At 39.1% G+C, this 72,089-nt stretch overlaps 1 protein-coding gene across 2 annotated transcripts; it reads right to left on the reverse strand.

Moving 5' to 3' along the window:
- Positions 1 to 8,046: 8,046 nt before the first annotated feature.
- On the reverse strand, positions 8,047 to 43,156 carry LOC119556731 (protein lozenge). Of its 2 annotated transcripts, none has more exons than XM_037869133.1 (6): positions 42,480 to 43,156; positions 21,070 to 21,895; positions 15,109 to 15,222; positions 13,524 to 13,640; positions 9,805 to 10,002; positions 8,047 to 9,068 (listed from the first exon to the last, which is right to left on the reverse strand). In XM_037869133.1, the coding sequence occupies exons 2-6, from the start codon at positions 21,614 to 21,616 to the stop codon at positions 8,080 to 8,082; spliced, it is 1,965 nt and encodes a 654-aa protein (XP_037725061.1). In that variant the 5' UTR covers positions 21,617 to 21,895; positions 42,480 to 43,156; the 3' UTR covers positions 8,047 to 8,079. The 2 variants fall into 2 exon arrangements, with proteins under 2 accessions (XP_037725061.1, XP_037725062.1); XM_037869134.1 differs by having other exon boundaries at positions 13,524 to 13,625; positions 42,480 to 43,153.
- Between the last annotated feature and the right edge of the window lie 28,933 nt (positions 43,157 to 72,089).

A 72,089-nucleotide genomic window follows, 5' to 3' on the forward strand; every position in this document is an offset into this window, starting at 1 on the left:
AAGATTAATTGTAAAAAAATAATATACATTAAAACAAAATTTTAAAAAGGTTCGAGAGTGCCGCAGAAATCGATGTAAAGGTCTCCAAAAGTATTGAGTCCGAAAGAAGACTCTCTTTTTTTCAGAGCATACTTTTAGACAGCATTATAGGTGTTTTTCAAAAGCTATTGCCTAGGAAATGTTTTTATAACAGCAAGATTATATGTAAATAAATTATATTAAAGCAACATTTTAAAATGGTTCGAGAGTTCCACAGAAATCGCTATAATAGTATTGCAACATTATATTTTCAGTTCGAAATAAGACTTTGTTTTTCATAGCATACTTTAGGCCCCTTTTTAAAGTGTTTTCCAAGCTCAAATGTTTATTTAGCTTTAATTTATTAAACGAAATGGTAAAGGCTACCAAGTTAAGGAAACGCTTAGTAAGTCTCAACTGGTACCCTATTAGCTCGGCATTTTAAGTACCTGGCGAAAGCACTTAACTGCAGATTCTGAACGACCACCTGTCCCATCCCGACCTTTTGACCCCCTGCCGCCGAAACTCGCCGAACTGCATTCCTCGCTTTTTAACCTTTTTAACTGACCAGAAACCCAATGCACCAACCGATGGGGCGGGGGAAATGGGAAAGTGGGAAAATGAAAGGAATTGGATTCAGTCAGTCGGGGCCAAACAACAAATATAATGCCGAAAAAGGGGGGATCGCGCCGCGTTTTTCGCCTGTCAAAGCGCGAATGCCAAAAATGTGCAACGCCAGCGGAAAAGCGGAAAATGCGGAAAACAAACAAAACAAAAGCAAGGGCAGAGCAAGCAAAACAAAACAAAAAAAAAACAAAAAATGGAAATGGAAAACAACAATGGGAAAACCGCACCGAAGAATGTTTTCATACGCCCCGTGTGTCCGTGTGCCAAAAGGTGCAAAAATGTAGCAGCCGTTAAATATTTGCACGAGTAACAGCAACAGATTTGCAAAGGCGTTTTAGGTCCGAATGGGTTTTCCGATGGGTTTTTGTGGCCCCATCCATTTCTGCATAATTCTCTGCCGACCTCAGAAATCACTGCATTATTTGAATGGTCAGAAAATGGAAAAGTGTAGGGCTGGAGAGCAGGTCGGCGCGTTTTCCAACTTTTGTCGGTTGCAAAATATTACGCATTTCATAATTAGAAAGTTTCTTTTGCCATGCCAATTAAGGCGGCTTCCTTCCGGTTTCAAGGTACAAGAATAAAGTAATAAAAAGGTTCCCATACCCGCTTATTACTCTCATATTCTCTAATTGGCATCGTAATCAAATATACACCCATGTGCAGGGGCACACACACTCATACATAATTGAGGCGGGGGGAGTGGAGAAAGGGCGGGAGAAAGGGTCGGAGAAAGTTGCGTGAAAGTCTCGACATGCGGAGCAAATGAAGCGAGCGCAAAAGATGATTTCCATTATGAGTCGCCCAATAAAAGAAGACGAACAAGTGAACATTTTTAATTCGTCGAGGGCTGACTCTAGAGTTATTGAGTTGAGTTACGGAAATTTGGAATTATCTTTAGGTTTTTGAGGAGGTGACCAAAAACTGTCTATAAAGTACAGTGGTCGGCATAAGTATTTTGACAAAATAAAAGTTAAGTATACTCATAACTTGAATTTACTTCTTGTAAACTATAGGCATCAATGGAAAGGTAATTTCAATGCCGTTTGAATGATACAATACATTTCTTTACCCATTCAGTACTTATTGAAAAGGACGAATTTGTGTAAATCAACTTTGAAATTTAAAAAAAAAACTTTTTTCCTCGTCTTTAAAACTTAAATTTTTTGATGCAAAAAGTTTCTTCAAACAAAAACAATAGTAACTGCAAAAAGAATTTTTCAAAAATCATTTTTCTTATATTTTTTATGAATTTTTGAAAATGCTTAAAAACAGGCATTTGAGCCATATTTTTGTCTTTTTCATACAAATTTTTTCCGACATTGTCACCTTCAAAAAATCATAAAAAATATAAGCAAAATGATATTTGAAAAATTCTTTTTGCAGTTACTATTATTTTTGTTTGAAGAAACTTTTTGCATCAAAAAATTAAAGTTTTCAAGACGAGGAAAAAAGTTTTTTTTTTAAATTTCAAAGTTGATTTACACAAATTTGTCCTTTTCAATAAGTACTGAATGGGTAAAGAAATGTATTGTATCATTCAAACGGCATTGAAATTACCTTTCCATTGATGCCTATAGTTTACAAGAAGTAAATTCAAGTTATGAGTATACTTAACTTTTATTTTGTCAAAATACTTATGCCGACCACTGTAAACTATAGGATCCCCATCCTTCAAAAACTGTGTGGTACACATATCTCTTATTATCTCCATTTTCATTTAAATTATAGATAATTGCTTTACCTTTTTTCTATACCATACCTTTTAAGTACCTAATATCTTGCAAAAAGGTGAACAAAAACTTTAATCCGTGGCCCATAACTTGAACAATCGTATTCCGATTTCAAGGAATTTCTAATATGAATTACATGTTTGAACGATGGTCTATATTTTGAAAATGAAGTGACTTTTCAATAAAAAAGTTTTTTTGAGAAAGTTGAGACAGATACACAGAAAAAAAAACGAGCCAGGATCAATTTGATATGCGCATGGTAAATTTGTGTTTTTTAGACACATATCATTTTTACCATTAAATAATGTCGAATTGATACCAAAAATTGTCAAGTTGTCGATTTCTCTCATTTCGGAAATTCTTTGACATCGAAAAAGAGAGTGGAAGCGAAAAGGATATATTCGAAACTCGAATTGGCCTACTTCGATCATGTTGTCTCGCTTGCACGTACATACGTTTTAGTGGATTTTTTGACACTTGAGTTTTATTGTGAAGCCGGTCAGACGTAAATTGTCAGTGTTTTTTTCTTAGCGCAGAACAAGGAAAAGGTGAGTAAACTTAGTGGAAAAAACTAAAACCGTGTGCGGTTTTCTGACTGCCCTACGACAACAAAAGCACGTGCAACTATTTATGTACATACATACGTATGTATGTAAGCGTGTGTATGTGTGTCAGCGTGAATAAAATTTATAAGTATGTATGTCTATCTAACATTAAACATTATTGCATTTAAACATAAACATATTTTAAAATGCGCTTAGATGTACATGCCTATTCATTTTTGTTCTACGCCGCCCTGCAAAGTCGCTTCTCATGTACATATGTACATATGCATGTATAGACAGATGCACGTGATTTTCATTGTTTTTCTTAAAATTTTGCATATTCTTCAATGTCTTTTAAATTTGTTCTTATTACTCAATTAATTAAGGTTTCAAATTTTAGCGAGCACTTTCAAGCTTATGTGGTGGATGCCAAACTGGAATCTTTTAAGATTATATAAAAACTATAATTATAAGTTAATCACAATTAAGAAATTTGAGTTAATAAGTATACATAAGTACGAAAAAAAGACCCAATGTAAATATCCTAAAATAATGTGTTAATTAGATATACTGTAAATATTTTGTACAAACTGTAAATAGGTAATAAAACGTATAATACAAAAATTGGTATATTATTTTTTATTTAAATTTGTCTTTGACATTATAATATCAAATTAACAATAATATCAATTTGGTATTTTTAATATCCAATGTACTACAATGTACATTTAAAATTATAATATCAAATCTACAATAATATCAAATTTACAATAAAAATATTTTAAAAAATTGATACCGCTTAATGTAAAAATGATATTACCGAAATATCGTTTTTACCATTTCGAACATATCAAATTGATATGAGCCGTATCAAGGCCGAATTGATACTGAATTTCATCAAATTGACCATCATATCATATCAATTTTTTTTTCTGTGTAATTTCGGCGGAAAGTACAAATAATACTTAACGATCAAACTGTATTTATCAATCTCTCTGTGTCCTGAAGTTAAAGTGAAAGTTTATTAATCTTAACTTGATTTTCAAGAAGGATTTGCTCTCAACTCCTTGATCCGCTCCTCTGGCTTTTCTCTCGACACTTTTAAACTTTTATGATGACTACCTTAACGCAACTCATCCCAACCCATTTCAACTCATCCGACGTCTCATTGTGAGCCGTCTAATTCGGTTTGCTTGTTTATCACCTTAATTAAGACCCGGCTGAAAGCGCTAACAAATGGCTAATAAGAAAAATTAATTTTATTTGCAAGACCTGGGGAACATGCAACAAATGGGGGCAAATGCGAGCACTCCACTCAACTTCCACTCCAGTTTGCCACTTGCCAGTTGCCACTTTCCACTTTCCACTCAACTCGGAATCTTGGCTCATCTCGAGTCGCACCCACACCCACGCCCTTAACCCCTTAACGCCTTAACCCGTTTGGTGATGGTCGCCAAGGGATTTGCTCATATGAAACGTGTTAATATGCAAGGCGGCACACGCTCCAATTGGAATGGGTGGCATCTGATGGGAGGTTGGGTGTTTGGGTGGCTGGGCGGTGCGGGTTTTGGGTGGGGCAAAAGAATGCCCGTTGAGAGGCTAAATCAGCGTCTCAAGTGGTTTCCTCTAGCTCTTTATGGAGCTTAGTTGCACTGAAAAAAAGTGAGGTTCAAAAGTAAAAAATGATAGCTGATACAATTTAAAAACGCTAAGAAGTGTTATTTAGTTATTATTTAAATTTTAGATTTTTAGTGCTAGCTAAAAATTAAAACACTTTATAGGCGGTTAAGAAAAAGAACTAAGCAACTTGATTTAGTTAAGCTTTCATCTATATTTTGAATAAATTAAGAATTCGTACTATAAAAGTTGTTGATACAATCGTTGACCAAAAATACTTTACCTTAACTACATTAACATATTTTAGCCGCAAGAATTTATTATACCCAACTCTTACTTACTATTGATATTATATAATTTGGTTTGGCATAATGTTATGATCTAAAATTATAGCAAAATATTTAAGTGCTTCTATTTCAATGTTTCTATTATTTCGATGTATTTTTCCCAGTGCCCTTCGAAGGACCTCATGTGAGTGTGAGCGTCTGTGTGTCTTGGCGTCTGTTTGAAATTTTACCAAGCCTCGCAAGTAATGGGTAGAATTTTTAATTATTTACACTCACATACCCGCCTGAATACTTGACGGCAAGCTAATTTGTTATGCGAAACATCTTCGGCATGGAAATAATTAAAAAGTTTTTTCCCAGCACTTTCCTGTATTCCTGTTTAAACCCCCATCCCTTTATCGCTAGTCCTTATATCGATCTCTTATTTATCCGGTGCTTAATCCCAGCCCCGGTTTAACCCCCTGTTGGCTACCTTTTTGCGGTTATTCCGCCTCCTCGCCGTTTTTGTTACGCTTCGCGTCACGAAGTCTTGCAGCCCGACTGTATTTTTATGGCCACATAAGTGCGGGCAGGTGAGATCCGGATGGACTCCTCCGATTTCGCCCGGTTCCGGATGGTGGACTGCTCGGTTTGCAGCTTAATTGGATGCCACAATGTGAAATAAATTGAGCAGAAAATTACGTTGCCCGCCAAATTCAAACCACACGGAGATGGCATTAGAAAGAGACGGCGAGGAGCGAAAGGGACGGGGCTGGGAGGTTGGGGCAGTGGTAATATCATGGCCAGGTCATAAGTTTGCGATCCGGCCAATTGGCCCCGGCGGTGTCGTAAAACGGCTGCCGAGGAGAAATAGGAGAAAATCTGAAAAAGAGACTGTCTGATGGGATTTTTTTTAACATAAAAAAGGGGGGACGAAATTACTTAATATGTGACATGTCTTAAAATTTCTGTGGTATTTTAAAACTTTGAAAAATCATAGCATTTCCATACCCAACTAAATTAGAACAAAATATTTGTAAAATACATTTAGATCCCTGAAAATACCTCCTTAAATAAATAGACCATTTCCAAAATTTGTTATTAATTTTCATAATTTTATTTAATATAATTGTTGAATTTAAGTTTTATTTAGATCTTTTTGGTTTTGCTTTTTTCGTTTTAGTTTTTCTGTTCCTCAAATAAAATGTTTTAATTACATATATTTATTTTATTACAAAGAACTCTCATTTGTTGGTTTTTTATTGCACAAAATGTGGGTTTAATTTCTATATATTTAATTATGCGGGGATCTTGGCTAAATTATACACATAGTTTCGGTAATTCTTTATGGATTTTCCATTTCCTGTGGTATACATCAATTACATTTTTTACTTCGATTCTGTAAGTTAGCGTGTATATTTATATATATATATGTTTAAAGAATGTGCTATTTTGGACATTTCTAAACGATTCCTTAACTCTATTTACCGTTCGCGTAGTATGGTGTTTTTTGGGAAGTTAATTTGATGCTGATTTTTTGTTTACCACTTATGAGCTAACAAAAAAAAGAATTACAATATAAGTTTTCAAGTGTCATAGATTGCGGTTGCGGGTGTGCGGTCTACCTTTAGTATACAGATATCTCGTTATATGCATATTTATAGTTATATATTTGGTTTTCGGTTAGCTTAGATTGCACATGTTTATACACATTTAAAGGACACGCAGATCGAAGCACATGAAATGAACAGTAAACAAATTCACGAACATGGATTACGGCTTAGGAACTCAGACATACATCGGCTCTACGACCCGCCCAATTGAATAGGTCCCCAAACTCCCAAGAACCCCTTTCCCCCCGGGAATAGTACCCTCTTTCCGTTCCCAACACTCATATCTTACACAAAAACAGGAAAAATCACTAAAAATCAACTTGACTTTGGCTTCACAATGTTTACGACTAGTTTAAAGTTTCTATATATTTTCTTTGGTTTTTTGGTTTTTGGTTTTCGGTATAGTATTTCGGTAATTACTTATCGCTAATATGACTAGCTTTATGGCTCGGGCTTACCGCGGGCCTGAAAAAATACAAAAAAAAAAGTAACTCGACACAGACCCAATACTGTTTAAAATTCATTTTTTCTTCTTGTGTTTTTTATGTCTTTAAAATCCACGAAAAATGTTCAAAAGGGCCTTCCTTTGTCCCCTCAAAATTTGCTAAGTATTTCTGTCTTAAGCTCTAGTTTATATTTTCTTGGCTCTTCAATTAACTAGATGCTATATGGAGGGCTTTGAAGCACTCCAACAAATTCTACTAATAGTTGATCATTTTCGGTTTCGTTTATATGTTCATAAAGTTATGAAAAAAAACACTCATTCACAAACTTCTAGAGATTTAAAAACAATGCTTTAGGTGCCTATTAGGGGATATGAGATATTTTACGTCCGCCAACGCTATATACAGGATAAATATTTTCATCAGATTGTAAAAATAAAACATTTCAATCTTGGACAAGGTTAAGCCAATGCGTTTTAATCTCCAAAGATATCTGTTATCCCCCAGGTATATACAATCATTTTTAAAACGCGGCTCTTACTATGACGATTCTCAGTTATCGATTACCGATTGACTTTGTGTTTAATAAAATAATATTTATATGATCGAAATGGAATCTTTTACATTCCATACAAGTGCTTAAAAGCCTTAAAGATATAGCTTCGCATTTGTGTAAGCCGCATCCTGAAATCTTTAATCGATTGTTTTGATAATCTCTTTTTATGAAATAGATTATTTTTAGTCCATAATTTCAGAAGTGAATTTCTTGTTTAGAGAAAAAATAATTTAAATAAGTCTAAAATCAATAATTAATAATTTTTTCGATAGTCTGAAAATCATTAATCGACATTCTCTCTTTATCAAGTCGATCACTTTTGAATTGTGAACTATCAATAACAGAAGTGAAAATATTTAAATGGTTTTAGGATCAGCAGATACAGTTAGTTCTTAAGGGTAAATCAGAAATCGATAATTTTAACATTTTTGAACTATCGGCAGAATGGAAATCGGTAATCTCTGACTGGAACTCGCCCCTTGACCCCTTCCCCCCCCTTTCTATGTACAGATTAGAATCCCCCGAAGCAGTTCATGCCCCCGCCCATGCCCAGCCCCATGCCCGCCCCCATTCCCGATCCCATTCCTACCCCCATCCCCGCCTCGTGCTGCGGCCCACCCCCCTCGCACTATAGAACCGCCGAGCCGCACCACAGAACCTGACCTCAATAGGGCCTCCAAACGCTGCCCCCATTGTCGGTGGGGTTGTGGTGACCGCGATGGGCAGCTAAGGCGGCCACCTGCCGATTGCTATTCCCGTCCTCGATATTCCGCACCGAGGCGCCGCAGTTGCCGATCAGCGTGAGATCGCCCGGATGGGTAACGCCCCCGCCGGCCATGATGTTGTGCTGCTGCCGTACGCCCACATTACTGATGTGATCCATCACGCTCTGCAGCTCCCCATGGACCGAGGAGTTGGGGGAGGCGTGGGCGGGCAGGGTGTGCGAATGGAAGCCATGGGCGGACTGATTGGCAGCGGTATAGAGTTGGGAATAAAGCAGGCTGGCCGGGAGCACGGGATACAGAGAGCCATTGCATCCGGCGGCAGCAGCGGCGGCACTGCCATGCCCACCGCCCACCACCCCAGTACCGCCGCCATAGGCGGAGGCAGCCGAATGCTGGGCCTGATTGACGATACCGGGGAAATTCTGATTGGCACCCAGCATCGCGGGATTGCCCACCGCCGAGGCGGCACCGCCGGCGCCACTGCTGCCCGCCGCACCACTGCCCGCATTCGAGGCCGCCCCACCGTTGGCCGCCCCCCCACCGCCCGCCGTGCTGCCCAAATTCGGTGTGTTGGTGGTCAGCAGATCCTCCTGCACGGGCGATTCCGCCTGGGAGCTGTCGGACAGGCTGCGCGGTCCATTCTGGCTGGAATGGACGTTGTACTCGTTGCTGGCGTTCGTGTGGTAGCGCGGCACCAGGATGGAGTTGCCGCCCGCACCGCCGCCGCCGGCGCCACCGCCGCTGCCCGCTCCACCGCCGGCGGCCCCTGCCCCGCCGCTGCCGCCGCCGCTCGCCCCGTTCACCGTCGAGGAGATCGAGGTCTGGCCGCCGGCGCCCAGCAGGCTGTGGTGCGTCATCTGGCCGCTGGTCGAGCCCACCAGGCTGCTCAGGTGCTGGTCGAGATCGCTGGCCGTCGAGTCGGGGAGCACTGGAAAAAAAGAAGGGTAGATTGGGTCGATAAATACCACTGCATACTCAGTAGGATACTTTCTTTATATACTGTTCCTTGATTTCTACTTTTTTCATAAGGTGGTACATAATGTTTTGGTTAAATATTAAAGTTTCCAGGTTTTAATGCCAAACGATTAGAAATTTAATTACGAGCTCAACGAGTCATGACATTCCCTAATATGGCACCATTTTGCAATTTGTCGACCAAAATACTGATTTTTTTGGCCAAAAATAAAGACCATAATTTTTTGGGCGAAAAATACGTTATTTTTAAGCCGTTGTTATGTCGTAATTTAGTGAAATCGAGGCGCTCAACAAAAATACCGACTGTTTTGAGCAGCTTACAATCTAGACTAACAATCCTCATTACTTTTCGGGAAATTTATTTTTGAAATAATTTTCGCATTTTTTGTAAGGGGTTACATCATCCATTTTTGCGAAAAGTGGCCAAAAAATAAAGTTTTTAGATTTAAATGCAAATCGATTGGGAATTTAATTACGAGCTCAACGAGGTATCACATTTCGTATTCTGATTCTCATTTCGCAATTTGTCGACCAAAATTCTGATTTTTTTTGGTCACAAATAGGCCATATAATTTTTTTAAATAATATTTTTCGGGAAATTTATTTTTTGACCAATTTTTGCATTTTGACAAGGGACTGCAGCAAAATTTTTGTATACACTCGGTCAACTTAAAAAGATCAAGACTTACTCGGAACGCAGTCGCGATTTGTAGCTCCTCCGAAGTCCTGGTTGTTGCTCTGATCGTTGGAGGAACAGGTGAAGCCCAAGGCCGGATTGTTGAACTGGGCGGAAGTGGGCGTGGTGCAGGACGATAATCCGCTGCTGGCCAAATACGGCGAATACGCAGAGGCTGCCGATCCATATCCCCAGTGCGTGTTGCTGGCGCCTGAAAATTGGAAGACATTTATAAAATATATTATAATACGTATCAAGACAGTAAGCACCTTGAATAAAATAAATAAAATTGTATAAAATAAAATGTGGGACATGAAAAAGTATTTCAAAAGGCTTGCATACCCTACAGAATGTATACAGGTCTTGCAAAAATAAAATATTAAAATCAAGTTACTGGAAAATCATTAAAAATAAATACAAGATAATTAGAGATTAGCTATATCTCCAGCCGAATTGATGACCCATGTGGGCCGCTAATTGGGGGTCACCCACTCCTCCCCCCGCCCCACACCCCCAGGATTTTCCCACAATATGCGGGACCTTTGCCGCCATTTTGCGGAGACAGGAAGTAAAAAAAAAAAGGAAAATAAACGACAAACAAATCAATGGAATGGACCTAGGCCTGCCGAAAATTCAGTTCAGTTTGGCCATTTCGCGGGGTGGCGGGGCCAAAAACAGAAGCCGGGGATGGAAAGAAGAGTCAACATTTTGCGGGTCGCCGGGACCCATGCACAGATAATTAGGCTTAATTAATAGCCCATTCGGAAATTATTAATTAGTTTTTATAGGCGACGGGCGCGTTTTCGTAGCCGGATATTGATTTTGTGGTGGCTTTATTAATGCTATTGGCTTAAATGTTTCTACCTCCATTAATTACGTGGCTTTTTGTGTACAATTTTCTCTGTGGGATGTGGGCTACTCTGCACGGTGTCCTGTCTGTCATTATTCGCGCCAGTGTGCGTGCCTTCGCCAGTGTGTCTGTGTATCTGTGTGCCCGTGTATCTGTGTGCCTGTATCTGTGTCTGTAAGAGTGGTTAGTCCTGCCTGTTTGTTGTCACACTGATTGACTTTATTTGCGCATATTTTCGGGCCCTGAATTATTAACAAGGCACCGGACACCGGACCATTTTGGGGTTTCCAATGGGCTGGGGCAAAATAATTGCAAATATGTTATTAAGTCGCTCTTTTCGAGGAGAAAAAAGGATGGAAATCGGAGAAGATAATTAAACAAATTTAGCACAACAAAAATTTGTACAAACTAAGGGTTTCTTTAAGTGCAAATTCAACATTTTCATATTTTTTGAGTCCTTTAGTTCTTTTAATATCTTAAAATTGCTTGAGTAACAGCACTTTTAAAATAGGTATCAAAGTGGTATAAATAAAAGTCTTAGCTAAATTTTTATGAAAACTTGGCAAGTAATAAACGAATGAAATATAAAAATAGTATTTAAAAATGTTAAACATGTATTCCTATTTCCTTAAACCACTAATAGTCCCTTAGTTCCTTTAAAAATGTACCCAACTCCCTTGCTCTTGACTTTTCCGGTTGGGTTTCATGTTTTTTTTTTTTGCGAAATTAATAAAATATATGCCAGTAATTAAGTCAAGCAGCGACTGTCAATAAAATTTGTTAATAAATAATTCAGGATACTTTGCTTTTTGCATATTTACAATTAATTTATGGGTAATCAGTATCAACAGACGCTTTCAGTAATCATTATTTACTTGTGTGCTGTGTCCCCACATATATATGTACATATACATATTTATGTGTGTTATATAATGTGGATTGCCTTTTCAGAATCCTGTAAATCGTGCAATTTGCATTTTGATTTGTGCACTGGGCTAGACGGTATAATATTGACAGAAAGTGGGCGCATATATGAGTTTGAGTGGCAAAAGGAGACGTTCAAATTGGCAGGCAATTTGCGCATTGATTGAGTTGCATTTTATATTTACGGTGAGTTTTTATTTAAGTCCACCGGAATCGCTTTGGTAATGGGCGGTAATCAAATATAAGTGGCAAATGCTACAAATAATAAATTGGCAAAACACTTGAGGGGGCGCTTAAATTAAATCAAGCAAGGGGACTTTAAATCCGATTAAACTTGTTGCCGAATGGCTGGCCAAACTATTATAGTTAAATAATTTTGAATGCATTTAAAATTACTTCAGTTACTTTCATTTATTATTAAGAAAATCAGTTGAGAATTTTAAACAATTTTTCCGCACTTGAGCCAAATTCTTTCATAATTGCTTTTCACTTCAGTGGATACTTGGCATTATACACACATCGAATATATGCTTAAATATGGCACACTAACGTTTCCATGACCAACTCTTTGTCTTTGCCTTTTTCTACTTTAACCTCGTTAATATGTTAATTTTATTAAATTCAGCTTTTTTAATGGCATCAAGCTCTAAAGAGAAAATCAAATTTGTAGCCGTTGCAGTATTTTTTTAGCCCCAGGCAGCTAGTTTTTGGGAAAGGGGACAATGTCTAGTCCGGCTTTTGTTGCTGATGTTGTTGTAATGCAATTAATTGTCAATTTAAATTGAAACATCAAATTTAATATAAATGCATTTTAAAATGTACAATTAAATTTATTTCACCTACGCGAGCACACGAGCAAAAACAGCAAGAAAAATTTGTCTCCCACAACATTAATTATTGATTTTGTTATAAATATTCTATCAATGGAGATGGGGTGTAAATGAGTAGTGAATGGGGTTGATATAGTACAGAATAGATAAAGTTGGTTTTTTTTGGAAGCAAAAAGTAGCTTTGGGTATACAAAAATAGGTTTATAGGTAAACTATTAAAAACAAGATGTAAGAAACATAAAGAAATTTAAACTGTCATTTGCAGACAACAAATATATATATATATTATATGTAAAATATTATTACTTTTAATGGGTATTAAAGCCATCGAATCATTTTAAAATACTACCTCGGCTTGCTTAGCATTCGAGCTGTCAAAATCGGTTTATATTCGCTTGGTTAAATGCATTAAATTTATTTGACTGCGTAGTTTTTCATTTAAATCATAATTTGAATGCGAAGCTCTGATTTAACAGCGTTTTTTTAGGCTTTGACTTTTTTGTGTGTATGTGTGCTTGTGTTTGACCAACGTTTATTTGTTTGTATAGTAAACTTCGGTTAAATAAAGTGGCCAACAGTTTAACAGCAACAACAACAACGAACCCACTTAGCCCAGAAAAAAAGCCTATATGGCAAGGTGACCCGCAATTTTACCACATTCAAATGGTTGTCCAATGGCAATAACACGTAAAAAACAACGCAAGTTTTTAAAGTTGTTTTTTTTTCCTACTCATTAACAGGCGATATGTGTAGTTGTTTGAATTCACGTTGGCCTTTTCCTATATTTGCTTGCCAATAAAATTGTGAAATATTTAATTAATTTCTTGCCTAGCCTGGGGAATAGAAACTTAAAAAATTATAATAGAGGTATGATTATGATATTCGCCTTTAATTAAATTCAAGCTTCCTTTGAAAGCAGTTATAAAATAACTATACAAAATATATTATAAGCAAGAAAGGGAGTTCTATGAATAGCAGTTAATCTTAAGTAGTCTTAAATAATAATACAAAATTTGTAAATACAAATAATAAGGATCAATCTCGCGCACACCAAAAACTTAACGATGGAAAATGATTCGAGGAGAATAAATTATATATCATTATTTTCAAGGACTATAGTATACTTACTCTGACAATTGCCAATAGGCGGCATCCGGAAGCCGGAAAGGGGATCCGTGGAAAAGTGGAACGGTCTTTGGCCAAAAGCGAAGTGGAACTGCTGTTGCTGTCCTAAAAGGGATAACACTAAGTTTTTTTCAGTTATAATTTTCTGTCCTTAACTAAATGGTTTTATTGCACTAGAACAGTGGTCGATTGCAAATTATGTGTCCTGTACAAAGTTCAATATTTTCATTTTTTTAAAAATGATAGGAACTTCTTTATAATTAAATCACAAACAGTATATATATATATTATATAACCAACATAGTTTCAATTCGCGAGCGACCACTGTACTATATATGTGTGTTCTTGTACATGACTGTAGGCGTGTTTCATTGTCTGAGTGAAAACTTAAATGGCAAACACTTGATGAGTGACATTTTGTTGCTTTCGATTCGCTTGGGATGTCAAGAAGGGACTTCCCCCAAAAATTTCCAAGACCCCACATAAAAGGAGAACTATCGACAATGGATTTTGTGTGTATGTGAAAGTGAAATGACAATGGGCCAAAAACTTTCTGCCAACCGGCGACACTTTCAGCTAAATTTCTAGTCCGCACTAAAATCCCTTGGCGGTTGCAGCAGTTATCTGCCAGCTTGTATTCATTATAAAATAATAACCTTTTGTCTGCAGCTTAAAGCCCTGTGTGTGTGTGCAACCCCTTACCCGGTAGCAAACCCATTTTTGGACTCTGTCTGGCATTCGGGCGTATAAATCATTTCATGGATTTGAATTCGGACTGAAACCAGATTACACAGACCAGCAAAACTTTTGCCACCCGTCTGAATCCAGGGAACATATGCAAAGTAAAACATTTGCATCCTTATAAATATGTAACGGACTGGCAGAGTGTGTGATAGAGCTGTCTAATGAATATTCCTTCAAGATATTCGGCATTCTGGAGTGAAATGAAGTGAGGTATTAGCAAGGAAGTGTCCTTGCTGCATCGGCAAAGTTCCGAGGAAGGACTCAAAGAGGGAAATGGTAGTATTTTACAAGTGCTCTCTAAACTTCCTTTTCAGCGATGAGCTATTTTGGGTATAAAATAAATTTATAAAAATACTCTGAGAGATTTGTGATCTATTTATATAGAATGCTGAACTATGCTTTCCCAATAATAAATAAAGAAAATAATATTATTTTTTAGTATTCTGATCATTTTAATGTGAAATAAAATTATTTTGTTGAAATATTAAAAAAGTCCTCACTATACCCTTCTTTTTTTGATATATTTTATGCGTATTTTCACTATTCTAAAATAAAAGACCTAAGAAAATGTAGTTTTTATTCCCCTAAGACCTTCTCATCACTGACATTAATGAAATGCGAATGCCTGGACCCCAAAATCCTGCCCATTCAACCATCTCTATCTCGTCTGCATCTCTGAGAACATCTGAGAACTGCCTGCTGCTGCAGAGCAATTTATCTATTTGGCAACTAATAAATTGTTATGCATTGTCCTGCAAATGAAATACCCGAAAAGGAGTGGGGGTCCTGGAAACGAATGGGGGCTGGGTTCCCATCCCAATCCGGCTCTATAGGGCATACTTACTTGTCTTGGAACGGGGTTCGCGTGGCCCATCGACAGTCACTTTGATCGCCTTGTTGTAGGTGGCTATGTGCGGTGGATTCGTTGACACGGTGATGGTTAGCGTGAAGCTCTTCCCTGGAAAAACAAATGGGGAGAAGGGAAACAAACAAAGTTAGGAGATTTTCCTTTGCCTAATGTCTGCCAGACATGCAAATCAATAAACATGTTTTTCGGTCTCTGCTACTTTCGCAGTTTTTTTTGGGGCATTGTCACATCGTAAATGTGTTGGCCATAAAACAATAATGGTGTCAAAGGTGGGGAATACTATTCCATTGGGCTACTTTTATGATGGAACACATTTTTCTAACTCTTTAATAAATTTGAATAAACCATAAAAAATGCTTAGTAAGTGCTTAATTATCTTCAAAGATCTTCAAATATTTAGCATAGTTTAGGTTAAATAAATGGTGATGTATTGAACAGTCTTCCATTGATTTTCCGGTTCTCTCAGCAATTTTTAGACATTTTGTTACTCAACTACTACTACTTTTATAAAAGAACACATGTTCCTGGTTTAGTTATTCCAATGTATTGATTAAAGTGTTATGAATACTAACTTTAGAAGCTAATATTAATAAATATATTTCGCATTTAAATAGGAACTTTAAACATTTTCAAATATTATAATTTAAGGAATGGTGATTGGTGCCCCGGTGATTTTCTATTTCCCTTTAGCAATCTCTAGCTGTTTTTCGTGCCCAACACTTTCTTATTTAAATTTCATTCAGTTCTCCTTTCACCTTTCGAAATAAAGAATTAATTACAATTTAAACTGATTTAGTCTGTCGACCCCCTGCCCTCTCAAAAGAAAACCCTTCACATGTGCGTCTTTGGCGCCCCAAGATTTATTTCGTTTGCGCCGCAGTTTTCTTTTAATTAACTTGTTTCAGCCAGTCATTGTCAAGTGTTGCCAAGGCCTTTTTGTCCGGAGCTCCTGCCATTTTTTGTGTCGCCCCGGATTCAATTAAAAGCATTTCGGGCTTCTTGAGCCGCCGCCTTGCTGAGTTTCCCTGCCCTGTCTATGACAACGCGGCGTATGTGTGATTTCGTGGTGGGGGTTTGCTTTTTAAGTTGACAAACAAAGCGTAAATCATTTCGGCACATACAAATAAACCGCCGACGTCCCCGAACCACGCCAGATACACATATATATATTATACGTATTATGCGATACAAACGCAGACGGAGCGGCTTACACATGTCCTGGGAACACACTCCACTGCGCCAGGACAATATCTTCCACTCGACTTTCTTAAAAAATGAAGTCTCAAGTGGCGGCCCCATGATGGGAAAACACTTTTGTGTTTATCTGCCAGCAAGTGCAGTTCATTGTAGCGCAATTCTTTGACACTTTTCGTGGTGTTTTCCCGCTTTCCCGCGCGAAAAGTGGGTGTTGCCGGAAAAGTTGGGAGATTGGCCATGGATAATCGATCATTAAAGCGAGTAATTTGCTGGAGAAGTAGAAGGAGGAGTTTTTTTTCCTGAAAAAATGGCATGTGTTTGACGGAAAAAATTAAGACCCTGATGCTAGCCTGATACTTAGAAATATAATAATATTATTTTTAATATCAATCATTATAAGTAACTCTGATTATATAATTTTGTTTATAAATAGGTTAACTAGGTTTCTTAAATGATTAAAGGCTTTTATGATTTTAAGGGAAAATAACCTTTTTTACTAGGTTTTTAAAATGATGTAATTTACTCAATTTTAAAGAAAAATAACTCCTTGCCCCTAAAGCAAAACCATTATAATCAGAGCGGCGCCTTTGACCCAATTGATTGATAATCCCACAATAATTCCCCAACCCAAACCCGACGAGCATTCATCTTAATCTCCACCGAAAGTGCGACAAATGGAAGTGTCAACACTTGAGGGGCAAAACATTTCCGTGTGGGTGTGGCGGCATTTAAAATCAAATCCTGTTGACAAATAACCTGAAATCCTAGCTGGCAAATCCCCGGCAATTTACCGTTGCACAGGCGTCATAAATCAATTTGGGGGTAATGAAAGCACACACACTCACACGCTGAAACGCAGCCCAAGACACAGATACAAACACACACACACGCACGTTTGCCAATAGTTGATCATATGATGGTAGATATATTTGTTTAAAGGAAAACCCGGTTCAAATATTCCATCAAGTTGTCAGACCAGACAGAAGATGAGCAATTTCTCTAATTATTTGTAATATTTGTAATAGGCTTTTCATATTATTTTGACCTCTATTTGTATTCTGTTAGCAATTCTAATATTCAACTAAGATTTGTTCTCAAAAGTATATTTTCCAAATCTTTTTGGGGCTATTCTTAACTCAAGGTGGCTTCCCCATAAGCCTCTCTTTCCACTTCACTTCTTGGCCAAAAAAGGCTAAGCCCTAGAAAGCTTTGAAATCCAGCCAGTAAGTCGCTCCAACACCAAAATAAAAACATTTTGCGGCTTCTTTGGTTTTCATCTTTTTTTGTTTGCTTATTTTGATTGCTTGTTGATTTCTTGTTTGTGTTTACCTGAGGGTGGATATTTGTGCTCGAATTATTGATGGTAGTGGGGATTTTTGAAAGGGGTAGAACAAGTTTAGAAGGGTATAAAAAATATAAATATATAAAAAAAATGCCTTGAAACTCATTAAGCAAATAATAAATAAATAATAAATATGTTTAAAAATGATTAAAAAAATATAGAACTAGTAATGCAAATTACCAATTTGAAAGCTTTTAATAAATCTGAAATATTTTAAAATGCTTAGAAATATGTAAAACGAACAAGCACTTAAGCCAACTAGCAATTTAAAAAATAATCCTAGTGGCTATTTGCTCCAACATAGTTTCCATTATTCTGAAACTACGTTTTTGATCAACTTTAATAGGAATAATTGCATTTGGCCTGCCCTGGCTGCCTTTTCCCGGTTCTAAGTTGTATTAAATCTGCACCGCGCCCATGGGGCGTATGAGTGATTTACATTTCATCCGCTACAGTGGCCTCTGCCGCCATTTTGTTTCGCCGCTGCTCCTGTCTAATTACAATAACAAATGCATGGCACCACCCTCCAAACCTCCAAACCTCCAACCCTTGAACCCCTTCCAGCCCTTGTCATGCAATTTAATTACCCGGCCATCGATTTATTTGGCCCAACGCTAGGCTACACTTTTAATTAGCAAAGTGCCATGCACATGCACGCATGATGATGACGACAACGTTGATTGGGTTGGGGCGTTGGCGTTGGCGTTAGGGGGCTTAAAGGGGTTAAAATCGGTGCCAGTTTCCGCCAGTTACGATACTCCACAACCTTAACCCCCAGGAAAAAAAAGCTTACCCTTAATCGAGGGCCCCGTCCCCTTTGAGGTTTTTATTTACACACATCTCTCGAGCCATTTAATACGGCCGAAAAACAGCCGCAAAATGAACTGAGCTGAGAGTTCTTCCAGAACAGAAATCCCAAGCCCAAACATTCCCCAAAATCTTCGGCGACAAAAGAGACAGCCAACCCCTAACAAATAAACAAGAAAAAACAAAAAGACCCCCTCAAAGATAAATGCCTTGCAAAAGTCGAGGCGTTAAAAAGGCAAGGAAAAAAGGCAACTTTCTGCCAGCAACTGACACCTTGTCCTGTGAAAAGGACACGCCTGTGGATCTGTGAAAATGGGAAAACAAGTGGAAAAGCCTCGGGGAATGGGAGTTCATGGGAAGTCATGCCAAATTGTGTAGCAATTTGCTTTTGGCTTCGCCTGCTCAGCTCTCTTCAATTTTTATACTCGATGGGGCTTTGTTTTCGCCTTCAAATGTTGGTAATTGTGCGAGCCAAGGGTGGAGATTTTCCCCAAAGACCTTGGGTTATTTTCGGGCCAAGCAACAGGCAGACAATTGTAAACATTTTCAGTTATCATAATTTGACTGTGATGGGTTAAATGAAACATTACGGGCACATGGGGGTTAACCCTCTTAGCAGCAGCTTAACATTTGTTTTCACAAGTGGATACGTTTTTGGAGAAAAGGCTTAACCTTTACCTTTCTTTTAGGTCAAGTGGTCATTAAAGTTTTGTTGGTTAATATATTTTAGATGAAATGTAAGCTAGAGGGAAAATGCATTTCTGGCTTTTATTCCGCACACAGCAGGCCGCCTAAATGAATGGGAAATTCCCAATTAAGGCGGCTCAATGCAGGAAAATGGAGGGCGGGAAATGTGCAGCGGAAAATGTTAAAGTGAAAAGCGGAAGATGGAGAGACCCGAAAGGGAGTGACGCGGCCACGGACACGCATCCATTTGGCATTGTCCGAATGATGACAATGAATGAATCCTCGACGAGACACAGACACGCCCCCATTCCATTTCCCATTTTCACCTCCGCCCCCTTTGGAAAACCGCCCCGAAAAACCGCTTATGTCCCCATTTCGCTGGTCGAGGCTTTGGTTTTTGCGGTTCCACCGCAGCGGATGCGTAACTGCCCCCAATCCTCCCCCCCCCCCCCTCCTTTTTCCGACCAGGCCAAAATGACCAGCGGAATTGGGCTTAGTCCTTCCACTTTTGGGGAAAAGGAAAAACCTGCGCCCATGGCGGAAATCTTTTTTGGCCAGTCATTGCTGATTGAATTATGGGGCTGTGTGATTGATTTATCATGGCATCTTTTTTTTTATCGTGGCATCTATGATACCTTAAGAGCTAAATAACTCAAAATTAAGAATCCCAAATATGTCATAGCCAAGAAGCATTATTATTACCAAAAGATAGAAAAAAGTCACATCCTAATTTCCATAAAAAAAGCACTCCTTTTCAAAAGTCTCAATAAGCACCCCTCAATCAAAACCGTAAAAAAAACCGCCTTGGCAGAACTCCCCATTAATGTCTGAAAACCATATCCTCCAGTTCACTTCACTTCCGTTCAGACAGTTTATTAAACACTTTAAGACAAAGCCAACACACAAATGCTGACAACAAAAAATGGAACATCGCACCGAGTAATCCGCTTCTATTCGGTATTCGGTGAATGAAAACGATGACGATGATGATGGTTACTGTTGATGAACTGCTGACAATTTGTGCAGCGCTTAACAAGCGGTTGAAAGGATACAAAGGGATACGACTGGGCGCCAAAAAAAAAAAGAACGAGAAAATGAACCGAAAAAAGGATGACAGCAATGCAAAAAGTGCTTCCGAATAATACAAAGGCCAAAAAAGAAGCCGGGGGAGCTGGCAAAACTTTTGGGCGGTAATTGAACAAATTGTTTCGAGTGCAGTCGACAGGGTAAAAGTGGGGGCTTTTCAAGGGCCAATAAGAAGCGCCACTTGGCGTGAAAACTTTCAAGGGCTGACATAAACCGAAGATGGCCTGGGTCAGTCCGGGGAGTTTGACTCGATCGGTTTAAATATGCTTAGGTAAATTACAGTAAATATATTTATTTCTTTTCTATTTATTATCAGGAAATTTGTTTACAACAAATTTGTTTAACAATAAACTAAGAAACATTTAAAATTGATTAGCTAAAACATATGTACCTAACACTTTTTCCTTCCATGACAGTACTTCAAATTTGTGAGAAGCGCATAGAAGGGCTTTAACAACTATTTGCCTCTCTATGCGCTTCTCAAAGTTATACCAGCTTAGTTCTTATTTTTCAGATATATTAATTTAAAAATGTGTATATTTCAACGAAAATACTCCTAGGCCTAAAGAATTCCTTTTAAGAGTATACAAATATTGTAAATGGTATTACTTTCCCTTTCTCTTTGTTTCGGTCGCCTCGAGATTTGTTAAAAAAAAAAAAAGAAATGGGAAATATTGAAATACTACTAGTCCTAAAGAATTCGCGTGGTCATCTGCCTTTCTTGCTGATTTTCATCCCTTTTTAAAATGTGTAAACATTTGAAACTGCGAAATATTGAAAAACCCTCGAGGTCTGAAGAATTCGCGTAAGACACTCACCTCTGCCGCTCCTGCCGACGAACCGCAGGTCGTTGAACTTGGCCACCTGGTTCTTCATCACCGCCGTGCAGTTGCGCAGCTCCGCACAGTAGTTCTCATCGTTGCCCGCCCGCACGGTGACCATCGTTCCGTCCATGATGTCGCCCAGCGAGACGACCTTGAAGGCCACCGGCAGCGTCTTGTTGCTGCGCCAGTGGGGCGGCAGCACCGTGCAGACGAAGAGCGGACTGCTGGTGCGGATCAGCTCGCCCGGATGTTCGGTGAGGAAGTCGCCCAGCGTTCGCTCCGCCAAAATGTCAGAGGTCATCTTCGTGTACGCCTCATTTAACAGTTGCGCGGGCGTTGGCGGTGTGTTTTGCTCCGTGTTGCTATTGTTGTTCCCGCTGCTGTTGTTGTTGTTGCCGCTCGTGTTGTTGTTGTTGCTGCTGCCATTCGTGTTGCTTGTGTTGTTGTTGCTGCTGGTGTTGTTGTTGTTGTTGGTTGTATTGTTGTTATTGTTGTTGGCATTGGATGCCGTTGAATTGCTGGCTGTTGTTGTTAAATGCATTTTGTAGTTGTTGCTATTGCCGTCGTAGGTGTGATAGTGTTGCTGCTGCTGCTGCTGCTGTTGTTGTTGCAACAGTTGCTGCTGCTGCTGCTGCTGTTGTTGTTGCTGCTGCAGATGTTGCTGCTGCTGCTGCTGCTGTTGCTGCTGCTCGAACTGCTCCAGTTGCCCTTGAGCGTGAGCCTGCACTTTTTTTAGCCGCACAATTTTGTCGTCCTTTAATCGCACCGCCTTGGAAAACAATCAAAATTCAGGATTCACCACGCAGGACTCCCTGAAATCCTGCAAGTGAAATCATATAAAAAAGATTAATATATTTATAACTTTTATATTTTTTGCGAAAGTATTTCATACAATTTGAGCAGCATTTTATTACAATTACTATTTTTAAAGCTTGAAATACAAAAATGAAATTGTACTTTATTCAAGAATACATTTTATTTCATTCAATATTACAACTTTTACTATACTACTATTTTTGCTACTATTTGTAGTACTATTTTTGCTACTGTTTGTCTAACAATTCCCAAATTGAAGCAGTATTTTTTTAATAAAGTTGTAGACTTTCGAAGATTGAAAATCTTAAACCTAAATATTTTTTAGGAAATAATAACTACCTAACCTACTTATACTCGTATCCTTTCAAGAGTTGTAATGCATTTTAAAACATATAATGCAAATATTTTCTTATGTTTATATACCCATTATAGAAGACACACTTTTGTATTTAAAAATTAACCAGAAAACATTCCTTCTAAAAAGTTTGAGAAAGTATCTTCTAGCTGGCATTCCTTCACGAACTGAGTCACCCAGTTCGAGGCCTTCGCACCCGATTAGGCCATCAATCTCCTCCTGCTGAGGGTGTTCAAATTCAATGGCAACCTAGCGCCTGCGACACCATAAAACTTCCCCTGCTCGCCTCGGCCTGTTAATGTCTTTAAATCACGGCCCCAAAATGGCATATTACATGGGTCCACCAAATGGGGAGTGATGGGGATGGACTGCATAAGGACTGCAGGTCTGCAGGATGGCAGGATGCAGGCATGTCCATGGGCATGGCCACCATAAACACAAATCAATTGTCAACCACTCGACGGGGGAAGGACTTCAGACGGCTGGCAGGACTCGGATTGTTGGGGGATTGGGGCCTTGGGGATACAGGACTCAGAATTTTGGGATGGGAATAAAGGAATGGGGCTTTCACATCCCAGCGGAACGCAATTTGCGTTGCACTTTTCAATTTCCGGCAAAGGACTTCATTGCCACCACTCTCGACGACCATGCAACACTATCCAAATCTAGTCGCTGCCGTGCGGCATGTGCGAGGGATCCAGAACGATGGGCGATGGGCGATGGGCGAAGGACGAAGGACGAAGGATGTGGCATGAAGGACCCTGCACTCGTCACCGTAACCAGTGTCAAAATGATTGTGGACTCACGGGTGAGAATTTGTGGTTTGATACTTGCATATTTTGTCACTTGTCGACATTCGTGCAGCGACCAGAAATCACAAGGATCAAACCCGCAACCAGATGCAGATACAACCGAAAATGGTAACTGACCTGGTTAGTTGAAACAGAATTTGGTAGAATTTACTGAATGTTTCTAAAATTTGAGTTTCATTTTCATTTCTGATCATTTTTAACAACCATTTCTATAAAAAGGTTTCGGAAAAAGAATAATAGTAATTAAAATATTAGATGAAATGTTTTCATTTCTAACAATAAACATTATTAAGAAGAAGTTTAATTATTATAGTACCAGAACGTCAGAACTATGTTGCATATGTTCGATATGTTGCCTTGGCATTATTTTCCAGTGTGCCTGAAACTTCGCCCCCATCGCGGGAGACCCGCAGGTTCCTCTTCCCCACAATTCCCCCCACATTGCTGACCGATAAAAATTACTTAAAAATGCCACAGCTCATGGGTTGACTTTTGGCCAACGAACAAAAAGGAAAAAAATTAACACCGAACAGAAGAAAAGGCACGAACAAAAAAACTGTGCACAAAATAACCGTCGACTGTCACACAAAGGGAAATGGTGGAAACCCGGGGGGGAAATGTGAAAATGGGGCTGGGGGTTAACAAGCGACAACAACAACAACAAGGAGGCGTGATGCCAAAGAGGAAATCGCCGCAGAAATCCAACGGAAGCCAAACGTGTCGTCGCGAGTCCAGACAACACACACACACACACACACACTGGGAAATGGGAAATGGGGCGGGAAAAGCGCGGAAAATGCCAAGGCAGATGGGGGATCGGAGAAACCAGCGGCATGGGTTAATGGTGCCCGTTTCAGTTCCAACGTCATTTGCCTTTCATTTCGTTGGCCTGCCTTTTATTGTAAATTTACTTTATAAAGGTTATTACCGAGCTCGAGATAAAAACGAAAAGGAGCATACAAAAAAAAAGGAACTGCAGGAAGTAGGTGAGATAAGCGGTAAGAGGGGGTTAAAACTGGGCCAGACCGGACTCTCAAATTAAGTTGAGGAGCCAGCTGTGGCGGGTTAATCGATGCCCTTTACTTGGGCACTTTGAGAAGCGCGGAGAGAGGCGGCCTCGTTGGTTAACTGTGGAAGTTGTAAGACACGCAATAGATGGTTTAAATCAAAATATATACTAATCTTAATAGATTTTAATTTAGTTTAAAGGAAAGTAGGTACTTTTTGTATTTTCATGTTTTTATTGCAGCTAGATTTTAAGCTACCTTAAAATTGATATATAAGAATCTTGAATTATATTTATTTATTGCAACCAAGTGCAGGGTATTTAACAATGTGGCAGCTCAAGTGGAAAATATTGGCGGCCAGAGTGAAAAAATCAGCGACAAGTGCTCGACAAACGCGCCATAATCCGCGCTCGCCGTCACCGAAAGGTTGCAAGGACTCGCAGGACTCACAGGACTCGCAGGACACGGACACGCGCGGTTTGTCACCTCGTTGCTGTTGGAAAGATACAGTTTTTTTTTTTCTTTCGCTCGCTATTTTTCCACCAGACTCTCGCCGGTCGGAGGGGCTAAATCAAAATTCATGGTTGCTGTTTTAAAACCGGGTATCAATAGACGAGCGAGGACCCCGGGGTTACACGCAAGTTTAACCCTTTGATGGCGTTCGCTTCCTCACTTTCCCCCTGCCTCCGCGCAGCCAACACATGTACGACATGTAAATTGTTTCAATTTGCGGCATTTGCCGTAAAGCTGCGCAATTTTCGACATGCCATGGATACCCATGGATACTTGTCCATCCAGGCAACAACCCCATTTTGTGTGCGTGAGTGGGTGGCTTTGACCATTTTGCCCCCCTCCCTTTGATTTCATTTTTTTTTTTGTGCTTTCCACCCATAGTTTGCCACGTCCATCTGTTGGACTCCCAGGGAAAAATGCCCAGAGAATGGGCAGCAAAAAATGGCAAGCCCAAATACTAAACTTGTTAAATGTTATAGCCATATGTATGTATACATATCGGGACATAGCGATATGTGGGTGGCTGGGCTACTGGCGCTGCTACTTTGATGTAGTTAAATTTTAATTGGACTTTGGGTTTTTGCTACCCCGTCTGTGGTATTCTAGCCAGCAGCAACAACAATGTGAAGTATGTGTGTGTGTGTTAGTTGTTATTATGGCATTCGAAATTTTCGCATTTTAAGTGCTAGTCCAAAAAAACAGAAGCTAAACTGGCTAATAGGGGTTAAGGAAAGTCAATGGGATTCTGGGATTCTTTGGGATATTTACTTTTGGGCAACAGATCCTGTGATTAGCCAAGATTAAACGAGTTAAGAAGACATAATACATCTACATATAAAAGTACAGCCCTAAGTGGATAAGTATCAGATTTATAATAATAACAATCTCCTTGGCCTATGATATTTTTCGAAGACAATGAGTAAGACTAATTTTCAGTACCCCTCCAAAACCCAAGTCCTATAAGAGACCCACCCTATGGACTCCTTTTGAGTGGCCAATAAATCCCCGATTTAATTTCCCCCACCTCAGCAATCAATTTATCTTTTCCACTCGGTGCCACAGAGCCGTTTGCCAGGGAACAAGGGCCGAAAATTAACAACATTTGCTAACTGAGAACAAATTAAGTCATACATTGTTTATAAGTGCTCAAAGTGGGCACCACAGAAGCCCCAGGATTCGAGTTCGGGATTCTCGACTTTGTGTGCGTGTGTGTTCGCTTTAATGCCTAAATCAACTAAATTTGCGGGCAGCAAACTTATTTCCGGCATGCCCAGAACACTTACCCCAAACAAACCAAACCAGTCGGAATCAAGAGTCCAAGAAGGGAGTGGACACCAAAATTCAACCATAAATTGATGCAGTAACACGCCCTCCAGTGAGCCCCTGCGAACTGCAATTCCAAGGCAAAAACAAAAAAAAAAGGGGGAAAAAACAAGCTGCAGTCTTGCAAATGCAGTGCAGTGCAGTGCAATCCTTTCGTCCTGTGGGATCCTCCGTCCTGTCCGTCCCAAGCCCCAAAAAGCGAGCAACCAACAATGCCAAGTTTTCGGTCAACTTTCGGCCAAAACAATGCCCAATCCTGTGTGTTAGCCCCTGTGTGCCCCCTTAACCCATGTCCACACGGCGCCGCTCGACACCGAAAAAACACACAGCACACACGGGCCACGCATCTTGTGCGAGTCCTTGGTCCTGGCTCCTCACTTTTTCACTGAGTTCGCACCGCGAGAAAAAGGGGGTTCTTTAATTCACTATTGATGAACATTTTGTTTTGACCAAGGGGCTGCATCATGTTTTTTTTTGCGAAAAATTTTCCAGAAATAAAGTTTTCAGATTTAAAAGCCAATCGATTGGGAATTCAATTACAAACTCGGCGATATACGACATTCCTTATTCTGACATTTTTTCGCAAAATAATTGCCAAAGTACCCAGCTTTTTTGAGTCAAAAAATAGGTAGAAGGATTTGGGACAAAAATACCCATATTTTTCGCGGTTTTTAAGTAGTAACTTGGTCAAAACGAGGCGCACAGCTAAAAGACTAACTGTTTTGAGCAGCTAACAGCCTAGGCTTCCGATCCCCATCACATTTCGGGAAATCTATTTTTTGACTAAATTTCACATTTTTGATAGGGGGTAACATCGTCTATTTTTGCAAAAATCGGCCTAAACTTAAAGTTACCGGGTTTGAACGCCAATCGTTTGAGAATTTAATTACGAGTTCAACGAGGTATGGTATTCCTTATTCCGACCTTATTTCGCAAAATGGTTGTCAAAATATCTAGATTTCTTGGGTCGAAAAATAGGTAGTAGGATTTGGGACAAAAGTACCCCTATTTTTTGCGGTTTTTAAGTTGTAACTTGGTCAAAACGAGGCGCAAAGCTGGAAGACCGACTGTTTTGAGCTGCTAACAACCCAGGCTAACGATCCCCATTCCAATTTGGAAAATATATTTTTTGGTCAATTTTTGCATTTTTCATAAGGGGTTACATCATCTATTTTTGCGAAAATTGATCAAAAATTAAAGTTTCCAGTTTTTATTGTCAATCGATTGGGAATTTAATTACGAGCTCAACGAGGTATCACGTTCCTCAATCTGACTTCATTTCTCAATTTGTCGACGAAAATACTGATTTTTTATGTGCAAAATAAGGGGTATAATTTTTTGGACGAAAAATACTATATTTTTAAGCGGTTTTTATGTCGTAATTTAGTCAAATCGGGGCTCACAGTAAAAAGACCGACTGTTATGAGCAGCTAACAACCTAGGCTAACAATCCCTATCCATTTTTTGAAAATTTATTTTTGGACCAATTTTTGCATTTTTCATAAGGGGTAACATCTTTAATTTTTGCGAAAATTGATAAAAAATTAAAGTTTCTAGTTTTGAATGTCAATCGATTGGAAATTTAATTACGAGCTCAACGAGGTATGACATTCCCTATTCCGACCTTATTTTGCCAAAATAACTAGGTTTCTTGGCCCGAAAAATAGGTAGTAGGATTTTTGGCAAAAGAATCAGTATCAGAATCAGAATCAGGCAGTATTGCTCTATTTTTTGCGGTTGTACGATTGTAACTTGGTCAAAACGATGCTCACAAAGAAAAATATCTGCTGTTTTGATCAGCTCTTAAGATAGGCTAACGATCCCCATCACTTTTCGGGAGTCAAATTTGTTTTCTTTAAAGTGATTCCCAATTTCTGGCAGTGCAAGTGGGCAGGCACACGTTCGGCTTGCATCCTTGCATCCTGCGAGTGCATCCTGCAGCTGCAACTGGAGATGGAGATGGTGCTGGTGATGGAGATACAGATGCAGGAGATGGAGCTGGAGCTGGAGAGCCTGGGACTTTCTCTGGTCAATTCGCGGTTTTGCTTGTCACTTAGCCGACGGCCGGCGGCGCAGCGTTGGCCATTTGATAAACGACAAACGACGAGGAGACGACAAGGACATTTCCCAGGAAAATGGAGGGGGGGGAAAGCGGGGTGCGAGTCCTTTTGAGGCGACAATGTGACGACATTTGAGCCCGAATGCAAGGGGCGCAGCCAAAGGAGTGATACTGTACAGGGGGCACTCGACTGGCAGCACCTCACTGAATTATCCCACCGAGGTGCGAGGCAGTTTGTCAGCTTGGGGTTAAACTTGGCCTGTGCCCACGATTAAGTCATGAACTCCTCGCATGAGCTTATAAGTTAGTTGGGAACAACAAATGTTAAAAAACCTAGGAGTTAATTGTTAAAATAGAGGAACAATAAATAATATTATTGTTAAATAATAATACGTCCTAAATATAGTAGCTTACGTAATGTGAATATTAATGCAGCACTCTTATGTTTACTTAGAAACTTGTGGGTCATTAAAAAATTTATATATTTATTTAGTAGTAAGATAAGTATATTTCCCAATAATTCTTAGAAGACGTCGGATTCTAAGTTAAATTTAGTTTTTTTGCGGAACTTTATTGGTCACTATCTTTCCATAAAATCATAATTAATTGTAGCTGGACGTTAAGAAATGATTTCTCATTTAATCCGACTTGTAGTTATTATATAATATACAACTTAGCTATTTTAAACTTAATACAGTCCAGAAATTAATCTGTATTGTTTCTTTAAAACACTTTATTAAGTTTTTATTATTTCAATAATTGTTTTCTTAAAAATGGTGAAGTCATAAGTTGTAATCTTTTGTTCAAAATAGTTCATAATATATTTTGTAGCGTCATGTTCCAAGGTGTTTATCACACGTCTTTCAGAGATTCTTCCTCTATCTCGGCTGTTTCAAATTTCTAGGGTATTTCCATTTCGACTAAGGATCCCAAGGACCTTCCTGTGTCTCTTGCCCTCCATTTGCGGACAGACTGTCTGTGTGTTATGCTTAAGCTTTAAGTGGCGTAATAAGTCCAGATTGCAGCCTGTTCTGGCCGATGTCCTCGACGCAACTGCTGAACTCCTCGACTCCTCGACCCCTTGACCCCTTGACCCCCCGACATCCTTGGGTGTCCTTGCTTGTTTGCCTGTGCCCGCAGAGCTGGCCGTTGGCTTTTGCTTTTAAGCCAGCCAGGACTAGGCCCAAAATGGTTGGCCAGAAACTGTTGGAGGCGTTTAACATTTTTGAGGCTTGATTGGATTTGGCACTGGCCAGTGCGTAAAGTGAAAAATTGCATTTTGAGCAGCTGCTGCTGCTGCTGCTGCTGCTGCTGCACTTGCAACATGCAGCAAGTGTTGCAAGTTGCTACTGCCTTTGCTTTTGTTTTTATTGTTGATGAAGTCGGCTTTGGTTTTGGTTTCATTTGGTTTTGCTGGTCAGCCCCGGTTGCGGCTGTCTGTTATTTTGAAATACTCGTTGAGTGGCTCGTTTGCGGTGAAATGCATGTGGCCACGCCCCCGTTTTCCCGGCCCCGCCCCCCACTCTCCCTGTTTTCGCAACACACAATTGTTTTTACACCCCCCAACCGCCCTTCTGGATTTCCTCCTTCGGACACTTTAAGCCGCTTTAAGCCACGGTCATCGTTTTATTCAGTGGGGGGACGGGTTGCGTCCACCTTAAGTGCAATATTGCATTTCAACGGCAATTAAAACGCATTTTCCGGTTACTTGACACATAACATAATTTGCATTTCCGTAGCCAAGCATTTAACCCCTCGTTGCCGCCCGGGGCGTTAGATTGTTTAAATGCAGCAACGATGCCAGGGGCAGATATTGCAATTGCGGAACAGCAGCAGCAACCGCAGACGCAGCAGCAGCCCCATCGTCACCCCAGCAACTTGCAACATGCAACATGCAACTTGCAAGGATGACGTCCTCCATCCTCGTCCTTCGTCCTGTCACCTTCAGACAACACTGTCTATCCGGCGAATCCGCATTTCAATTGGTCGCCCTGCCAAAAAGTGTCACCACATTTCCCAGTTCAAAATTGGATCCCAAAGTTATAAATAAGAATATTCTTACTCAAAAAAAATTTAATATATTTAAATTAATATAAATAATAATATATAATATCTCCCAGTTTCATATACCATCCCAAAGTGAGAAATAAAAAGGTACTTATTGCAAAAAAAATAAATAATATTTTAAATTTAAAGCTAGCTTACCAAATATTAATCAAATAAAGGTCGTTTATTAAATAGGGTTTTCCCCTTCAAAAAAGAAAATACATTTTATTCTTACCAACTCTTTTAGCCTCTTACAAATTTTTAAGAAAGTTTTGCTTATTAAAACAGAAACCCAACATTATTGTGATCTAATAAAGACGAATAAATTTTAAGAAATGATATACATTTAAACGTTTAAAGTACATATCAGATAAGCCAAAAAAAATATGTATTTTTCTGAAATATATCAGTGTGCATAATAATTTAAAAATTTTAAGCTCCTTACACTTTAAACAAAATATTATAAATAATTTTCAAAGACAATAAATCATAACCATTTTTAACAATATTCTAATTTGAATTAAAAGTGCTGGCCTGGTGACCAGTGTAATATGTTATCGCCAATGTATGGCATGTGTGGCATTCAGCAAACATCGCATGGCCACCCTGCTACCTTAACCCTTAACCCTTAACCCTTTGGCAAAGCAATTGACATGCCGGCATTTCGAGAAAGAGGCGGGTATGGGCGATAAGAAAGAGAGCGGTGTATATCCCCCCATTTGCACAGAGTTTGTCCAAATCACCGAGTTTAACAAATTAAATGACTTCTAGTGCGTACATTGTTTTGACACGGATGTGACCCCAGCACCTCCCCCCCCCCCCCCTGAACCTCTATACCTCTGCCCCTTAACCCCTTTAAGCCCCAAACCCCCTTTGGCAAAGAGGGTGTTAGGCCAGCGTCTGGACTTTGCCAAATTGCTGTTGATTGCTCGACACTCTTGGGAGTGCGAAAAACCCACCTGCAATGTGTAGCATTTGACAGGCCACCCTACCCTCGACCCCATGCCACGCCCACCGCCCCCCGCCTCCCGGAAAATGTGGGGGAAATTGCACTTTGCATGACATCTTGTCAACTGCAGCCAACATTCCGGTTAGCTACGGTTTTCGGTCCGTTCTCGGCTTAATTATGGAGCTCCAAATATGTTTCGTTTCCCCTATTTTGAAGGCAAAAAGAAAATCATATATCTAGATGTTTTTGAAATGGAACCCCCCTCCCCCCTTTTTCTGGGTGGTCTCCTTCGCCGCCTTTGATACATTTCATATTTTTAACGATCTCCTGGCTTTATGTCTTTATAAATACACGAAATTATGAGCAATGATCTCTGGCCGCTGCGCCTGTTTTGTTTATATGTTTATGGCAATTAAATTCCCAGCAATAACAAACAACAAATGCACTTGGAAAAAAGGGAGATTTCGGGAGGTAGGAAATTGTTTATGCCTTTGTTTGTCCCAACCAAATTGGTCATAAAAAGTGTGGCACAGAAACGAAGGAGTTGAGGATTACGCATGGCACAATGCTAAATGGCAGGGGAAATATGGAGCATTTCGGGGGCTTTGGTGGTATTTTAGAGACTTACTAATGCATTGATTTAAAAAAAGTGAATTTTAAAATGCAACTTACGGATATTAAATGGTTTTACATTTTAAATAGACTAAGATTTATTGGTTAGCTTTAAAGGTATTTCCCATTGTAAAAAAAAGGATTTAATTTTAATAAATCCTATAGATCACTTTGTTTTTTGTTGATGAACTTAAATAATAATACATATATTGTTATGGTTTTACTGCCATTTTTGAGAACTTATTCATCTTATTATTTAAATTCGATAGCTCTTCTTTCTAAGTGCACTTGCTTGTATGTCACTTTGATTTCACTTGCATTACTTACTAACAATTTAACAAATATGTTAAAAAACATTATTCTTGATTATTCAAATCATTTTTGATTTTAAGAACCACATTATTTTGGCTTTGAACATTCCGTTGTTGTTTATTTTTTATTTTTGTTTAGGGGAGGAGCCTCTGAAAAGGGGGTCTTAAGGGGCGACCGCAGTGTATGAGTCGGAATCTTAGACTAATTCCGAGTCGAGTTGAGAAGAGCTGAGACATTTCGGTTGTCTTGGCTAAGCGAATCCCATTGGATCCCATTTCAGACAGAGAAACATGTGCTTGTTTCTTTTTTTTTTTGTTGCTTGAGTGTTCCTTTGCCGGCTTTGATGATGGAGATAAAAAAAAAAACAAAATTAAATCCCCCCCTTTTTTATGATCCTTTTTTGTTTGAGTTACTTTGGCTGTGCCACATTTTCCACTCAACTCTCGAGATGAGTTTCCACTCAGCACGCCACTTTGTCCCCAGTGTAATGCGCCGTTGCAGGCTCTCAATTAGCAAATTAAGGACTCGCACTCGCACACATGGAGCCCACCCACACACACTCGCCTGGGGGAACTCACTCAACCACACACTCATGCACACACACACACACACACACACACACACGTGCGGCAAGGGTTGAACTCCGTGTGGAGCCGGGTTCTCTCGCAAAAAGTCCTTTCTCCACTCGAAAGTCCTTCCTGCAGCGACCCCGCCCCCCAAATAAAATGCAGGCCATTGCAGTCTCAACACTCGTCTGCATGTGTGTGTGTGTGTGGGTGGGCGGTGTGTGTGTCTGCCTGTGTGTGTGTGTGTGAGTGGTCATTTGTTGTTTCCGTTGGATGGGGGATGGTCTAGCGAATCGGTTTTATTTGGTTGAGGCCGCCGGTTCGTTCTGATTTCCTCTCTTATCAATGATATTACATCTATTATTATCATATATTATATAATTATAAACTGGAACACAATATATAATTAATAATAACGATAATATTACATTTGTTTTTACTCCATCTTTTTTTCTAGTTAATTATATATCTCTTATGATATATATCTTTAATATTTTAATTACTGAATAGTTATAATAATAATATAGTGCTAATAATGGGTGTTCTTCTTTGATCATTAGTTATCATGAAACATTATTAATTTTAAGAGTTTTGTTATAAATTCTTATATATAATATTTATTTCAGGACGTAAAAATTGTTTCGAGTCCAAGACTTTATAATTTGTAATTTATTGTAGCACCCAATATGCTTTAATGGGGCTCGGAAATGATTTTATCTATTTAGTGCCATATTTTAAAATAAGCTGCTTTTCACCACCTTTAAAATTGAATTTGTTCATTATTGCCAAGGGCTTAAAAAAGATTATCTTCTTATTATTCCTTAGAAAATCTTTTTTGTATTCATGAAGCCTAATATTCAACTAGCATCAATTAAAAAAGGATCTTAATTGACAATTTGGATTATTCGAAGAATATAACCTTAGAAAATCCTTTTTGTTTTTACTAAGCTTAATATTCAACGAGAATCAAATAAAAGGGGATCTTAATTGACAATTTGGATTATTCGAAGAATATAACCTTAGAAAATCTTTTTTGCATTCACGAAGCTTAAAATTCAACGTGAATCAAATAAAAAAGGATCTTAATTGACAATTTGGATTATTCGAAGGATATTAGCTTAGAAAATCTTTTTTGTATTCACGAAGCTTAATATTCAACGAGAATCAAATAAAAAGGGATCTTAATTGACAATTTAGATTATTGGATGGATATTTTCCGGGGTTTTCACACACTCTGCTCCCTGGATGCACATTTTTGCGGGCCTGATTTTATTATGCCTGCGTTATATTTTACGCACCTCCGGACATCGGGCACAGATCCGCCCATACACATTTTGCGGTGACTGTGTGTGAGGGATATTTGTGTGCAATTTTTAGTTAAATTATTTTTACACCCCGAATGGCCGGCCAGAAACCAAATCACAAAAAAAAATCTGGAAAACCTGAACACAAAATTCGATGCCATTTGAAATTTTCAGGGCCCGTGGGAGGCTTCCTGGGTATATATAGAAATGTTACATATATGTGCTGCATTTTGGGGATACAATGCCCACATTTTCACCCACTTTTTCCACACCCACCCATCTCCCACACACACACACAAAGTGGCAAGTGCAGATTTGAAGTTATTACGAAAAACTAACCAACATTTTGTGGGTTTGAAGTTGTGTGGAATAATATTGGTAGACCCAAAAAGCCTTTGCTATGATTGTTGTTGTAAATATTTTTATTGCCCAGTCTACGGCTCATATATGCGAACATATATCTGATGATGGAGTTGCAGCTGCACTGGCAATTGATGTATTGAGTTTTGTTGCAGGGGAAACTAACCATTTGACAGAAATAATTAACTGGCACACGGAAACCGAAAACTGCATTTGAGAATGACACATGTAGAGCATTTCTTGAGAGGGATTTTAGTCATTACATTTTTCCTATTGGAACTGGGACTTGAAAATGGTCAAAGAATTCATTTTTGACATTGGTATGTGAGTGGTTTTCAAGTGAAGTACATACGAATAGAAAATAAATTAAATAAATATGAAAAAACTAGTTTCTAAGGTGAAAAAATACCTCTTGGTTTTAATTTTATTAAGACAAGTTTCATGGCTCAGAGGTAAAATATTATCAATAAAAATGTAAGAGGTTCGTAAAAATACAAATTATATTCCTAGTAGGAACTTTATTTTTATTAATTTCAGTTTTGTTATTACTTTTCTTTTGGCTTATGAAATGTATTTCAATTTTTCCAAAAAATATTTTTAGTCTGTTACTTACAGATATTTAGGTAACGATATTTAGGTATTAATAACCTATAAAACGTCTCAACGTTCTGAAAATATATTAACTCAACCCCCATAATTTATTACCATCGAAATTCGCAACCAATCAACAGCTCTTTTGGCCGAAACCGAAAAAAAAACCAAAAGGAAACTCTGGCTCAAACAACTGGCTATAATTTGTGGACCCAAAATGGGCGTAGCGGAAGGGGGTCAGGAAAAATGGCGAAAAAGAAGGTGAAAAACCGCCAAACACACACGCAAACAAAAACAAGGTCCAAACAAATGCAACAACAATTGCCGCTGTTGCATTGTGGGTAGGAAAAATTACGAAACCAAAAATCAGCAACCAAATATGTGGTTGCCACCAACAAAAGGCCCAAAACAGAGAAAACATACGCCCCCTGGAAAAGGGGCGGTGGGGCGTGGCAGGTGAGTTGTTTGGCGGTCAATTTTTTTACCCACTGTCTGTCTGTCAAAGAAACGAATGCAACAATGCAACAATTGCGAGGGGGTTTTCAGGGGTCCTTTTTCCCCAATTTGTTGCTGCAATAATAAACATGAGAGAACACGCGTGTTCCGTGGGTTTTAAAACTCCTCTTCCTTTCCTTTTTTTTTTTTGATTTTTCCTGCATTCTTTTTATATTTATTTTATTTTTTTTTTATACATATAGGATATTTTTTTCCCTCGAACAGTTACTCTTTTATTATGCCTTTTTGGGCAACGGCCCAGTGCAGGCAGAGGTTGTCTGACAGCTGTACAAACGCAGACCGACAAACAAGGGTTAAGGGTTAAGGGCCAAGGGGCAGGGGGTCATGCTTTTCAGGACGCGTTTGGTCAGTTGGCTGGTTTCCGCTGCACACGCGGCGTATGCGTAATATGCGCACATGCAAAAAAGGCAGGCAAAGGAAAATCAATAAAAAAAAGCATCGAGTACAGAGGCGAAAGGCAAACAAACTGCAAGGTCCATCTTGTGGATGGACTCCCCTCACACGCTTTTCCCACCCCCCACCCCCCCCCGATTTTTCCAAGCCATTGCAGTCAAACTTGTTGACAATCACGTGCAAGGCTTTTCCACTCTTGCACTTTGCTCCTTTTTGGGGTTTTGCATTTTGAGGCCAACATTGAGGCCACGAACTGCGGAATGGGTGCCACCTCATCCCCTGGCTTTTCCACCTCCTCGATTTTCCCCGGGGCTTTTCATTTTTTTGGGGCCTCGTTTGTTCGGCTGGCTGGTGAATTTATGACGCCGTTTAAGTAGTTGCATGATAAAGCGATACCCTGATGCGGTTTACTCAGTTTGTTATATTTTGTAATCAGTTAATCACCATCAATCAATCATACTTAAATGATATTTTGACAAAAAAAAGGTATAAGTGTAAACTTCATTTAAAAAGATTTATTTTATTTATATTTTATTTTGTATTATATCTTATAAATAATTTCTTTTAATTAATTGCATTGCATGGTGTTTTAAAAACTTTGTAGAAAAAGATTGAAGAAGCCTTTAAGATACTTAACTTTTATTTTTATAAGTTAAGTAAAAGCTTTCTTAATTAACTTTTTTTAAAAGGAAAACGAATTTAATGTTATTAAAAACTGAAGTTTAAATTAATATTAAAATGGGGATTTCCTATAAATCTAACCAAGAAATGTATAAAAAAAGCACAACTCCAAACTCCCTATGAAAAATAGTTTAGGAAAATAATAACAAATATATTATTACCAATTTTATTTTAAATGTTAAACTGGTTAAACTAATATTATTTAACCTATAAACTGTTGCCCGATACAATCCTCTATGCCTTAATGATCAGTATCAATACCTTTTTCAATTCAATACCCAATTTTCAATCCTCAAAGGTCATCCCTCAGTCGTTGTCCCTTCCACAGGATCCCCACTTACTTTTGACCTGCTGTCCGAGCTCGTTTGGTTTATGGGCTCTTGGAGCAGGCGGAGAAAGTGGTGGAGAAAGTGGCGGAGGGGGAGAAATGGTGGCTGAGGTGTGTTGAGGGCCTTTCTCTGGTTACGCATTCTGGCCTGTTTGCCAATTTTTCAACAGCTTGTTAACATTTTGTCGCCCATCAATGGGAAATGCGCTGCTCGGCCAAAGGAGTGTAACTTATCTTGACAGGGAAATTAAAAGGGGGGGCTTGGGGAAATGGGGAAATTGAAGTGGAGAAATGGGAGAAAGGGGACGGGCGGCGAAGAAAACGCGTTAATGAAGTGTTGCTTGAGAGCTCATTATGCATTTTGCTCACGTTTTTAATTTTTAATTGCATTGCAGGCCGGCCGAACGCGAGTGTGTCCTGGTTTTCGTCCTTTCATTAAACGGCACCGCACGACGGCAAACGATTAAAATGACCGCCGAGCAGCAAATCGAATTAATTTTTGTAACGTGCAAATGGCCGGACAGCAAAAGTTTCCCGCACAAGGGAAAATCGCCGGAAAATCGAGCTGCGAAAATCGTGGAGAGCGGGGGAATGGGCGGTGCATTAAATCCTTGCTGCCACACGACACATTTAAGTTGCTGATTAAGCCTATGTGCTCCGCCACTCCGCACATTATGTACTCGAGCACATAAAGATGTAATGAGACGGGCGATGTTGCACCTGGCCCTTGGCCACAGAAACCAGATGCAACATCCCATCTGCACGGCGGCAAAAATATTCTGGCCTCGCTTTTCGCTGGCTTTAATTGAAAAACTTTTGAAAAATGAATAAGGGGTTGTGCAAGTTCAAAACCAAAGGGATAGGTAGAATAATCATAGACAATAAAGCTTGTAAGAACAGTTACAAATTAAATTAACTGAACTGATATTTTTTAAAAAACATTTTAAGACTAAATTTACACAATGAATTTGTAAAGCATCAATATCTTATAACATTTTCTAATCAGCTTATTATTTCTGGCCTTGATAGAAATTTTTTAAAAATTAAATGATACTTTCAAAAAATAAAACATATGTATTATTTACTCGTAAGTAGAGGATCAACACCTTGATATAAGTTTATGTTGATATGAAAAAACCAACCTTAGTGGTTCTATTAATGTTTTTAAAAATTGAAAACGTATGGATAAGTAGTATTTAAGACCCACTTTTAGTTTAGCATTCCCTAAGAAGTATAATTTATTAAATACCTCACCATTCAAATTGAAAATACCTTTCTTTGCGAGTGACAAAAAACGAATTTATATACTTCGGGCAGACTTAACAAGAAAAGCCAGATCAGCAGCAACATCATCAGCGACTTGGGAAAAACACAACGGCAACATCAATAACACGGCAGCAACATCATGAGGTCGGCTCATATTTTTTAATGAATATTGAGGATTAAAGGAATTTCTGCAGGATTTTCATTGAATTATGCATTTATTTTCGTTTTTTTCGCTCGTTTTTTTGTTGGTCCAATCACAACCTCAGCAATGCCCAAACCATCGGCTCTTCCTGGCTGCGGTTTTTGCTGCTGGGGAGCGACCGACCAGGAACATATATCCCATATATTTCTTTGTCGCACGCGATGATTTATTAAGTCATTAGCACTTGTGCGGCTGTTGTTGCTGTTGCCGATGTTGCTGCCACGCCCACGCGCCCACATGCCCCCACATGCAGGATGCGGATGCAGGATTCAGGATGCAGGATGCGGATAAGCCCGCACAAACACACACGGACACAGGGAGCACACACAGCCAACCACCCCCTCATCATACAACTTGTAATTCTTATTAATTGTGTGCGCTGCTGCCCGCTCATACATAAATATACACATATAGTATGCCCGCACATACTTATATATTTTTCAGGAGCCCTCCTGCAATGGCGGCCAGGACATTAATGCATTCGATCCAGGACATAGCATTAACTCTTTCAGTTTGCGCATTTTTAAATAGAACATCACTGATTGCAGGTCGGCGTGAATGTTTAATGCGAACGATATCGACGGGTTGGCAGTTTGAGATGCATGTGGGTATATATTTAAAAACACACTTTGGTTTTTAAGAAATAGGAAGTTTATTAATAAAATGTGGCATTGAAATGTACCACTGATATGTTTTTAGGCAATTTCAATTAGCCACACAAAAAATAAAACCATTTTCTTTAGTGGCTTACATTTATTTTAAAACAAAAACAGTCACTAATTCTTTGGCACAATAAATATTCACTTCACATTCCTTCGTATTTATTGATAAAACCAAAACGCGAATTCTTCAGCATTCCGTTAATCACACATAAAACTCATATTCTCAGCTTTTCAAATGATTTTTGCAAATGACTTAAGTTAACCCATGGAATTTTGATTCATTTCAAATGTAAGCTTATCTTAATGCCATGTCCATGCATTACTATCCATCGAAACACTTTTGCGCGGCAACACGGCGTATACGCAACACCTCGCAGCACTTCATAAAATGCCAACGGAAGTGAATCAAATAAGAAAAGACGAGTTCTTATTGAAGTGGTCCTTCATTTGATGCTATGCGATGCAACTGGAGACCGCAGATCGAACGACTTTAAACCAATTTGCGTGAGATGCCGAAGAATTGGCCAGAATGGCGGCAGGGCAGCCGGGCTATATGGTCTTCGATGGATTCTTCGCTCTCGAAGGACAAAAGGATGGGCCGTCGGGGGATGTCAGAAATGCGTGTGAAAAATAAACGAGATTTTCGCGACGCGCTTTTGATATTTTTGCCTGACAGAAGCCAAATGAGAAAATGCGATTTTCCGCATTGCCCCGGCCAATGACATGGACATGGACGTGGACGTGGACATGGCGGTGTGGAGGGGTGTGGAAGGGGGATGAAGGGGGACAGGATGCTGTCCAACAACACGGCCTACCAACTTAATGTGCTGCCGCTTCCTGGCACACACACACACACACAGACTGGTTGGGAAAACGGGAAAACTGGCTGGGGAAAATGCAGCGAGACAGACAGTCGGAAAATCGGACAGACGCACACAATAATTTTTACAATTTGCAGCAATGCGTTTTTAATTTAAATCGATAAAAGTTGCACTTGCACAAAAAAAAAAATTAAACTCGGCGTCCAGACGAAGGACAACAACAGCACAATGCACATTATAATTGCGAGCAACCCTCATAAATACATATATCTCGCCGATCCTACAAGTTCCACACCCTCGCGCTGATTTCACCGTTTTCAAATTGGTCTGCACGTTTTAATTAAGACACAAAACATGGGCTAGTAAGGGAAAATAAAAACGGGCCTCAAAAGAGATACAAATAAAAATAAAAAATTTAATTTATTTCAAGGGTAGCAAAAAAGGAAGTTGTTTTGTATAATATATTTATATTATCAAATATTTGCATAAACCATTTGAGTAACTTTTTTAACGCTTACACTTTTTCACAATTTTATAACCCACAAATATATATTTTTTCTTTACTATTTTCTCAAATTCCTTAAATTCCCTCAAGCTCGCTTATTAAATATTTCGCCAATAGGAATGTTCTTTTTAGTCTCGCATTTTGTCAAGCTGTCAATAATTTCAGCAAATTAAAATAAATCATTAACTTTAGCAAACAACGACTTTCCAATTGGCCAATCAGCGGCTGAAAAAAAAACTAAACATTTTGCAATAAATATAAATTAAATTAAACATTATAAAATGAAACGTTCAACTGTCGCATTGCATTAGCAGCGCCAAAAAAATTAAACAAAATGCAAACAGGAAAATATGAAAGGGGTTAAAGAATCCATTGCCTACATTTAAGCGCCGGCTGTAGGAATTATTGTTGCCATTGTTTGTTTTGTTTGTGATTTGACTGCCAGGCCGCATACATATATACTTAAACGCATACACATATCTGTCCTATCTGTCTGCGTGTGTTTATTTCATTTTATTATTTTTTCTCTTCTGCGGTCAACGAGTTGGTTGACCACTTTCAAATACCGCCCACCCCCATCCCTCTGCCCTTCGACGCCCCCTCAACCTTTCGCCCAACCGCTGACCCTTGGGCTGACTGCCTGCCACGCCCACCCGCCCCACATTTCAGGCAGTTTGATCTGTATCTGAACCTCTGTTGATTATCCACAATATTTGTTGTCTACTTTGTTTGCTTGTTTTTTCTACGATCTTTTTAGAGATATAGTAAATATACGGAACCACCCATGAACCCTTATATTTAGTGTATATCTTTATCTCTATATTGATTACATTTTTCATTTACTTATATTTTTTTAATAATTAAATATAAATTTTTATCCAAAACTAAGCTCTAACAATTTAGTACTGAATATTATAAAATCTACCTCATCAAAATTAACTCTTAAAGTAAATGTCATTTTTGGGGCAATAATATATCATAGATGGTCTATTCTCCAAGAATTATAAGCATTGCAATTCAAGTGGCCCAAATCCAAATGGTTGAATCCAAATATTTGTTATTTTCCATTTAAGTAAAAGTTAAGGATAGAGTTGCCTATAAGAAAGTAATATTATTATATCTTTTCCACTACTCATTGTTATAAAAGACAGCCTTATTAGAGAGTAATCTACTCCCATTTAGTTCAATCACTTTCCATTTATGGTAAACACTTTCCCATAATGTAGTTCTTGTCAAAACATATTTCCAAGAAAAACCCATTGCTTTCTCCACCAATTTAATGGTTTTTTTCCGAGTTCCTCAACTTCCCGCCCTTCGATTCCAATTTTTGTTTACATTTGAGCCCGGTGTGTGGGCAGTTTTTCATCCGATTCCAACTGTTAAGTTGATTTAAAGCGTTTAACACTCGCTGAAGCACGGCTCGTGCTTTTTTGCCCCGATTTTCCTTTTTGTATTTATTTTTTTGCTAGTTGTTGGCCCGTTTGGTTAACCGTTGAATTATCAATTTCGCGGTAGAACTTGTGGTGCATAAGTGCGGTTCGCCAATGAGTTTCCCAAGGTATCATATTATTATACGCATTCGCGTATGGGCACACAATTATTGCTGTCTTTGTTCGCACTTGCACAATGACATTTGTCCCGCTCGAAATTAATACGTTAAATTTTAATTAATTACATTAAGTAAAAATTGCTCACTGCCCGTCGCATTTTTGACGCGTCAAGTGGGTCATTAAATGCTTTTAGCACGAATTTCCTTTTTGGTTGGGATTTAAGAGGAATCGACAATGGCTGCCTTTCGCTTTTCGGAAAGTATACAAGATCAATCATAATTAAATCACAAACCCCGTAAATGATAAATAAAAATAACTGCTGTCATGAATGCGATTTCAAAGCTTCATTATTTTTATCTGGCATTTTATAAACAGAAAATGCCACAACTAATGTTGGGTAATTTTTGTCCATTTATGATGCCTTTGAAGATGTACTTTTCAAATTGTTCCAAAGTGACAAACAGATGTTAGACATTTAAATTAGAAAATTATTCTTTTTGTAATGTGATTTGGTTGATTTGTTTCGGAATTTCTGGAGAATTTCTTTGGATAAATAGAAAATCATATAATAAGTTAGAAATACAAACAATGTGAATTGTGTATAAAAAAATAAGGAATTTCCTCACTACCAATACCATTTTTCCAAAATGATCCCATTAAACCGAGTTTCAAAACTTAATTGAAAGGAATACAGGCGTAAAATGATCAGATTACTTAAGTAAAAATTGTGGCTTTTACTTATCTATCATAATATCAGACAAAAATTCCTCGATGGATAATAAAAATTACGTTTTCTTTATAATTTCCACCGTTCTAATTATAATATTATACCATTTTTAGCCAAAAAGAACTCACCTTTTTGCCTGTTGGATGCACCAAGTGCACTTGGTTGACGGATGGTGTCCCAAGGGTAATTATCTAGTGCACTTTATGTATAAGAAAACTTCGCTCTCTCTGTTAGATCTCTTCACTGTTTTGCAAACTTTCGATCTTTTATTGCCCGACTGAGGCACACTCGAAAAAACAAATAACTTGAACAAATGCTGGCGCCAACATTGTACCAACGATCTCTATGTTAAAGGATCTGTGTTTGGGGATTCCCTTTTTTTTTGTTTAAGACAGTTAAGCAGATCTGAAAAGATCTATATTTGGGTACTAGCGATTTATGATGATAGCCTTGGACCGTAACACGAGTTTTCGCCACGATATTGGCCACGTAACCGAATCGAATTGGATGGTATTGGATCACTACGGAACGCAACGGAAGCACAGCCGGCGCGTCAGTGGTCAGAATGCAGAGTGACACATTCGGGGGCACCTGACCAGCTCCAGAGTTCCAAAACAGCCTGCTCGGCGTGGTGTTGCTGCCGTGCTGCGATATTGCTGCCGGGATGCAATTCGTGTCTGTGGGCCCGAACGTGAACGAACGAATGCCTTTCTGGTGCCCGAGAGCCCTTTGAGCGCACCCGATTTGCAGTTTGCACTTGCCGAGGGCTCCTCGCGAATCGTATATCGAGTCGTATATACTCGTAGGATACGAGTAGTAGTGTTGTTACGGTATGTTGCTCGTACGGATGTTGCTGCTGCGATTGCTGCTGCTGCTGCTGTTGCTGCTGTTGCTGCCGCTGTTGCCGCTGTTGCTGCTGCTGCTGAACCGGTTAACGGCACAATTGCAAATGATAACAACGCACACGAATTTTCGAAATTTTCACACAAAAAACTTTTCAAATTTCCCAACGAGTGGGCCAAACACATACGAGGAGGCCGAGGCCAAACGAAACGAAACGCCGACGCTCTCCACAAAAAACACGCCGAACACACAACACACATGTGTGTGGCCTTAAATAACTCAAACGGAAATTGAGTTTCGGCTCAAAAAGCGGCGACGGCGCCGCATCAGCAGCAGCAGCAGCGGCAGCAGCAGCAGCAGCAACAATTAAAAGCGAAGAAGAGCTGCTCAGAGTCCGTGGAGATGCGGGGGAAATTACCGTTGAACGTGGCCCACGTCCGCCCCACGTTGGGCGCCACAACTTTAGTTCAGTGTGACCCACCCCCAACGGGGCCCGCAGTCCACTGACTGACCATTCGGTCTCTCGACTTTTCACTCATTTGGAAATCAGGTTTTATTTCTACACAAAATACATAAATTTAGCATCATTATCTGAACGGGTTTTCAACCCTTTTCCTTTTGGGGGTCTCTTTTCCTCCCGCGTACGCACACACACACACACACAGACATACGTACACATGAGCGAAATGCTCATTATCATAAACAACAACAAGTTGGTGGGGGTGGTGCTTTTTTGAGCAGGAAAATGCAACATTTTACATAATATACACTAGATTTATACATATGCCCCCCCGTACATATAATATATGGTTAGAGTTCGCTCACAATTATATGTACGGTGCTCGGAGTCGTTGTAGAGAGAGTGAGCGGGATGGCAAGAGAGCGTGCGAGGGAGATGGCAAAAACAGTCAGTTGAGTAGTTCTCACTCGCCCATACATATATACATATATAATGAATTTTAAACTATTTTCCTCGGCGGGGGAAACTATCGTTAGTTTGTTGCTGACTTCGAATCGGATTCTCTCTGTCGTGGCCAAAGTCTTCTTCTTCTGCTTCGTCTTCTTCTTCTTCTTTTTCTCCGTTTGGCAAACACAAGTTTTCAGAAAAGGGGGCACGCATTAGTGTCTAACTGTAAATTAGTGTGGGCTTCCCAGCGGGACTGTACTTGGGTTTAAACTTCCACTTCGAATTGATTGTTTTTTATACACTTTTTTTTACACACATTACAAGTAAGACAATGCACAGTGGACTATAACAGCAAGCTTAATTCATTTCTAATATTTCAAGTAAGACTACAGTTTTAATTATAAAGTTCTAAACTCAAAACATTGGTTTTTGGTATCGAAAGAAAAAACTTGAGAGTGAGAGATACAAAATAATAATATTAAATATTCCAAAGCTATTGTAAAATACTATAGATATTTTATGAGCCAGATATTTTATCATATGATAACAATATTACATATTCGAGTGCTATTGTAAATTACTATAGATATTTTTTGAGCCAGATGTTTTAGCATAAGATTTCGTAGTCTTTTGTTATTGTAGATTGTGCCTTATATTTTATGAGCTCTCTATTTATGTATCAATACTTATTAGGTACTTCTTAAATTTCAAATATTTATGCTTTACAAACTATGTAATATTTAAAAGATATTCTGCCTAAAACGGTATTATCTTTTACCACCTTTTCGCGGCATTTGGCCCACTGTGCAGCATGTGTGTGCTCGCATGTGCAGTTTTTGTGTCGCTTTCTCCTCGCCAGGACATCATCGGCATTATCCTTACAACGGCCATCTGAGCGACCTTTTGCAACTTGTCTGCACGGGGCGTGGCAAGTGGGCGGTGGGTGGTGGGTGGTGTTGGCTGGGGCGGCTGGGGGGCGGGGCATTTGACGGACATTTCTAATTTGCAAATGTGTGTGCGTGTGTGTAATGGCAGGCAAACAAAACAAACTCGATGGCGATGGCAACTGTGTTAATGATTAGAAAAACCTTTGGCCCAGGCTAACCCCTTTTTGCAGCGAAACCCCTTGCCCCCCCGTCCCCTGATTTCACCCGATTTCCCCCCTTTTCAACGCCCAACCACCCACAACGTATCTACTTCCTGGCAATTAATGTGTGCAACATACGCGTTTTAATTTAACGCAACGCAACGCAAACGCGACTTCCCCCACCCAGTTTTCCATCCACCCCCTCCACGGTTTTCCTCCTTCAGTTGGAAAACTTTTGTTGCTTTTTTGCCGTAATTTTAAATGGTTTTCCACGCGCACACACATGTGAGGCGGAGGAAAAGGAGTGAGTGGGGTTGGGGTGGGGCGAAAGGACGTCCCGTTTTGAAAACTAAACCAACCAGTTTGGCAAGTTCCAAAAGGATTCACTTTGGGCCAGAAGTTGGCGAGGAAAACCCGGCTGAGAGTCCTTGTGCGTGCGCGAATATGCGTGGCAAGGATTGCACTGGGATGAGAATGGAATGGAATGGCGATGGTGATGAGTTGTCCTCCAGCACATGCACTGCAACAAAAACTGGTTGCTAAGGGCAGCTAAATAATGTAGTTTTTCGGAAAAGAAAAATATCTATAAAATGAAAAACACAAGCAATTGAAATACAATTCCTCTTTTTGGCTTCTTTATGGAACACTATTTAGACTTCCTCTTTTTATTTCAGCTGTAGTGCTTGGAATTATATTTAAATACATAGTTATCTACTAAAATCTATATGAAATCCATGGAATATAATAAAGAATTATTGATAACATTTATTGGATTTTATAGTAAACTAGAAAAATATTCCTGAACTTACATATTTATTGAAAACCGCCATTGGCCATCATCATATTTTAATAAATAGGAGCTGCAGAAATCAAAATAAAATCTATGGAACATAAAAAAGGATTATTGATAGCATTATTATTGAAATGACATATTAAAGGATTATTGATAATGCTTATTGGAATTATATACTTATGGAAAACCGCCATTGGTCATCATTTTTTCCTGTGTCTTCGCACACACATCGCGCGGCGTTCAATAGCGGACTCAACCTGCGATGGTTAATGATGGACCCGGAACCGAGTCCGGGTTACGGCCTGGGGTTGGGGTTGGGGGTCGGGGGTCGGGGGTCACGGGGTAGGCCGGGTCCGGGTCCGGATTCCCGTCCTGGGGCCGCTTATGCAAATGGCAATGCAGCACGCGGATTTGCATGAACATTTTGCTAAACAAAAGTAAACCAATGCACACGCAATCCGAGCGGAGAGGCAGCCAAACGAGCGGCCATTTTGCATGGAATAAGCCGGAGGATCGGAGGACTCCGCACTCCGGACTCCGGACTCGGGACTCCGGTTTCCCGGACTCGAGGCAGGTGCGATTTTCCGGGCTTGGGCGGAGCGGGCTCCTCCGCCCCCGTTGCCATGTGCGTAATAGTGCGGCGGCAGTGAAATCCCGATTAGGCAACAACCCATCAACATATTTTTTCTCCATGGAGGACCATTCATAAAGATACGGATTGAGGGGCCAAGTACTGGGAGATATTCGAGAGCTCCCCAGAAAATCATTTATTAAGAAAGGTTCCAATTCCTTCCCTTGGTGCAAATTTTAAATATATACATAGTTTGCTGCCCAAAGCAGTATAGAATTATGCATAATTTTGAATACAACAAATGAATGTTTGAAATTTGGAGTTAGTTTCGAACTAGATATGCCTAAATACAATTTTATTTAAGTAATGTAAATTTACTAAATAAAATAAAACAGGTCATTGTGCCTGGTCTTATGATCAACAAAAAAAAAATAACTTGGTACTTACGGTGAAAAACACTCATGCAATAATACTTTTAAAGCAAATTAAAGTTCTAAATCTTAAATGATTGTATTTTCTATATGTTTGAGTTTTACCAGTATTTATAACGCATTCCTTTAAACTAGAATCATAAAATTAAAACAAGTTTATAATCTCATTTTGCCGAACACATCAATTGCAGATTTTGTGAAAGGAAGAGCCCCAAATGGGAAGCAAATATCCACTGATGCTGCTCTTCATCTGCTTACCGCAGGACTCTAATCCTAGACACATTTGCATCTCTTAACACCCCTTTGGCTCCTTTGACCCCCACCCCCATCCAGTTTTATTTTCCTGGTGGACCTCCCACGCGCGCTTCACTTTTGCGGCTTGTTTACATTTTGTGTGCCACGTGCCACGACAGAGGGCAATAAAAACAAAAAGAAAAGAATCACAGCCTGCCTCAGTGCCTCGCCGCTTAACCCCCAGTCCCTTAACCCACTGAAAACACTCGCACACAGGGGAAAAGAGCCTTGCCCAATTGCAATTTCAGTGGGCAGAACGAAAGGGAAAAAATATCGCACTCAATTTGCAGTTGCAGCAGGGTTGTCAGCATTGTCGAAGAACTTCATAGAACTTTTATTAGATTGAGAAGCTAAGTTAAGAACCCTTTCATGTGGTATACTTTTTTACTAATTATATTTTTACATAATTATAAAATGGATATTTCCAACAGACATTTCCTGTTTTTTAAGACATTTTAAATTAAAAGGAGTACAGACCCAAAAGTATATATTTTATTAAAAACCAAGTTTTGTTTACAGTACCCAAGCTATTTTAGAAATAATGTTAACTTTTTTCGAATAATAATTTTTATTTATACCTTTAAAATATATCTAAAATGAAAAATACCATATAAATTCATAATATTTATTGTAAGCCCACTTTGAAGATTTATATCCCCATATATTTTTATAAATATAATACTATATTATATCATATTATACACTATGCTATATAAAAAGCTAAAGTTCTAAAAAACTGGCAACTCTGAGGCAGATGTTTTCGCCCACTCAAAAGCGAAATGAGCTCTGCGTTTGGTTCACTCACTCGCAGTTTTCACTCGAAAGGGGGGCACACTTTTCCCCCACCCTTTTCCGTCCCCCCTTCCCCAACCCCCTTCCGTGTGGCCCCCCTCCCAGCATTTTCCCTGAGCACTCCTCCATGAATTGCATTGGCAGCAGCAGGCGGAGCCGTCGCTTTTCTAGTTTATTTCTGCGCCCGGATTTTCCACTTGTTTTCTGTTGTTGTTTCCTTTTTGCGATTTTTCCTCGTTTTTCCCCGGCGTGCTTGTGTTTTTGTTGTTGCGACGAGAAAAATGCGCAGCCATCGGATCCGCTGATTGGAAGAGGACTCGACTCGACTCGATGCTTTAATAGTTTCTAGGGTTGCACTCGCTCACTCTCCTCCGTTTTTTTGGTTTTTTTTTATTATGAGGGGAAGGTTCTCTGTTTTGGGGTACTGCACTCGACCCCCCTCATCATGCTGCACTTTGCGGCCGTGCGCCACTGGCTGGTTGCATGGCAGATTGTGGGTGACAATTTCGTTTTATTTTGCCACGCTTTCCCTGACAAAGCTCTGTTTTGCCGGGTTACCTGAAAAGATGGAGGGGGTTGTATATTTTTAAGTATTTTGCCGTGATATTTATATTTTATTATCAGTTGCCTCAGGAAATATAACTAGTTTATGATGTTGTAAGCACCTTTAATACAAATCTAATCAATCATTATATTTCTACATCATGTCCATGTTAATTCAAGCAAGCATTTGGTATACGATATGAAACTATAACTCGATAGATTACCAAATCTATGTTTTACATTACTAGAAACATTTACTAATTTACTAAAATTTATTTTAAAATTATATTGGATTTTAAATTACATTTATGTCAATTTTATTTGATAAAGTAATCCTATAATATCAATTTAAATTATAAAAAGTTTTTATTTGACATTAAATAATACCCTTTATTCCTCTTTTTTATAAAATTTAATCAGTATTTTAAAATCAACTTAACGATTTAGTGCTGCCATGAAAATATATATCTTTATTTTATTTATCGATTAGCTTTAATTTTTTTAGCTCTGATTCGAAGGAAAGTGCATTGCTGGGTCGCCACTGGACTTTCTCGATTTTCCTCCGCCATTTTGGTCTATGCCGAATCCTGCTCCACTAACCTTCTCCCCGGAAAATTCCCATTCATCCAATGCATTCGCTTTTTGCTAGTTTTTTGCTTCCCTTTTTTCGGGTAGGGAACATGCGCAGAATTTTTTAGCCCCTTTAAAACAAAATTGCAAAGTGCAAAGAGCATCCTTTGCAGAAAGGGGTGCTCCCCACCCAGGTTACCATCATTTTCCCACCCATTTTCCGACCGTTTTCGCCTGGCGAAAAATGCTAAACGAATGCGAGACAAGGTGACGCTGAGGGGGAAAAGAAAATAAATGCAATGCAGTGAAAATGTACCCCCTACCGCCTCTGCCTGTATATGTGTTTGTGTATAAAGTCTGCTTGGGAAAAATAGAAAAACGAAAGTTTTCGTGATTCCCATTTGCTGTTGGCTGCTGGCTCTAAGTGGCGCCCCCTGGCGGGTGGTTCGGGTTTCGGGTTGGCGGTGCGGCAGTGGTTCGGTTTTCAGCATGGCTGTGGTTGGCTGTCTCGTACCCCCTAAAAAATCCCCCACCACCGCCGGAAAATGCCCCTCAAGACATCGCAGAGAGGCATGCCGAATACAAAAAACAGAAAAACACAGAGACACAGATTATATATAGACGGATTGTACATATACTTATAGGGGAAATGTGGAAAAAGGGGGCCTTAGGTGTCGACTGTGGTGGGCGTAGTGGGCGTGGTGGGCGTGGCAGAGTGCCGGGGTACGCCATCACTATTAGTACGGCATTAATTAGTTATGGCAGACGATTTTGAGGTTGCCGCGCTGCTGAAAGCTTTTTACTGTCGGTGGGGAAAAAGGAAATCTATGCAAAAGAAAAGCCTTCGAGTGGGGGGGGGGGGGGGGGGGGGTTGTTTCATGTGTGCCCGCCAAAGTAAACAAAGGAAATGGAAAACCAAAAGAAAATTTATTCGCAGCGAAAGTTTTTGGCATGCAAATTCTATGAAAAAGTCGGCAAACGATAACAGAGTTTAAATTTAATTAAAGTTTATTTAAAATCCAGATGTTGACAAACTTGTTCTTAGCTTTTGAAATAGTTATACTTATTTACTTCAATTATTAAGTTTTTAATTAATCAAATACATTTTAATATAAGTTTTAGAGCAAAAAGGATAACCTCTTTTAAAAATACCCTTATCATTTGTATAAGTTCTTGAATAAATGGCAATATTTATATTAACATTTAAAATTTCAATTTTCAAAAAAGAATTAATTTAAAAAAAATTAATCTCGAATGATAAAATAAATTTTAAGTTATATAAATCAATAAATAGTTATGGTGGTGTCTTCTTGCAAAACCCAACCTTCTGTTTTTCCCTTTCGACGAAACATGTGAAATCTGCTTTTTGTCTTAGCCCATCTGCCTTTTAATTTTTCTGTTTTCAAAATATTTTAATTAAATATTTAACTACCCCCCGCCCGCTGTCCTTCTCACACTTGAGTGACTTTCAATTAGTTGCGCCACAACTAAGCAGAATAGCCCCCTTCTTAACCCCTTAATTTCTGCACTTTATTTGCTCGTTTATTTATTTAAAAAGCAATAAATTCATGGCAAGTTTTATGCGCAAATATCTGAAAATTAAATGAGCATTTCCGGAGGGTTGGTCAAAAAGATCCCCTTTTTTGGGTTTTGGAGGGGGTTTTTTGGGTATGGGCATAAGACCCCGGTGGTCAGTAAAGGAGTTCTCAAAAATGAAGGTCCTTCGCCCTTTTGGTGGGGGGTTGAAAATTCGGGGGCTGGATTTTCCACTGACCGTTTCGTTCATTATCAACACCAAAAACTAAACAAAATTATTCGCCTTTGCCGGAAGTTGGCAATAAATTAGTTGGGTTCCCTGCCCACCCCGCCCCCTTTTTCGCCACCCACATATGTGCACACACTCACTTACACACGATTCTCCGCACATACACACTTTGCCCATGAAAATCGCTCTACAACTTGTCCAGACAAGCCGCCATAAAGCATTCATAAATCCCAAAGTAAACTAGAGTGAACCACCCAAAAACACACACACATACGCATAGATGCAGACCGTACAGCGGAGGTAAGAAAAATAGCAGTAGGCATTTTAAGTAGGCATTATAAGGATATTGTAATTTGAATCCACCTTTTTTCAGTCATTTATTTTTATCAAGCTTGGGTTTTTGAAACGTCAGCTATACTATAACTCTCCCTAGAAGATATGAACCTCTATAAAAATGTTTAAAAGTATACCAAATATAAAATAATATTTATTTTTCGGTTTATAACCATTGAATTGCCAAAATAAAAATATATCGTGGTTTGTAGAAAGATTCTTAGCAAACAGAATGTATTATCTTGACATATTTTTGTGTCCCCTAAAATTACGACTCACGTAAATATGCAAAACTATAAAAAACTGCACAAAACTCTAAAAAATTAAGCCATATCCTAAAAATAATTATTTTAAAATATTTTTTTCAGAATGAATGTTCGGTAAGTACTGAACAGAATTCAGTTTAAAATAGCTTAAAAGATATTACCATTTTCTAAAGGCCTGCTCTTGGTGCTCCCAACTTGACCGCTGCTGTGGGGGCACACAGTGAGAAAGAGGCAGACTCTTGTGTAACATGCGGTGGCCTTTATCCATTCATCCGTTCATTCATTTAACCTCCTCCGGTTGACCAAACCCCCTCCCCTGTCTCACTTTTTGTGTGTGAACCACCGCCCACTTCCACCCAAACGGACCACCCCCCCCCCCCAACCCCTTTAAGCCCCGCCACTGGGGCCACATAGTTTCACTTTTGTTTTCGTTTCAACTCTTCGGGGGCTGCTTTCCATGTGTCTGGACTTCAGGTCCACAATCAGATTCTTCCCTTTGTTTCGGGGGCGAGGTGGTGGGGAAGGTCCTTGGTCCTTGGTCCTGCGTCCTTTGTCCACTTCGTTAGTTGTATTAGAGAGTTTGCGTATTTGCGGGTCATTTCGGAGATCCCTCGATTGGGGGTTAAATTAAAAGAGAAGCTGTCCCAGGAATGCGGAAGGAAGGAGGACTGTGACTTAATGAGTTCGAGGATAAAGGGTACTAAAAGCTGGTTAATCGCAGCCAATTGCCATTCAACAACGCAGACCGATGCTGGAGTTTTCCTACGCTAAACGCATTTACATTACTTATTTACTTCGACCTCTTATGATCACTTGGCGCCCTCTACATCTGAAGTTGTGCCCTAATTATCCTTGTAAGAAAAGTCAAGCTAGTTTATAATCTTATAATAGATTCTAATATTACTCCTGTACTTAATAATTTTATGTTATATTTTGTCTAGCTTAAATCAAGGTAAATATTATCAAAATCTTATTTTCAATCACTTTATTTATAGATAGAGGAATCTATATTTAACACGATCACTTGGCACCCTCTATTAATCAAGATTAGTTTTCCACCACAGCCCAGAAGTATACACTGATTTTTGTAAGCCAACTTAAAAGTATGCCACCAATTAGAAGGACGATCCTTGTTACATTTTCCGAATGGGAAAATTCTCATATACGTATTTAAGCTAATAAGAATTAAGATACATAGTGTTTTACCTTTACAAAAGTCCGAAATATTTAGTTTTTAATTTCTATTTTAGCAGATTACTCTTACCATAATATGTTAAACTTAATGTCTTATTTACCGAGCACATAAATATATGGTATAATAAAGAGTATATGTACTATATACGATGCATATTAAACAAGAAAGGAAGTTAGCTTCGGCAAGCCGAAGCTTATATACCCTTGCAGCTATAATTATTAAATTTAAAAACACAAAAAATGATATTCCCAATAGTATAAGATAATATGTCAAAAAACACCGAAGCTATAATTTGTTTCATATTATTTTCCTACCAATTTTCCGATCGTTCCTATGGCAGCTATATGATATAGTCGTCCGATTTTGATAAAATTAAATTCGAAACTCAGAACTAATTAAAAAATGTTATTTCCAAGCGTAGGAGGTTATATGTTAAAAAACACCGAAGCTATAATTTGTTTCATATTATTTTCCTACCAATTTTGCGATCGTTCCTATGGCAGCTATATGACATAGTCGTCCGATTTTGATAAAATTTAATTCGAAATTCAGAACTAATTAAAAAATGTTATTTCCAAGCGTTGGAGGTTATATGTTGAAAAACACCGAAGCTAAAATTTTTTTCATATTATTTTTCCACAAATTTTCCGATCGTTCCTATGGCAGCTATATGATATAGTCGTCCGATTTCGATAAAATTTAATTCAAAATTCAAAATTATTTAAAAATTGTTATTTCCAAGCTTAGGAGTTTATATGCTAAAAAACACCAAAGATATAATTTTTTTTCATTTTTTTGTCCGATTATTCCTATGGGAGCTATAAAATATAGTTGTCCGATCCGGCTGGTTCCGACTTATATACTACCTGCAAAAGATATAAGACTTTTGGGAAAGTTTCAGCCCGATAGCTTTAAAACTGAGAGACTAGTTTGCGTAGAAACGGACGGACAGACGGACAGACGGACAGACGGACAGACGGACAGACGGACATGGCTAGATCGACTCGTCTAGTCATGCTGATCAAGAATATATATACTTTATGGGGTCGGAAACGTCTCCTTCACTGCGTTGCAAACTTCTGACTGAAATCAATATACCCTCTGCAAGGGTATAAAAATCAAAAATAGTTTTGCAGCGTGTATTTAAACATCATGTATTTAACACCAGAATGTGGGCTTATTTAAGAACACCTTTTAACCAATCATTTCTGCAATCTAGGAATATTAAATACTAAATACAACAAGCATTTTTCAAGAACCGTTCTAAAAATTATATTTCCAAAGGGCTAAGCCTAGAGTTAAAGCAACAAACACAGAGCGGGAATTATCCTGGGCACGTTCTGGGGACTTCGTGTGTGGGTACAGGATATCTGCGCCAGTTGTTGGACCTTCAGAATGGGGATCATAAAAACCGGGGACAAAGGCGTAAGCCGAGGCCAAAGATGCGTTAATTAGCCTCCAAACGCGTGCCATTTCCTGGGTCCCCCCATACCATACGATACGGTACCATACATACGATCCCTATTTTCTGGCTGATCGCAATTGGGATCGTGATCCCATCGCACGCTCGTCCAGCCGGAACTGTAAACAATAAATACCGCTCAGAGGCGGAGGGCGGACCTCCACTAATCCAGCAGACTCCTTGCTCGTTAATTGATTTATTATACGCCTGCGCCATCAACACGATGCACATATATATATGAGTATCCTTCGAGGATCACGGATCACGTGTATTTGGCCTGTGCTCCTTTGAATGGCTTTATTGGTGTTATTAAATTTCATCCGCGATGCCCCTGCGGGGGTTGTTTGCCCAACATTCCGTCAGTTGTTACAAAACTATCCTTACTTTTCTTTTTCTGCTCCCTCTCAGTTCTTGGAACAGTTCTGAGGAACAATAAAAAAAAGAGCTCGGGGAGAAGAAGGACTTTGGGACCCTAAGCAGGATATGTCCAACACATTTCGGTGATTATTTACCAAGTATATAGTGTGGCAAATAAATAGCACACATCCGTTCTTTTCGTAATACCTATTTAAGCAACATGGTATCCGTACTTTCTCGAAGAATGCATTTCATATATTTTAGAACTATCCCGTATATCTATATTAGCTTTCCACATCCCTCTGAGAATGGGTTAAATTTGAAAGTTAATGTAGAATATTCAACCACAAATTCAAAGAGGTATCCCACTTTAAAATCGATATCATACAATGCAAGTTATGGATTGTAGAAGTGCTATTTTGGTTTCCATTATAAAACCCAGTAGAAATACTGTAAAATCGAACATGAAAATGGGTGAAAATTTTGACTCTCGTTAAAAAATAAAGGTTTTAGTGTAGAATATTAGAGAATTCAAAAACAAATTCATAGAGGTATCCCACTTTAAAATCGGTATCTTATAACACAAGTTATGGATTGTAGAAGTGCAGTTTTGGGTTCCCGTTCTGCAAGACATTGTAAATACGGAAAAATCGAACATAAAAATGGGTTAAAATTTTGACCTTCGTTTTAAAGACAGATTTTAGTGTAGAGTATTAGATAATTAAACTACAAATTCATAGAGTTATCCCACTTGAAAATCGGTATCATATAACTCAAGTTATAGATTGTAGGTTCTACAACTAAGGGTAGTTGTAAATAATTTGTAGAGTCCCCTGAGAGTTGACACTTTCTTGCCCCTTTCTCTGGCACAATTTTTAATTAATTTCACGTCTGGCCAAACTATTGCATTAATCAGTTGGATAAACTTGCCGGCTTGAGGCGAGCCTCGGAAAAGCCTCGGGAAGTGCCGCAGGAAAAGCCAAAGCCGGGAAAACCGACCGACAACAAAAACAAAAACACCGCGTCAAAGTCGCTGGCAATGACGTTTATAATTTGTCAAAAGTGACAGCGCGCGATGCGTCGTCCTTCTCAACCTGTCACTCAACGCCACACACGACTATCCCACGGCCCCGCCCACTTTTCCCCGCCCACTTTTCCCGCCCCTCCCCCAAATCCCGGGCCAGCTGTTTATCTTGACTTGAGCCAAAAAACTATGCTTGTCTTTTAATCTATGCAATTTAAAATAAGTTCTCCATCTGAATTTGACCGACATGTGGGGGAAACTTCGGGAGAAAGGCAAAACGGTTGGAAAAGCTAGGGGGAAAATGGAAGCGTGTGCTGGCTCATTAATTATGTTTGCTTTAGTGGATGGGTGGCAGACAAACTTAAGATTTGGGATCCAACTTGATGGAGCTAGCTGCTAAATCCAATTAATGGAAAACTACACACGACATGAGAAATGCACGGGGCTGTTCCTTACATGCCTTTCAAAGGGGGCAAACAGAGGAGTTACAATGTAAAACAAAAAGGATTAATTATGTAATATATATATAATAATATATATATATATATATATAAAGTATACGATTTTAGAGGTCTCCTTAGAATTTTATAGGGACAATTATAATTGTATTTCGATATATTTAGGGCTATTTTATATTTCAGATCTGATATACCAGAAGTTAGAACTTCAAACGGATTGATTTTAAGGTACCATTGCAGATATATTATTAACTATTAAATATTTCCAATTGTAAAGAGGTTTTCCAGTTTGTTAAAGGTATTTTTTATCATTTGACATTGGCCAAAGTATTCAATTACAAAGGAGTCATGGGGTAAGCTCCCTGCCGGAATTCCATCAATCAGTGAGGCGTTTTTCATGCCCTCCGATCACAACATTTAACGATCCGGGTCTTGAAATAACAAATCATTAATTATCCGTGGGACGTCGCCGGTTTTGATATTCTATAGCCAGAGTTCCGATGGAGGATGCACCGTGTCCTTGGTCAAGAGTCCTGCGACGGGATCTGTGGCACATTTTGGTCGGTTGACCGCCGCTGCCGTTTGTTTTTCAAGTGCCGGAAGCTACAAGACATTTGTGTCAGGCCGACCAGACTGCTTGGCGGCCTCAAGTGGGCGGCCACTTGAGCTGCAACAACAAACAAGGATCTGCCAGGAACTCAAGGATGCGGACCTATTTTCAGCCGACGATACACGGCGACCACACACGCGGTAATCTCGGAAGTCCCACCAAGATCCTTTGAAGTTGCCCCAAGGCGAAATGGGAAAACCCCTGCCAATTAGCACATGCTTCCTACAGCAGGAAATAGGAAATAAGTATTTCCTTTAAAAGTTCGCAAAAAAAAAGAGAGTTAAACTAGACATATAGACCACTAACCTTTAAAAACACACACTTTAACATAAGAGATAGATCCGTTAGCTTCATGTTCAATTAAAATATTTTTGCTTTGACTTTCATTTATTGCGGTTTTTATTTGGTTTAAATTTGAAAATATTTTGTTGACCCATATAGGTAAAGTAAGGACTGTAAAATACAATTTTTTCTTACAAAACTAAATTTGTTTATTATATAATTTTGAATTAAGTATGTTATAGTATAAAATTTAGATTTAAAAACCCTACATTTTGAATGCAATATGAAGAGATTTATTTTTTCCTATCCCTTTTTTTTACCAGAGAGAAACAAAATAAGTTAAATAAATGCAAGTAGACATAATATAATTGTATAACACTGCTTAATGTTAATTTATAAAACATAAATTTTGCCAATCTGAATTGGAAGCTTATATAATATCAAAACATGAGAAAAAACACTAGTGGCTGGAATTTAAAAAGCCAAGAAGCAGGAAAACCCACCCAAGCTCCCCAAAAGTAGCGCCAAGTCATTGGGGGTAGAACTTTTTCACGCCCCCAGGCGCAACCCTTTCGCTTTTTAAGCCAAAGCGATGGCGCCAAAGCTTTCGCCATTTTAAATAAAAATGCGCAGCTTCCGCAGTCGTGCGCTAGGTGGCGCCACGCCAGTTTTCCGTCGACGTAATGGGAAAATTCATTTAAAAAAAATAAAAGTGGAAGTGCGAAAGAAATAAAAGGTTAAACCAAATAATCAATTGCTAGCTGTGTTTTTAAATCAATAAATATTTACATTTGATTTTTGTTTATAGGCCTAAACTTATGGTTTACTTAAAATGATTATTATAACATGAAAACTATTGAATTGTCTTCCATATATGTTTTTTTTTTCTACGAACCAATAATTTGATATTAACATACATTAAAATTCTTTATTTCTAATCAAGCATTAAATCAAAAGGGAAATATATGATGGAATCTCGCCAAAAACAAGAGGAGCCACATACGGCGGCCACCGCAAAAGTAAATGTGGAAATGTGCCTCCGAAAGAGGTAGGCAAATCCACAAAACCCCCCAAACACGCACTCAAAACCCCCCTTTTTCCAACCCCCACACCCATGCAATAGCCCCCTCTTTTGCAATGATTTTGTGCGTGCAATTTTTGATTGCAATGGCCCAGACTTCGACTGAAGTTCGGAGGGGGACTTAAACTACTCCGGCGCTTGTCTGGGGAAAAGCAGGGGCGTAGAGGGGGATGGGGTTGATGCCGAAACCGGGGGATAGGCTCACTGAACCGGAAATTGGAGGTGTGCGGCAAAACACGACGTGACGTGACATTTCCTCTTCGTCAAAATGTCAAAATGCAGCCCAACGGCAGCCGAGCGGCGACATGAATGCAAACAAAGGGCCAACTGCAACTACACGGCCATGCCATACCATATTAATGAGCATTTTAATGGTCAAATCTCTGTCCTGGTTGGCCAACGGCCCACAGCCATTCGGCCAGGCCTTAAAGGACCCCTTTCGGGGGCTTAAAGCTTTCGGTTGGGTTTCCAGTTTGAGGATTTCCCTAAAACGATGAGTAAACGGCCAGAAATATGTTTGATTTTAGACCAAGCGATAGAAAAGGTAATTGGAAACATAGGCATTTATAAAGAATATTATATTATTATTTTAAATTAGCTTAAAAAGGTTTTAGTACAGCCATTTAAAAATCGAAATAAGTAATATATATTCCTTTTTGGGGATTATTAATTTGGAATTGATAAAGCTATGGGATTTTTAATTTCAGTAATTTGGGGGCTTGTTAGCACTAAATAACCCCCTATATATTTTCTTATTAACCCACCTCGTTAATCATCCGCACATTTATGGCCGCTCGAAACTATATTTTTTGGGCCACCTCAAGTGAAGCTTCCGCACCTTTGGCCACCTCAAACACACCCATTTGGGGGCCTGGCCACACTAAGCAGTTCATCTCGGCTGAACGCGCTTTCGGTCGAATTCGCTTCGGATTTGAGCCCATGGTTGGCTTAACTTCGGGGTCTTAGGAAGCCCAAGATGGCCAAGACGCCGACTCCCAGCGAATTTCGGTTCCAAGTGAGTGGCCAGCGGGTTTGGTCAACCGCAACGAAGCAACAACAAATTGATTAGGCCAGTCACGGTTGTTATTGCCGTTTCTGGTGTTGTTTTTTTTCCTTCTTTTATTATTGTTTTTTTTTTCCATGGGCTGCACATTTAGCCGGTTGACGCCTGGCACGACCAAAAACGGAGAGACAACAACAAGAAAATGGAGTAAAATAAGGCGAAACCCTTTGACAACATAATTACATAATTAGCTACCAACGGAGCCTGGTCGAAAAGAGAGTTTCGAGGGTGCCACTACACCTACACCTTCTGGCCCTTCCCGCCGTTTTTAGTTTATTGTATTTATATTATGTTGGCACTGGAAAAAATAATATTTTCCTGGGACTCTAGCTCTCAGTTAATTATAATAATTAAGAATTTAAGGGGCTAATTTGGAATATGATCATTCTTGTCTTGGTTGGGAATGCAAAATATATACATGCTTTTAAAAAAAATTAAACTAAAGTAGCAATAGCTTTACATATTTAAAGCCTAATAAATTTATTTATTTTCCAAATGTAAAGAATCTAAAATATTTTTTAACAAAAAATATAACCTTATTAGCTTATTTAATTAAAAATAATAAAAATATATTATTCAACTATTTTCTAGCACAAATAAGAATATTTATACCAAATGTATGTTTCTCAGCATTTTCAAAAAAGCTCATATCCTTACAATTTTTTCAAACATATATATATTTTTTATCCCACCTTTTCGGCCAGTGTAACATCCTTGTCAGCTGTGCGAGCCAAGGATCGCAGGATGATTGAATGTCGGTGTTGATGACTCCAAAGGAGCCAAGTAAAAGATCGGGACGACGGCCGGGGGAGGATCATCTGTCAAGCGCATTTGGCTAAAATGCATTTAACCAAACAGAAGCAGCGAGTCCTTGTTGCCGGCCGAAAGGACAATGCCCCGAGGAGCAAGGAACAGGAGCCAAATCGGAGCCGAGAGATCAATGGGAGGACACTTGGCCTAAGCGGCTTAACCCACGACATTCCCATCGCATCTCGACTCGGAAGTGCCTAATGCATCATCTTGCATACGCACAAGGACCCAGGATCGAGGACCAGAAAAAAAAAGGACAATGCAGCTAACCGTGCGCAAACGGCTCAGCTGCGATAACGACGGCAAAAAGGACATGGGAAAATTCATAATCCCAGCAACCTGTGGCAATGTCCCCGACATCAAGTTGCACCCACCCTGCGACAGCAGAAATCAAAGAAAGACAAACAAGTTGCAGGATTGATTACTCAGCCGATTAAGAGCCGATTACCAGTGACATTTCGTTCCCATGAATGAAGCGGAAAGTACCGAAGGTCCTTCAAGGCGGCGAAAGATCTGAGAAGTGGGTGTGGGTCCCCAGATCACCGGGATATATCCTTAAGCTAGCCACAAGCAGGAAAACAATCCAGCAAGCCAAGCCCCGGGCAAAATCGGTATCTTAAAAGGGTTAAGATACAAAAAGGTTGGGGAAATTGCAAAAAATTCTATACATTACATACTAAAAATGTTTATAAATTATGCAACTTGATGATAGATGATTAAAGTTGGTTAACAATTATTAAATAAATTAGTTGGTAAATACTTGTAGGTGTTATATTTTGTAACCTTTTTTAGGTAATACCTATATCTTTTTCCCCTGAAACTTTTCTTTCCAAAATTAAGAAACCTAAAACAATTATATTAAACAATTTTCTTCAAGTCTCCAAAAGCCTGATGAAAAACTGCTGTAATAAATTTTAATTAAATTTAATTAACAACGAACCGCAAGTCCTCTTCAAGTTTTCTTCCTAAACTTTCCGCCTTGTTCTTTTCATGATAATTTACGACTTTCGTCTTAAGGGGTTAAACCTTTTGCCATCCCTAGATTGTGATGAAAATCGCTAAAACGCCATTTAACCGCGACGGCCAGGCCATTTCCCCCCGGTTTTCCACGACGCTTTTCCCCCAACCCACTGACATTTCGGCGTTTTATGGCCTCCGCCGAGCTTGACAAAAGGCCCAGAAGCCAAATTGAAAGAAAAGTTTTAATTATTTTTAATTTTCATGATTAGTACTTTGCGTTTACACCGCCCCCCAGATGCGATTTTCACTCGGCGCGCTTGTTAATTAAGCCCAACAATAGTGGGCGGCCTTCGGGGTGATAATGATAATTTTCTCACTTTCTCCGGGGGTTGCTAAGTGGGCGGGGCGGGGCGGGGCGTGGCAGGGGAAAATTGGTGGAGCTGCGGCATCTTCTGCTTTTGACACAAGTTAATGAGTTTCGCGCTTTTGCGCCTGCCAAATGCCACCATCGGGTGTACTTAAAACTCAAACCATATACACTGAGGGAAAACTATATAAAATGAGTGTGAAATTTTTTGAATTTTTATAACCATTCTAAGCTGTACTCAAAATGAATAACCTAAAACACAAGGGAAAACTAAACAAATTGAGTAAGAAATACTTTTAAAAAATCTACGTAGTATTTACCATAAAATTATCTGATATTATATTTAATATTAAGAAATATCACCATGGATTATTATTTAAGTTTTTCTCCCAGTGCTGCATCTCTTTCGCTGTGTATCCATCTATCTCTGTCTTTGTGCGGCTACCCCCAAAAAAGACGTTTTGGCTTTTTGGCAATTTTTTAATTGTTTCTTCATGCAAAGTGACAACCTGGGAGACAGGCCAAAGCTTAAGGAAAACAGCCGTAGAAAAGTTTTGGGGGGTGGGAGTTGGAAAAAATAAGGTGGGGGGGCTCATTAATACCACTTGCTGTATATACCTGGTAGGCCGAATACTCTCCCCCTTATAAATCAGATAAATACTTAAAGCCTTTTTCGGATAACCAGATGACTGGGCATTTCTCAATGACAAAAGGTGATTGGTGGAGGGATTTTCAATGGGCTCAAGACAAAAATAGATCGGGAAACGGAAAAATTCAACGAGAAAAATGCCGTGGCAAACTAATTGAGATGACAAATTGATTAAAAGGCAATGATTTTTGGCAAAAAACAAACATAAAGTGGAATAAAAGGGAAAATTTAGGAGTGCTGCAATTCAAAAAATTATTCATTTTAATTACCAGGCAGTTGAATGCTTCAGTTAATTTAATGAATTATTTTTAAGAAGTCCTTTAAAAATCTCTTATTTAAATTCCTAAATTTGAAAACACGCAGCATGATTTATTTTACTCAATAGTTTGACTTTTTTATTGAGATTATTGCGAAAAAGACCCAAAATATTTAAGGTTCTTTCGAACAACTCCATTCACATTAGCCTAGTTTAGCGACCTGTCATCGGCAAATTCCCAATAATTCCCGTAAATCTAATGCCGATTGTCCCGACGACAATTTGTTGGCCCGACAACAGCCGAAAAAAAGAAAAAACAGAATAAATAAAATAAAATTCAATCGAGGAAAGTTCTGAGGGCGTTGCCGCCGCCTCACAAAAGGAGACAAAACCGAAATACCAGAGTACTGAAAGAAAATGAAAATAAATTAGTTAGATGCCTCTCAATCTAACCGAGTGACGAACAAAAAATAGGTGTGATTCTAGGGAAATTGTGGGCACAATAGCGGAGGGGCAGGAAAATTGTAACAAGTCAATTTCCCAGTGCCACAGCGAGATGAAAAGGCCAAGGAAAACTGACCGGGCCAGACAATGCGTCTGCTGTATTTTTTCATTCTTTTTTGGCCAGGTCAAAACGGGCAGCAGTCAGCAGGCGATAATAATGTCCGGCACATATTGGTACATGTTTTTGGAAAAATGTTTACAAAACACACTACCGCCTCGGTCCTCCCTCAATTTAAACCAAATCAAAACGCATTGTCCTCGATTTGGCCAAGAAGTTCTATGGTTCTCCTTTGGTGGGGCGTGGGAAATGGCTTGCAAAAATCTGGGAAATACTAATTTTTAGAGAAAAAAGAACACAAAAATAGGGAACAGGAATTTTCCGATTTAATTTTATAGTTTATATAATATTTAATCATGGAATAAATGGTATAAATATTTTGAAATTGCCAGCAAATCAATTCAAAAATCAAAACAGCTCATTTTCCCCATAAATTAATATAAATATAACCTAAAAAAATTCTGCGGCTGGCCACAAGTCATAAATCTCAGCGAATAAATGCCACACTATATCTAAAAATTATAAACCAGTTTTCCATCTATATTTATCGTATGTATATGCGTAAATAAATGGCAGACGGAATCGCTGAACGCATAAATCTTGAGTAAATAATTTTCACCAACCGCCGGCGGCATCGCCGAAAATGACAAAGTTTATTTGGTGGTTTTTCGTGTGCGGTGGCCGAGGGATTTACTCCATATATATTATATATATGTTTATTTTTTTGTGGCATATATTTTTCGTGTTTTTGCGGATCCACGCAGATGGGCGGTTTTGTGTGGTCGTGCCAAAAGTTTGCATATATTTATATATTTGTATCCCTCGGTCATTGTATTCAGCATTTAAATTCAGTGGCCATCACGAAAAGTGTATAATTTTGGCAAGAACCTCGGAAAAGATGTGGTGGGACTAATAGGAAGCAGATGGAAAGTATGACAGCTGTACTGCTTAAAATATTCTCAAGAAGAACGTACTAACTAAGTACTATGATGTAATGTCTCATTTGAAAATATAATATTTATTCTTTATTTTAGAGACCTTTTTTAAAAGCTTGTAAAATAATTGAACACATAAAATATATCTGCAGAACTAAGGGCTAATATAAAATACAGTAAATAATATTTATGTAAGGACAGAAAAATATGCTGGATTTGCGAAGCAATTTAATGAGATTTCTCCTGGGAATCGAAATGAATATGAAACGAGAAAACCATTTTGGCCAAGGAATGCAACCCGCAGATTGCCACCCTCTCCCCCTTTTTTTTTGGGCTGTTTTCTCCGCCATTTTGAACGCCCCGCCCCTGTGTTTGTATGCGCTATTCTCACCCCGAAAAAAAAAAAACAGAAACATAAAATAGGAAACAAGAAAAGTGAGCGCTACGCTTCGGTTGCATTTAGTTTTCAAGTGCTCCCCCCTCCGAAAAATATCAAATCCCCACCCCTGCGCCTCGTAACAAGCATAAACCACCGCTCTCTATGTGTGTGTGTGCGCGTTTTTGGTTGGTGACCCAAAATGCCGCAGATGATCATCATCATCATTGCAATATCACGAGCCCTATATACACCATACATACGCTGGATTTTGGATTTTTCGGTGGTGAGTCGAGTGCCGCGTGTCACTCACTCCCCGAATCTTCGATTCCCCGGCGATAGTTTCCCGACGATAATAACAGGCAGGAAGGCTGAGCGGGAAAAAAAGTATGCGAGGCATACGAAAATTCACTGGTGAAGTATCCATAAATAATGAGCAGGGAGTTGAACGTTTGGACGGAGATCTACGACGTATAGGATACACTACCGGATTTAAAACCCTACTTTGAAGTTCGATTTTTGGGTGGACTTAACTGCTATGATTGTAATCTTTTCGGTCACTCGAAATATATATTCAAAAGCTTTTATAATAAGTGTACAAACAATATTTCTGGGAACTATTAGAAAAATCATTTAGAAAACATTCTTAAAACAATTTCAACATGTAATTTATTTTATTTATGCATATCAGGTTAAAGCTAGTATGGTTTTTGTTGAATATATGAAACAAATTCATTTTATTTATACGTACCCTTTTTTTTGACAGCTTTATAACATAACAATCCTAACTCATAATCCTAAATTTTAAATTTTTCCTTTAAAAATATATAAATTCCTTGTTTTTTATTTTTACATAAATATTATATTGACTAATCCAGAAAAGCGTATTAGTTCAGCGACCTTAGAGGGTGTTTCTCCGCCCCCGCCTCCGGACTTTTCACCACCCCCACCCCACCGGGAAAATGCCTTCGGCTGAAGTGCTTGGGCGTGCGTGGCCTTCGCTTTTCCCCTTCTATTTTCCCACTTCCCCCGCCCCGTTTTCCCTGGCTTTTTGTCTCACTTCAGCTGCCCAGCCTCCCACTCCCCCCGAAAAAAACCCCTGCTGAAAAATCGAATAAAACCGAGAGGTAAAAAGGGCGCGTTACAAATATTGGTCCTTGCATCCGTTGCAATCACACACACAGGCACAACTATCAAACGACGAAAAAAAGGACATTAATTTTATTTTATAGAATCTTTTTTGTCGCTGTCGCCGTGTCGAGGACAACATAATTCTTAGTAGCATTTGTGACAAAAGGATAACATTGCATTTGTTTGCCCGGCCAGAAGCTGTCACATCGCCAAAGGATCGCATTTTCCAGCGGCATACATTTTCCATTTCATTCAGCGTTTTTCATTGATCCTGCTGGCGAAGGACAATGGATGCGTTCGCCTGGAAGGGAGGGAAAAACGAGAAATTCGTGTGTCCCTTTTCCATTTTCCATCACGTCACACACAGCACAGTTTTCCAACACGATCAGCCCCCTTTTGTGGGCCCGGCTTTCCCCTACAGACAATGCGGAGACTTTGACATCGATGTCTTCGTCTCAATGTCCTTTTCGAAAACCCTCCGACCCGATGTCCTTTTGTCGCCAAAACGGCAAAGTCAATAGATTTTCCACGGTTGCAGCTTCTTCTTTATTTGTTTATTTATTTACGACGTCATTGCCTCGAGGCTGATGTTTCAATTTAGTTGGATTTACAGGGGTGAATACATCGAATCGGATCGAATCGGATCGGATCACTCAACTGGGTCGTTAAAAAACTTGTCAATATTTTCATTTGGCCAAATTGATGAATGCCAGTCGGTGGCGCGGGCGGAATTGGCCCAGTTTTCCACGGAAAATTCGATCATAACTCACGTTCCATTCGAGTTGGAAAATGTCAAAATAATAAATAAATACAATGGAACCATTGGATGTCATTATAGTACTTAGGTAATCAAAAGAAGATGATGTTTTACACAGTCAGAAAATAATATGCTAGATATTTGCATAATAACTAATATAATATATATAATATACCTAGATATTTAAGCAATTAAATTCATAAAGCTCTTCAATTTGAGAGTTCTTAAAACATCTTAAATGAGTTTAAAATATAAATTAAAATTTAATTTATCATTCCTTATTTTCCTTATTTGTTTTTTGAAATGTCATCAATCCCGACATGTTTATAGATTCACATAATTCCACCGAGATCCCGAATCGAAGACCCCGCTGGCGAAAAGCAAATCCACCGAAAGCGAGCTTAGTAGCTACTTACAAGTATCCAAATAAACAAGCAGCCGCAACCACCGAATCAATTGTTTCGAGACCCCCAGTAAAAAGGGAAAACCCTGGGATATATGCGTGTGTATATTTTCGCCAAGGGGAACCCCCTGCAATTTTGGGGCTATAAATCTAAGCGTCAAACGGCAGCGCGACGGAATAATCAGAAATCAATACAATCTGCGTAATATGCTTTATGCGCCCCCTGGCTTTGGCTTCTTTGCCATTTTTCCAAGCAATTGAGTTTGATGATGCCGCAGCTCCACCAAAAGCCCTCTAAAAAAATAAAAGAAGAGGCATCCCCCCATCCCCAAGCTGATTAAGCCACAGCCTGAGGGCCATGACGTGACTTTTGGCTTTTCTTTTTCGATAATCAAAAATCACGCACACAATGGATCCTGTAATAGTTGAATTGAATTGCCCAGAAAGCAGGGTGGAGGGTGACTTTATTGGCCTCATTGAGAGGACGAGCCGCACCCACCCGCTTCCTTGGCTCTATGACATGCTTTGACATCGCAGAGCCCATCCCAAAGACCCAACCCCCCAGAAGGGAAATCCCCATCCAACCCCTAGGAACATGGCATCATTACACGGCCGCGTCGCACGCAAAATTGTGCGAAATTTGGTGAGCCGCGTGTGGCAAGTCGTGTGGCGGATTCAATTCGCAAACTTTTCAGCCCCCCAAAAGCGAACCCACACGAGATACGTTTCAAAATAAACCGAACTCAGCCCAGAGAACCACCCACCCAACCACCCAAGCCACCCACCAACCCACCACCCATCGTGTACACTTTGAAGTCCTGAGGAAAAGGACGCTTAAATAGCGATTGCCGAACAGAAGCAGATGGTAAGTGGAAATTTTCAAAGGGAAACTGAATCTCACAACGACAAAATGCATAACTTATAGACCTTATAATATACACTGCCTTCAATCCAAAAGAGACACATGTTTCGGTGGTGAGCCATGCGCCCTCATCAGTCACTTTTTACTAGTGAATAGAAACAATTCTTAATTATTAATTACATTGTTAAACTTACTATAACTTTATCTAGATGTTTAAAAAAAAAGCCATCAAAATGCATACATTCTAAAAGGTATATTATAATTTATTTCTGTAAGTAACACAATTGTACAATATAAAGTGTAAAGTGTCCTGTGATCCCTTAAATCCTGTACAAATTTTTCGATTTTACATAAAATAGTACTCTTTTCAAAAGCAGCAAAAAAAAACAAATCTTTAAGGGATCTATTACCTTGATAAAAGTCAATAATTTAACTAAATTAAAAAGGACCTACTTACATTCTCGAAAACTAACGATATATATCAAAATGTTTTGTTGTGTAAAGGTTTTCATATATCTACAAGTAAACAAGTATATTTTGGTATTTGGTATCTGGTCTAACATTTCTTTAAGCTTTTATAACAGTTGTGTATCTATACAATTATACAATCAAATAAAAAAATGTAAAATTTACTTACGATATAAGTTAATAATTAATATATTCAATCAACCTGTTAGACTATACTATACCTATACCTATACTATGACTATACCTTCATACATATAAGAATATACGAAAAATGTTTTATAATTAAAATTTAGTTGGTTATCCGCGAATTTCCATCGCCGCCCGAATGAAAATCAAGGGCGGGGGAGGCGGCATAAAAATAAATACAAAAGGGGGAGAGGAAAACATGGGCCTTCGGTGAGAAATTGCCGGAGGAAAATCCACTTAAGCAGCTTTGACAAAACTACGAGAAGAGGCTGCCAGCCGGGAAATCGACTCGGCAGAGACACAAAAGACATATCAGCTGGCAACACCGAGTTGGCCAAGATTTATGGGATCTTTTAGGAAAGAGTTGCGCCAACGGGCCCGGGAAAATCTCATCAAATTTGTTTAAATGCCCATAAATCTCGCGGGGCAGCTGAAAAGGGAGAATGCAGCTTAAGCTTCGTGTAAACAATCATTAAAAATCATTAACCATTGGCGCCACTTTCTCATAATAAACACACAACTCCGCAACTCTGCAACTTCCCCTTAAAACTGCAGTCGATACTTTTGTATCTTTGTATCTGCGCGTATGCTTTATCTTTTGTTTACGCAATGGCAGCGTGAGAAATTCGCCACGCCCCCGATTGGAAACCATAAAACCGCTTTGGCCATAAACAAATTTAAAAAAAACGAAAAAAAAGCGAAGCAAAATCCCAGCAAACAAACAGAAATATTTGGTTTTCTGGTCATGCCCAAAAGAGCTGGGCGCCAACTAGCTGCAAGTACACAATCAAACGCCCAGATACTCGCACTCTTCGGATACGTATCGCCCATATATGTATCCCCCAAAAGATCCAAGGCAACAGTGTTTTTATTGGAAACGTTTTTACGGCTCGGCGTTTTTATGGTGGCGTATAAAAAAAGGAGCAACACGAAAACCATCGCGTAACAAAATAGCAAATCGAAAACATCCAAAAAATAATTAAACAACAAATTGCGCACAACACAAATAAACAGAATCGAAAAACATGGGCTGCTTTTCGCCCAGAACAGAACTTTAAAATGAGCTGGGATAATCAATCAATTTACGGGGTTTTTTGAGACCATCTGAGGGGTGCTATCCTATTTTTAAATATTTCTTTTGTGGCCCTATGTTGGAAAAAATAAAGTGCAAATATTATTTTATTTAAAAGATCATTGTTTCCCCTTTTGAACAACAATTAAAAGTTCGTAATTTCGAAACCGAATTTATTTAAATATAAAAATTGAATATTTTATAAAATCTTTGCTCCCCATTGGAATTTAAATTTGTGAAGAATTTCTTAAATTAATTTTTAGATTTTCTAAACTTTATTACATTTTTAATTTTGTCTACTAATTCACCTGAAATTTTCTAAATGAACTATCAATTTCATCCTATTAACATTTCCATTTCCGAACTTCTTAATTGCAGTTGCTTTTTGCTTTCCAAAGAAAAGTTTTAGAGGTCTAAAAGGCTCTGCCAGTTTAGCTGTAAGCCGAGATTAATTTAACCAATTTATCGTTTATTTTGCCATTTTTGTGGAGGGATGGTAAAAAAGGGATGGAATCTGAGGCGCGAAATTGCGAAATTAAATTTGCAGTTATTGCGCAACCATGGAAAATTGGTTAGCGCCGCCTGTCTATTTGAATCTTGCCTCGTATTTTTATACCCGTTACTCGTAGAGTAAAAGGGTATACTAGATTCGTCGGAAAGTATGTAACAGGCAGAAGGAAGCGTTTCCGACCCCATAAAGGATATATATTCTTGATCAGGATCACTAGCCGAGTCGATCTAGCCATGTCCGTCTGTCCGTCTGTCCGTCTGTCCGTCTGTCCGTCTGTCCGTCTGTCTGTCCGTCCGGATGAACGCTGAGATCTTGGAAACTATAAGAGCTAGGCTATTGAGATTAGGCGTGCAGATTCCTGAGCTTCTTACGCAGCGCAAGTTTGTTTCAGCAGAGTGCCACGCCCACTCTAACGCCCACAAACCGCCCAAAACTAAGGCTCCTACAGTTTTCATGCTAGAATAAAAATTTTAACTAAAATGTATTGTCCTCATCAATACCTATCGATTGACCCAAAAAAAAGTTTGCCACGCCCACTTGAACGCCCACAAACCGCCCACAAACTTCAAAAAATCGGAAATATGAAAGCAGATATCTCGGAAAATATCAAAGATAGAGAAATGGGATTTCAGATTTAGATTCCGTAGGCTTGAGCGCAGCGCAAGTTTGTCACGCGAATATGCCACGCCCACTCTAACGCCCACAAACCGCCCAAGCCTGTGGCGCCCACAATATTCATGCTAGATAAAAAATTTTAACTGAAATGTATTGGTCTTGTCAATACCTATCGATTGATCCAAAAAAAACTTTGCCACGCCCACTCTAACGCCCACAACGCTTAAATCTGTCTACCGCCGGTAGGTGGCGCATTTCAACCTCGCTTTGCTGCATATCTCCATTTTCCTTTGGTCCTTTTAGCTGAGTAACGGGTATCTGATAGTCGAGGTACTCGACTATAGCGTTCTTCCTTGTTGTATCTGTATCTGAAGCCATCTCCTTGGTAATTGCCGCGAAGTGAGACATCCGCAAAAGGCTGGGAATAAATCCGGCCAAGAAGCAGCAGATGTGTCTGTATCTGTAGCTGAATCTGTATCTGAATCAGAATCCTGCACCTCTGGCACTTTTATGGCCTTCGAAACTGCATTTGCATGCAAATGGCGGAGTTCGGTTAACCCCAAAGAACGACCAACAGCCATTTCATTTTATTTCAGTTGATTTGCCCCCCATCAAATGGCGGAGATCTATTTGGATAGTAAAGGGTTAAGCGCAAGGGGCTGGCAACTAAGTAAACAACTTTATTGGCTTGTGAAAATCTAATTTATTGGAGTACGTTTCCCAGAATCGTAGGACCTCTTTTTACGGCAAGCCTAAAAATATTTAACGTTTTCTGTAGTCTGGAAATGCCATTGGAATTAACCCAAGCATAAGGCATTACATTATTATAATATAATCAAATAGGTATATTTTACATTATATTATTTTTATTGTAAAAGACGACACAATTTTGTATCTTAAGCCTATAATAAAATAATGAGTATTATAAACTGCTGTTCAATATTTTTATCAATTTATAACATTTAACTCAATTTTTCTTGAATTTTTTTTGAAATTTCCATTAGTTTTCGGTCTTTAAATTCAAATAAAAAGAAAGTATTTGGTACTATAAATGGCTGTCAATAATTTTGATTGATTTCCCGACAATATTTAACCCTTGAATTTCATTCAAACGCCAATTTCCCCCCGTTTCGCGGCGCTGCATTCCCATTGCGTTCTCCCAATTTTCGCCACACACATATTTCAATTTTCCCCCGCTCTAAGCTGCATTTTCGCCACCACCCATAGTCGGAAATTTTCACAGAAACGGGGGGAAAATTTCCACCGCCCATTCGATTTTCCCCAACGGCGACTGCAGGCCGAAATAATTATGCGTGTGCATTCCGTGGCCACACCGAAATGAGCTGCGATTTATGAATGCCAGGACCGAAAAACCCAGGAGCCGAAAACCAGGAGCCAACGGAAACGCAGGACCTCAGGTCGGAAAACTGAAAACTGAAAGCGGAAAACGGAAAACGGTAAACGGGGAGCTGAAACTGAAACATTCCTGCCCCCTTGCGACCAAAAAAGGATCAGAATCCCAGCCGTCGAACGACAAGCGCAGACATTATAATTATTAATAAATGCAGCAATGCAGGTGGAGGGGTGGGGGAAAATTTTGGGGCTGGGGTGAAAATCCTGGACAGCGGCAACAACTATTTACGGCATTTCCCAGCGAGCACGAAAAGTGCGAAACTGGAATTAATATGTGGCGCCCAAATGATGGAGTTGCCTCGATTTCGCCACCCCGCGATGAAATCGCCTGTGCGGCATTTTAAAATTTATGATACGAAATTGATTTTATTAAATAAAGTCGTCGCTGCAGCGAGTGCATTAAAAACGCCGCCTTAATTAAGATGGGTAAGCCCCACTGGCGTACAAATCTTTGGTTACACTTTGGGATATGTTATCACATAGGAAATACAAATAGAAGCCGTTCAAATTTTTTTAAGGAGTTTGTTACCAACATCTATTATAATTATTATTAGATTATTTGTAATATTTTTCTTACTTCAAGACTTGGCTTTTACTGACGTTTTCCAAATGAAAAGCCATTTAAATATTCTCATCTCTAAAAAATATCACTATACATTTTATTATTATAATATTTAT

Source organism: Drosophila subpulchrella, chromosome X (assembly GCF_014743375.2).
Source record: "Drosophila subpulchrella strain 33 F10 #4 breed RU33 chromosome X, RU_Dsub_v1.1 Primary Assembly, whole genome shotgun sequence".
NCBI classification, from domain to species: Eukaryota; Metazoa; Arthropoda; class Insecta; order Diptera; family Drosophilidae; genus Drosophila; species Drosophila subpulchrella.

Coding starts and splice junctions, on each gene's coding strand:
- LOC119556731 (XM_037869133.1), bottom strand. CDS start 21,616: ATGCATTTAACAACAACAGCCAGCAATTCAACGGCATCCAATGCCAAC. Junction 13,641..15,108: donor CGAACCCCGTTCCAAGACAA/GTAAGTATGCCC, acceptor AAAAAAACTTAG/TGTTATCCCTTTTAGGACAG. Junction 10,003..13,523: donor GCCTATTGGCAATTGTCAGA/GTAAGTATACTA, acceptor TCCAATTTTCAG/GCGCCAGCAACACGCACTGG.